Source organism: Chrysochloris asiatica, unplaced genomic scaffold (genome assembly GCF_000296735.1).
Source record: "Chrysochloris asiatica unplaced genomic scaffold, ChrAsi1.0 scaffold00128, whole genome shotgun sequence".
NCBI lineage: Eukaryota > Metazoa > Chordata > Mammalia > Afrosoricida > Chrysochloridae > Chrysochloris > Chrysochloris asiatica.
Window position 1 is genome coordinate 7,246,676 of NW_006408646.1, and position 71,026 is coordinate 7,317,701.

Here is a 71,026-nt window from a genome sequence, read left to right on the forward strand (position 1 = left end):
CTGTGGCTCGCCTACTGACCGCAACCCCTCCGCGTCTTTCAGGCCCCGCCCCTACTGCGCCCCCTAGGGTTCCGCCCTTTACACTGGACGCCAGTAGTGCTGGGATGTGGAACTTTTGTCTCTGCCCTTTGGGGTGGTCTTTGCCGTTTTTGGCCACACAAGTGTATCTTATGGTTGAGGCCATCTTGAGGTTATTGACGTTCAGTAGCCCCCGACCCCCTGGGACGTGGAGGATAAGGGTCCTCTGTGCAGCTCTGGTTACTTCCTTTCTCTCGCTGATCGGCAGGGGGTAGAACCGCTAGAGCAGGCTGTTGTTAAGTACTGTCAAGTGGATTCCGACCCACAGCGACCCTGTATAGGGTTTCCAAGCAGTGACTGGTGAGCTTGAATCGCGACCTTGCGATTCAAACGATTTTGCATTCCGGAGCGTTAGGCTGTTGTTAAGTGTCTTCAAATCGGTTCTGACTCATAGCGACCCTGTATAGGATTTCCGAGGAGCGGCTAGTGAACTTGAACCGCCAACTCTGCAGTTCAAACCGACCTTACAGTCCAGTGCATTAAACTGCAGCACCACACCAAAACTCCAGGGGGGAGGGGGTGGGGGTGGGGGTATGATACCAGGAAGTGCTACCCAGGGTAGATATTGATGCTTACATTCCCTCCCTTAGTGAACCCAGCCAATGGGCTGGCAGACTGACCACAACACCTGTTCCTCTCGAACAACTTTCAAAGTCTCAAAGTCGAAGGCTCCCCACCAGGGTCAATGTCTAAGGTAAACCCCTGTGCCCAAAGCTCACTGGATACCAGACTGCAGGCTTCCTAAAGCCAGCAGTCACTGTTGTGAAGTTCAGATGAGATGGTTCCGACTCACAGCCATCTTTATAGGGTTGCTGAGGAGCAACTGGTGGGTTTGAACCACGGATCTTGTGGTTGGCAGTCCAGCGTGTACCCTATAGCACCACACCAAGACTCTTAGCAGAACCCAAACTGGCTGAGGCCCAAAGACGCCCCCAGCAATGGCAGCATCACAGACCCAAGGCTGGTGAAGGTCAACCATGGCTCAATTCAAGTTTGAGACTGGGTTTTGCTCCAGCCTCCTCAGCTCTTAAAAAGACCCCAAGGCTGAGCAGGCATCAGCCTGCCTAGGCTGGCCTGAACTTCCTCAGGCTGCAAATCTCAGCAGTCTCTAGAATCTGTCTTGAAAAGACTTGAAAGCAAGCAGGGAAAAGCAGGCCCCAGCAGGCCTCCTGCTTCTCTGTGGCCTCACTGAGGGCAGATGGACACGAACTAATCCCTGCATTCTTCACTTGTTGGTTCCTGTGGACTCTACAGCTGCCACATCACATCCCTCCCTGTCCCTGGAGGGCTGGTGGAGGGGTACTGCTCAAAAACTGGGACACCCTCTTCTCCTCATCAGTGCAGATGGAGGTAGGAAACCACAGGTGTGAGGGGTAGGGGACAGAAAGTAGGGGCCCTGCCCTGACAGGCTTGTGTGGCCATTGACCACCCTAGTCCTCAATAACCCTGGCTGCAGCAGGACAAGATGTCCCAGGTCCCAAGATGCCTGCAGACTCTCAGGGAGGCTCTAACCCCTCCCTATCCACTCCCCCACCAGGCCCAGCCTGGTTGACTGCCAGGAACAACCGCTATTGTTTGACTGGAAAAGCTGCTTCCTCAGCAGAAGGGGGGCCCTCTTGCAGGGACACGCTGTCCTCGCCTTCACCAGGTTGTGACCGCTGTGCCTCAGTGATACTTAGGTCACCCTGGGATCTGGGTTAGGAGAGGCAGCTGAGGGGTCCTAGGTGCAAATCTGGCTCTGGTTCTCTACAGGAAAAGGTTCCTTTCCCACTCCGCTCATTTCCACATCTGTAATGAGGGTAATAGGAGCTCTGGTAGTGTAGTGGTTACAAATCGGGCTGCAAACCTCAAGGTAAGCAGTTCGAAACTACCAGCTGTCCCACGGGAGAAAGATGAGGCTTATTTGCTCCCGTAAAGATTTACAGCCTCAGAAACCCTGTACAGGGTCACTATGAGTCGGAACCGACTCCACGGCATGTAACAACAACAACGAGGGTAATAAGGAGCTCTGGTAGTGTAATGGCTATGAATCGGGCTGCTAACCTCACAGTCAGCAGTTCGAAACTACCAGCTATTCCACAGGAGAGAGATGAGGCGTTTTACTCCCATAAAGATTTACAGCCTCAGAAACCCTATGCAGGGTCGCTATGAGTCGGAACTGACTCCATGACACATAACAACAACGAGGGTAACAACAAGGGTGATAGGAGTCCTGGTGTGGTGCTGGGGGCTAATGTGTCAGACTGCAAAGTCATTTGAACTGCAAGTTCGGTGTTTCAAGCTCACCAGCTGCTCCTTGGAAACCCTATACAGGGTCACTTTGGGTCACAATCAACTCGACGGCACTTAACAACAACAACAATGAAGGTAATAATAGGCTGGGCTGAGGGATAACTGACCAGGCAGTCAGCCTGGCTTGTGGCATGTGCTCAGTCCATGGGAGGTACACTTTATCAAGGACACAGGCTTCTCCCCTTACCCACCTGCCTCTGATGGAGGCCTGAGCTGAGCACATAAGGACATTCATGGATGTACCACCCTTGGCACCAATACCTGACGCAGAGTGAGCACTGAAACCCATTCTGATGGGACATCCAAGCAAGGTCTTGGGGAGGAAGACCCTGAAGCCACCTTCGTATGGTGATGGAAAGGACCAGGGCCCAGGGAGAAGAGCCTGCTCTACCCTGGCACCTATCTACAGCAGATGGTAGACATGGAGCTAAGGCTCATAACAGGGGTGGCCTGGACTTGACAGCTCCTTTGACAAATGTGCTCAGAGAGGTGCTGGTGTGGGGTTGAGTGGCCAGGTGTCCCAAGACCCAGGATGGAAGGCTCAGTAGGGCATGGAGAAGTGGTGCTGAGCCCTGGGGTAGCACCCCCTTCAGGTCCTAAACACCAGCTCTCTACACAAGTCTTGTTTATTTCTGTACAAAACCAAGTTCCTATTTTACACAAAGAGCACCCCACCCTTCACCCCACCTTCTCCTCACAGGAGCACCCCAGGAGGAGGAGTGAGGGCCCACCCACTTGGCCTCACTCCTGCCTGCCCTAGCTGGCCGCCTGTGCTCCACTGTGGAGAAAATAAATAAGGAACCTCAGGCAGAATCTGTGCTGGGCAAGTCAGACCCTACCCTGGCCCAGCAGTCTGGCCATTAAAGGGTAGGCAGGCCTTGGAATGTCAGTCCGTGAGCCATGGACGTGTGTGGAGACCCCGCCCGGAGGCCTGAGCTGCCCAGGTTATAAGTAGGTGTCCTCGCTCTCCTGGGACGTCAGACTCTCCTGGGAGCAGTGGTGGGCTGAGTTCTGCGGAGCTGGGTCCTTCGGGGGCACATCTGGTGGGGGGCATGCATCTCCCGCAGCAGCCACCATTTCGGCTTGGCCTGTAACTGGGGGCTGGTTCTGTTGCCCACTTGCCTTCGCTTGCTTCTGCTTCTCCTTCTCCTTCTGGACCTGTTTGGGAAGCTTGGACTTGGCTTTAGAGCCAGGGAGGAGGGCATCTGGAGGCAGACGAATGGATGGTGACGGTTGCAGGGAAAGTCGGGAGCCTGGCTCTGCCTCTAAGATGGCCTTGGCGCCGTGCAGCCGGGGCGGGGAGCAGCACTGAAGCTCGCCCCGGGTCTCCTGCCAGCGCCGCAGCTGGATGAGGTGTTCACGCTCGATCTGGCGCTCTGTTACAGGCAACTCCACCACCTGTGGGGCAGCAAGGGGCAGGTGGGTCTTCCCTTCTGCCTCCCAGTATAGGCCCCTACCCTCTGTCGCATCCTCCAATGCTAGCCAGTAACGGATGACCCCAGGAAGGACTTATGAGGCTCTCATAAGTCCCAGAGCTGTGTGCTGGGGAAGGCACTGCTTTAAGGAGAAAACTAGGCATGATCCCCAGAAGCAGAATCTGCTGTCTGTCCACATGACCCCATCACTGCTCAGGACTGCTGGCCACCTACGCTCAGCTCCTGCTCCACTGCCTGCCTGCTGGGAGGTTTGGGGAAAGTCATTGTGACTGCCACATCTTATGTGGGAGATGGGATAATGGCAAGCCCTCAGCAGCCATTCTGGGAAGTATCTTCTACTTCTGCCCCACACCGTGGTACCACCCTCCCCGCAACCCAGTGAAGCCACCTCAGTTGTTACCCCATGACAACCCCGGAGAGACACACTGTCACAAAAGGAAAATACACTCTATGGTACGAATGTGGCCCAAGGGGAAGAGGTGCCACTGAGGGATCAGTTTCTTCTTCTTCATTCCCAAGAGGTTCCGAACAATGAGACAGCCACTCAGTGGGAAGAACCGTGCACACCATCCCAGCTGACCCAGCCTCCAAGGCAGAGGGTTAGCAGGCCTCCCCTCCCTTGGTAGGTGATGACAGGAAGGGCTGGGCCGCACCTCCTGGACCAGGAAGGCCTCCTGCATGATCTTGGGGCTGAGGCTCCGCAGCCGCTCGATGGTCTCATACTGGCCCTGGCAGGTTTTGAGCTTCTCTGGAGAGCCCAGCGCATGCTTCAGCAGCACCAGCCCCACCCGGAAGATGATCTTGACACCTGCAAGGGTGAGCACATCGGGGCCTTGAGAGGGTTTCTCTGGAAACAGGAGCCCCATGTGGTTGGGCTGGATGCAAGGGTGCTCAGTACCTTCGCAGAAGAACATGTCCCAGACGCGCAGCACTGAGCTCCAGGGCAAGGTGCGGGCGAAGGCACACATGAACCACTCAGTCATGTAGAGCAGCGGATCGATCTTCTGCCGACTGAGGTGCTTGTGGGCCACAGGTGACACCTTGTGCAGCAGCGAGAAGAGGATCTCCCCATCCAGCTGGATGGCCTCCTGGAGACACAGAGGCCATGACCACCAGAGGGACCACCCTGCTCCCACAACAGGCAGGCAGGCATCTCCTCAGGAGTTTGCTGACTGCCTGCATGGCAGATGCTGGGGATATCATGAAGAATGAGCACACTCACTGATCTTACACATGGAGCTTACAGTGAAATGGAGAAGACAGACTGGAGTCACATGAGCAAAGAGACTTGGGGGGCTAGGGATCCTGAACATGGCAGGAACAGGAACACAGGACAAGCATGTGTGGGACAGTCCCCTGCCAGGGTCAAGGACAGCTTCCTGAGAGCTGAAAGCTGAGGGGCAGGAGGAGTTGTCAGGGGAAGGAGGTGGAGGAGGGAGAAGAGATTCCAGGCAGAGGAAAGAGCTTATGCCAAGGCCTAGAGGCAGGAAGGAACCTGGTGCCCTGGAGGGACTGTGACCCTGCCCAGGCGGCCAGAAACTGAAGGCACACATGGTAACACTGGAGCTAGTGAGGACTGGGCAGAAGTGTCTGTGGAGAGGGGAGTTGAGGGTGCCTTGGATCAGTCAGCACTCACCAGTTTCTCACTGTAGTATCCAGGCAGGTACTTCTCACAGATCTGCACGAGGCACCAGAAGGCTTGCTGTGGATGAGAGAGGCACATGATGACTTGCTACTGGCCTCTCCCTGCTCACCTATCTGCTCACCCACCCAGCAAGGGGGACTGGTGCTACCTCCGCAGGCATGTGCATGAGCAGAACAGCAGCAATGGGTGCCTGGGCCTGGCAGTAGCCCTCTTCAGGCCGGTACAGCGTGTAGGCCTTCAGCACCCGGAACAGGTCCTGCTGGCTGTAGAGAGAAGGAGGAGGACCCGATGACAGATGTGAATGTGCTCACTGCCTGGGCCTGACTCAGTATTTATGCATCCCTGGAGAAAGGCGTAACCTGCTTATGATCACTGAGGGGACTGTCTTCCACTGTAACACACTGACCCTCATATGACCAGAGGAAGCAGGCAGGGTCCCATTGGACAGGAAGGTCAAAGGCTCAAAGAGGAAGCCAGGGGCAGGGCAGGTCATGTTGGGTACTGGAAATGTGGGCCTCTCAGGCGTACTGTGGCCCCTCAGTCAGGTCTGGCCCGATCTGCTTTGGTTGCCCTCCATACACCATTCAACTCCCCACCCACCCAACTCTAACTCTTTCTCCCTCACTCAAACTTGTTTCCAGAAAGGGCCAGACTGAGCAAGCTCAAGCTACTCTGGGGAGTAAATGATGCAAGTTGCCCTGGAGGCAGAAGGAGATGCTAGGAGGACCTAAGAGACACAAACTACACAAAGGAAACACTGATTGTGGAGTTGTGGGTACCCACCTTCTAGGACCCTAAGAACACCCCAAAATTCACTTAGCATGCTCTGCCCACTAGGGATAGGACTTATGGCCACCTCCCTGTCCATAAGGCCCAGCCTGCTCACCCATGGCCCCCCCGGGAAACAAACATCTCATGGAAAGGAAACTGGCGATGCAGGTCACGCTCAATCACATCCAGCCACTTGGGGTCCCCAGGGGACCTGTCCAGCTCCTGGAAGTAAGCAAAGGCAAGGGCACACATTAAGAGCTGGGGAGGGTTGGGGGCCACACTGTCCCAGGTTTGGGCGAGCCCCTACCCAGGGCAGGGCTCATCTAATCCCTGCACAGGCCCCAGCCTTCCTGGACAGGCAGATGCCAGGGCAAGGTCAAAGGGGCAAGGAAAGCAGGACTCTGGAAACCCTGGGTGAGCCTAACTTAGGAAGACCCATACAGACAAGAGCATCTACCATATCTGTGGCTGGAAATAACCTTTAGACACTTCATTCAGGACGCAACTGAATCCATACATCACATTCTTAAGATGGAAAGCTGCGTATCAAAGCATCAGCTCCCACCTGTCACCAGACCAGCGGCCCTCACGGAGTCCTTGCCTTCCCACTCCCAAGACAGGGCCTATCACATTATAGTCTTTTCACAGAAGGGCAAACTGAGGGTCAAAAAAGAGGTTCCAGGGCTAGAACAATGGTGGAGCTGAAACTGAAAAGCAAGCCAGTCCCCAGAGCATCCATTCTGACTCCTCTGTGCCCTGCCTCCCTGTGCAAGTGTGAGGATGGTGCTGGTAAGCAATGGTCACCTAGTCAAGAGGTGGGTATTCTGTACAGAGTCTGGAAGAATGGGAACCTCAGATCCATTGTTGGGTGCAGGGATTTCAAGAAAGTTTTCTTGTTTCTTTGAAATATCATGAACATATTAGCGTAAGTACAATTTGTAAAAACTACACGAGTGCAAAAGAAAACAATCTTTTCTGAAATGCTTTCTGTCTTGATTTACATGTTAATTACTGCCTGTCTTGTATATTGTGTATCAAAACCCCTGAACTGTACATTTAAGAACGGTTTTTACCTAGTGTACACTCAAACCTCAATTAACTAGAAAGAGGGAAGAGGAGGGGAGAGCAAGGACAGGAGCACCCAGAACAGGGGAGCAGATCTGTCAGCCTCAGCTCCAGGGCCAGAGCAGCATCAGAAAAGTCAGAAAAGGCTGCTCGCTGGAGGAAGGCCAGGTCCTCAGCAAACACACCAAGTGGGTGGGGCCCAGCCCTGGCCAGTGGGAACTTCTAACAAGTTCCTTTCCCTCTCCTGTCCTAGGTAAGTGAAGGACGCAAAAGGTTCTGCCCAGCCCAAGGAAGCAGGGAAAGTATAGGAGAAGAGGTAGCCACCAGGCTCTACAGAGCCCGCCAGATTCCGGGGGTTCCCAGTGGGCTGCCTGGGTCTACGGTGGTGAACAGACAGCCTGAGGTGAGTAGTGGGGTAGTACTGAAAACTCCCTCTTGAAATGGGAGGTATGCAACCACTAGGAGGAAAACTCTGGAGTGAAGAGGCCACTCAAGTGGAGCCTGGCATTAGTGTTTTAAAGGACAGTCCAATTACCCTGATTCAGAACTGCCCCAAGCAGTCACTCCACCAATCCTCCTGCCCCCTATGGCAAAGTCAACAGCAGAAACTCTAGGCTGCCTTGCCCCTCAAGCCCCCTTTTCAGAGGCTTGGCAGGACAGGAGTGCTCACCAAAGCATGAAGCGTAAAAACAAATAGCTGGAAGCTGGCCACTCTCTCCCTGTCTGCCTGTCACCAGTCCCAAGGATTTGGGAGAAACCCTGACCACTCTAGCTGGTAAGGCTGGGCGACCCCAAAGAAGCCCAATACATCCTGTTGTTCCCTAGGGGAGCAGGCTATAAGAGTGGGTGGCAGAGGTGGGCACCAAGAAGTCAAGGAGTGTCTTGCCCCTGGGAGGCAGGAATTGGAGGACATGGCTGCAGAGAATACCCCCACTGACAAAAGACCTCTGAGGATACTGCTTCGGCTCTGCCACCCCCACAAACAGCACAAGTGAAGCAGTCACAAAGCAGCCCTGTCTGGACAGGTGTGGGCAGAGCAGGAGATTTGAAGATGAAAGGACAGGAAGTGTGAGACTCCTGTGGGCCTGCTGGGTAAGCTCCCAAAAGTCCAGAGCTCAGGACTCAAGGCAGTCAGGGAAGTTATCTAAGTGTCCCCTCCTGATGACCAGGAGCTGGGAGGTGGCCCACTGAGCCCAAGAGAGAGATCAGAGTGGCTATCAGGGAAAGAGCTGGAGCTCGGATAGGCACAGCCTCCGGCAGTCACCAGAACACAAGATTGGGCCGGCCTGGCTTCCTGGCAGCTGGGTTTGACTGTGCTCTCATCCACTACTCATAGTGTGAGGTCCAGTGAGCACATCCAGGCCTGTCATAGGGAGGGCACCAGAGATGTAGAAGGAAGGGGAGGGAGAAGGGAAACTCACGTCAAACTTTCCAGGGTTCTGCTGGAGCTTCACCTTGCCCCCGGACAGGTACTGCCAAGCACGGCCCCGTAGTGAAGGCGGGATACCCTTCTGGCATCGCAGACGGATCTGAAAATAAACAGGAGGGCTGTGTCCAGGCAGCTCCCCCAGAGGCAGCATGCCAGCCCACCCCTAGCCAGTACATGGTGGGCTTTCAATGAGCACATTAGCAAGAACAGAAAAGGGAGCAAAACACTTTTCTTACTGCTGCTCTAATGCAGATCCTATATGTGTGTGTGTGTGTGCGCGCGCGGTGGGCATTGAGGAGTATGGGGTGGGTGGGGGAAATGGCTGCTTCCAGGTGATGGTTGAGTCCCTGTGGCCCTTATTTCCTTGTCCAGTGACAACTCAAGCATTCCTGAACTTTCTCAAGAATTTGGAATCCTCCATAACCATTTTCCTCCCAATAGCTGTGATCTTTCAGGACTAGATCACCAGACCTTTCTTTCAAGAAGCTTCTGTGTAGATTCCAGGTGCTGACTTTTCCATTAGTAATCAGACACTTAACTGTCTGTCACCCACGAACTCCCCGAAGTTGACACGTCTGTGGGATACCACCAGGAAGAGATCAGCTGAGACACCAGAGATGAGGGCAGTGGAGAGAGAGCAGCTGAGGACTCTAGACTCATGGAAAGAGAAAGGCTCTGTGCTGGCAGCCAGGTGCTGGTCACCAGGAGGCAGGCTTGCAGAATATGCCCTTTGGTTGTTTAAATGATTAATATTCCTGAGTGTTTTTGTGTACATCCCCCCTACCCCCCCCAAAAAAACACCAGCGGGAATAGAAGTAAATACTGTTGAATGATGATGCACTAAGGAGATTGTAATCATTGCAATGAAATGATAAGTGTAAAACTGATGTTCTCCCATGTAAACTATCACTCAATTCACAATAAAAACTTAAAAAAAAAGATTAGCTGAGCTGCAGTCTCTGGGAAAGCAGCAGATCACAGCTAACCAGGAATGTGCCCCTCAGAAGAAGCTTGGTTTGGGGTTGCAGCAAGGTTTAAACAGCCAACCTAAAACTCAAAACTCATGCTGTTGAGTTGAATTCTGACTCATAGCCACTCTATATGACAGACTAGACCTACTCCATTGGTGGTGTTGTTATGTGCTGTGGAGTTGGTTCCAACTCATAGCGACCCTGCATAGGGTTTCCAAGGCTGTAAATCTTTAAGGGAGCAGAAAGCCTTATTTTTCTCCCGCGGAACAGCTGGTAGTTTCGAACTGCTGACCTTGCAGCTCACAACCCGATTCATAACCACTATGCTACCAGAACTACTCCATAGAGTTTCCAAAATTGTAAATCTTTATAGAAATAGATTGCTGCATCTATCTTCCAAGGAGCAGCTGGTGGGTTTGAACACAGACCTTCTGGTTAACAGGTGAGTGCGTAACCACTGTGCCACAATGGCTCCTGCAGCCAGCCTAGAGAGAAGGAATCTCAGCAGGCCTGAGTGGCATCCTGATCCCAGCCCTAGGCAAAATGGCACCTGTCTTCCTATTCAAAGACTGAGAAGGGAGAGGTCTGTGAGGTAGCTCATGATCAATTCATGCTAGCTGCTCTTACAGAAAAAGGCAGCCACTGTCAAAACCCAGTGTTAAAAAACAACATGTCTTTTACAAATGGGAAAACTGAGGCATAAACTAGAAAAGTATTTGTTCACCAGCAGAGATCTCCCCTACTTCCTACCTCCACACTCAGGCTGGTGGGACAGCTCTGTATACTTTCCTCTCAACTGACCTCCTGGAGCTCAACAGGGAAGGGGCTGGGCTCCCCCTGGGCTTAGAATAAACCTCTGAAGGCAGCTGCCCTGACCATCCTCCTGGGTCTCAAGGTTAAGGAGGGTGAAGGCAAGAGCCAAGGCACCACTCCAGTGGGATGTGGAGGGGAAGGTTTCAGAAGAATTGGCCAATGATGCCCCCCTTGACACCATGCCCACCCCTAGCCTGGCATGGGATGAAGGGGGATGGGGGTAGTGAGAAGAGTACATGGCTGTGGGTTTGAATCCAGCTTTACCACATAAGAGCTGTATTGACCTTGAATCAATCACTTATCAGCTGTAAGACTGGAATGCCAGCACCTCCTTGGCTGAGTTGCTGAGAGGACTCTATTAGAAGGGGGAAAAAGTGCCTAGCCTGGTCCTGAAACACTGTATGTGCTCAATAGATCCTGGCTTTGTCACCACCCTCCATTTGGGGACCCTGACTGACACAGAAGCCACAGGGCCTCAGGTTCCGACTTAATTTTCCCTCACCTGGAGCCCTTCAAACAGTCCCCGTGGAAGGTCCCGAGGAAGGGGGCACAGAAGGCCAACTTTCCTGATGACCAGTGCAAGCAAAAGAAAACTTTCCAAAAGTCAGAGAGAGTCAAGGACCAGAAGAGGGACCGGCAGCCACGCAGAAGGTGGTAGGGGAAGAGCAGCTGTGGCGGTCACAGGAGCCAAGCTGGAGCTTCTGGGATTGCCTGGAAAGGGGAGAGGGAAGGTGACAGGCTCAGACCCTGGGGACAGTTTCCTGCTGCTGTGGGTCTTTGTCTGGGCAAGCTCTGGCAACAGAATTCAGTCACCAGCCCTCAGGTTCCCCCCAGGGCCAGGGCCTGCCTTTGCCTCATCACAGTCCCTGGAAAGTCCTGGGACACTTTGAGGTAAGGAAGGTCCCCTAAGAGGCCCTGTATTCACCACTTGGGCATCCAGAGCTTGGCCAGGCTCTTCTGTGGGCCTGAGAGCCTTTCCCTATGTGGCATCATCTCCTTAGCATATTGGTTCAGAAGGCATGGTAATCTCTACCCTGACTGCCAGGGGAGGGAGTGCTTGTGGGGTTCCATAAGGATAAAGTATGAGAAAGTGCCCAGCAAGCAGAAAGCCCTGGGATTCTCATTCTCTGATTGCTTAGTTGGGGAAAGAGGTCTCCAAGTGAGGCCACACCCTCGCCTGCTGAATTTGGGAGGGCCAGGTCACAACTTGAGCAGAGTCCCCAAGGGAACTTAGCATTTCAGCGACGGCCAGCCTCCCTACTGCTAAGTTCAGATCTGAACACAACTGGGTTCAGTGAGGGCACCCTCCAGCAGGGCCTGGTCCTTCTTCTGGGGCCAGGGGATAAGTCCTAGAGAAGGGCTGGGCATAGGCTCACTTCCTGAAACAGGTATTGCCCTTCCTGAACAAACAAAGGGAGGACCCAAGCCTCTCCGGCCAGGCAGGAAAAGCTCCTAGAGTAGTTGGGCCAGTACAGCCACAGCTAAGGTGGCAGCTGTGATGCCCTGTAGTTGCCCCCTCCCCTCCTAGAGCAGAGGGCTCAGGCCTCTGAGTGGGGTAAGGAGAAGCATTGCTGTGGTGGTTCCTGCTGGGCAGGGGCAGGCATCAGGCTCTAACCACAGGGCCTAGGAAGCCAAGGGGAAGAGGAAGTACTGCTAGCTGCTTTGCTGAAAAGACCTCCCCAAGGCCCCCCTTGGGAATCCCTGTGCAAGCCACCACAGCACACAGCTGGAGAGCTAGCTGAAGCTAGACAACAACCTGAGGGATGAGGAGGCCGGGAAACAGTCCCCACCATCAGGCAGGAATCAGGTGAGAAAAGCACAGAGGAAAAAGAGAACAACTTTCTAATAAGCAAAGAAGAAAGTAAGCCTCAGAGTCCACAGAGAACAGTAAGCAATGGGCCCAGGCCTGGGTGGGCCTCTCTTCCCATGGGCACAGTCTCTGAGGCACTTTAGTTACTAGCTCATGCGAGCCACGCAACAAGACTGTGGTTCCCATTTGACAAGGGAAACTGAGGCTGCTAGGGAGACATGACTTGTCCAAAGTTACATAGCTAGGCATAGGTAAGAAGTGAGGAAGAGAAGGGAGCTGCGCTGAGTCCACATCTGGCCTATGGTCTGTGCTTTCTGCTATGCTCTTAAGTCAGATGTGCCAGACCAAGGCTTCAAACCAAAGAAACTGGAAGACACCTGAATTTAACCAAAATGGAAAAAATTTATGTTGAAGCCCTGGAATGGGAGACTTGGAAGTGAGCTCTTCCAGGAGCCTGAGACAAGAGATTGGATTATTGATGAAACAGCAGAGAGTGACACACATTCAAAGCAGGGTGGCCCCACCATCTTTGATTCAAACACCACAGACTCCCAAGCTGCGCTGGAGGGCCGTTAAGTTTCTAACAGGACTGTGACTCATTATTTTTCCTATCTCCATCACTTCAGTTTACCCAAAATTTTTTAATTCTGGTGTGCTCCAGTGCTGCTTCCTCATCCATGGTTGACCCAGGCTGAACCGGTTCAAAGGCCTGCTAGACCAGTGTGTCAGATGACGACAGTGGGAAAGTGCTGAGCAACTTCAGCTGTGAGTCTCTGGACAGGCATCCTCGGGCCAGCTGGAGCCTTTGTGGGCCAAGGAATAGGTAGAACCTGCAGAGGGCGGCCTAGGGCATGAGTGGTAGGTAAACACACTCCTTTGGGGATAGAATTAGTGCCTACAGATAGCCTGATCTGAAAAACAACACTGGCTATTTTCATTTTTATATGTTTTTTTTTTTTTTTTAAACATGAGGCTACTTTTCTTTCTTTTTGCTTTGGCCATGCGGCAAGAGAAAGGTAGCAAATTTGTGGTGCTGTGAGTTAATGCGCTAAACTGTAAAGTCAGTTTGAATCTCAAAGTCAGCAGTTCAAGCTCACCATTTACTCTTAGGAAACCCTATACAGAGTCACTATGAGTTAGAACCAACTCAATGGCACTGAACAACAACAAATGAAGTAGTTAAAGAGCCCTGGTGGTGCTGTAGGATAAGCACTAGGGTAAGTGTAGGATAAAGTCAGCAGTTCAAATCCACCAGCTCCTCCAGAGGAGAAAGATGAGGCTGTTTGCTCCTGGTAAAGATTTACACCCTAGGAAACTCCATACAATCACTATGGGAACTCAACTCAGTGGTAGCGGGTTTTGGATTTGGTTACTGCAGTGGCTACGAGTTCAGACTCTGAGACTTCAGGTCTCCGAGTCATTGGACCTATGCCCCATCTGTAAAGAGGGGCTACTATTACTGCCAGCCTCATCAGTGTGTTGTAGGAAGAACTGTCCAAGTCAAGTTTCTGGCATACTGCAAACGTTCACCATGTTAGCTATTATTAGTATTACAAAGTCCTCTCTGATAAGTGGTAAGCAGGCTTATGGAATTATAGAGGAAAGCTGTCTAAAAGGGCTTTGGGCTAAAAGTGCCTTCGAAATTCAACTCCAGGACAAAGTTCTGCATGAACTGTCTTCTTCAAGGGTCTGAGTGAAGGTTGCGCCCTGCCCTTCCACCAGCTTGTTTTCTCTTTCAGAATGGGACACCTAAGGCAATCTGACTGCTGGAGAAGCCCGTGCTCCCCTAAACTGATGAGATTTCTTACTTTTCCTCTACCTCTCCAGGCTGCCAACTCCTTGCTCAAGGCCCAGGCCACCTCACCTTTTTGTGCTTCTTGGCCATCCATTTGTCCCAGTTGTTGAGCATATCCAGCCACTTGGATTCCCTCTGCCTCAGCACCTCCAGGGGGACTTCCTCCAGCCTGTGGAGCAGAGGGTAGGGCCTGTTAGAGGTGCCAAGAAAAGCAAAGGTCCTGGCTTAGACCCTGGCCAGCAGCCTAGTCGGGCCGCCATTCCTTTCCCTGTTCCCCCACCCACGCTGTTCTCTTGGGAACTGCTAACTCATCAAGTCCCTGAAGATTATGAGAGAGGGAATGCTGCCCCTGTTAGGAGGGTACAAGCCAGAAAGGCATGAGGTTCAAGTCCCCACTCCCCCAGTTTTCCAAGGGACCAGGATCAGTCACTAAGCCTCGCTGGGGCAGAAACCCATGTGTCTTCCATACACACCCCGTTCTGCATCTTGGTAAATAAGCCTCTTTAGAGGGCTGGTGTGCAAGGTGCAGGATTGGACACAAAAACTAGTCAAACAAGTATAGAAATAACATGCTCATCTCTTCTCTCCATCCAAACTAGTTACTCATAATTTCCAATGAAGCCCAGACCCTTTCCCACCTTTTAACCTTTACTCATGCCAGTCCCTTTGCTGGAATGTTCTTCAACTTGTCTCTACCTATCAAAACCCGACACATACTTCAAAACCCTGTCAAATGCTTCCTCTTGTATTTGTTCAACATCTATTTACTAAGTAAATGTTAGGTGCCCAGCACTGTTCTTAGGTAGGGTCCTATGAGGGTTGTGGGAAAGTACTTTGATGACAAGAAACAAAGTTCCAACCCTCACAAAAATGACATTCTACTGGGCATTGACAGTGGGGAAAACATCAAGACCCCACCCCAGGCAGGCCAACCAGCACCAAATCAGGTTGAGGCGGGCTGTGGCAGGACTCCTAGTCTAAGCCAGAGGGTGTGTCTAGTGAGTGGGCTTCCTCCCAGAAGTGAGCCTCTGGGAATTCATGAGTTCATATACCTGAATGGCAAAGAGGATGGGGAGGCGACTAGAATGTGTAGGCTGGACACAATACATGTTTTCTTGTTTAGAATATAGAGCAATGTTGGTTAAAAATAAACATGTGTCTCTTTACACTCCTGGTGTGGTGCTGTAGGATCAGCACTGGACTGAAAACCAGAAGGTCGGTAGTTCAAAGCCACCAGCTACTCTTCAGAAACTGCACAGTGTTGCTATGAGTCAGAACCGACTCAATGGCACTTAACAACAACTCTCACACTCCTAAAATTATTTTTAAATAGTAGATTACAGATTTTTTTCTTTCATTTATGTTTTGTATGTTTTTTTTTTTCAATTAAACAGAGCACTTGACAGTACTAATGAAATAAAATATTAATGACAGATGAGAAAACAGAAGCTCAGCGAGGTAAAGTAAGGGCCAGAGAGGAAATCTTGCCCAGAGTCAAACAGCAAGTGAGTGGAAAAACCCAAAATCAAAGCAGGTCATCGCCAAGAGCCCGCACACAGTTTTGCCAGACATCCTAGAAGAAGTCACTTGGGGAACTCAGAATAAGTGAAGGAGAAGCCCTGGGCAGGGACACTCCCGAAGCTCATAGGAGACACTCAGCAACAGGACACAGCAGGGTTGGGCCAGGGCCAGGCCTTGATTCTCTCTGCCGGAAGGAAATTCACTGCTGTGACTTTTACTGGTTGGAAGAACAGAGGGAGGGGCCCTGGCAGAGCTAGGGCCTCAGAGACACAAAAGGGAGGGCAGGTCCTCTTCCTTGAGTGGGTGGGTACTTTATCTGGGGAACAGCACAGGCCTAATAGCAGCATTGGGGCTGAAGAGCTAAGGAGTGGCTACAGCCTGGGGCAACCCGCCCTACTTGACACACTGACACAGACCATCCTCCTCTTGAACTGCTGCCCCTCTCACAATCTAGAGGTAGAACCAGGAGGTGGGGACACTTCATTCCCTTCCATCCCTGGTGGGAGAGAAGGAAAGCCGAAGCCTTTAGGTCAGGTAATTTACAAAGGTTGTTTCCAAGCAACCCACAAATAAGCAGGCAACAGAATGGAAACCAAAGGCCCACACATGGGCCATGCTGCCTCTCACCACCTACAAAGTGGCCACTGATGCAACAGATCAGGTTGGGATGAACCTCCTAGTTAACAAAACAAAAGAGGGTGCCCACACTGAGTCAACAGGAAATTACAGCCTCCGCTGCAGATGCAGATAACATCTGATCCAATGCACAGATGAGCAAACCCAGATGCAGATAACATCTGATCCAATGCACAGATGAGCAAACCCAGATGCAGATAACATCTGATCCAATGCACAGATGAGCAAACCGAGGCTTATGAAGGGAAATGCTTGGATGACCAGTTTCCAAAAATGAAATACAGGCCCATTTGACACCTCAATCCCATGTCTGTCTTTGTTGATAAAATCTGACTTCAGGAGCTTAGAAATACCCATTTTTCCAATTGCAGTTACATAGAGAAACTTACTAAAATTGAGTGTTCTTATAACTGATGCCAGATAGCAGCTTTGGCAGTTTCAAAGCCCCAGTGTCAAACCTCAAACCGGAATTTCAGTAAGGTACAAAACAAACTACCATAGTTCCTGGATTCTAAGACCTCACTCACTGATTTCAAACTACTCTACTCATTTGTCAAAACCTTCTCAGAAACAAATAAAAACCCACCACTCCTACTTTAAAATGTACCTGTAAAGTAAAAAATCCATTTTAACTTAAAAAACTGAAGTTGGAAACTTTTTTGAAGAAATAGAGCATTTGAATGACTTCTCTTCGAATGGCCAAATAGCTTAATCCACCTAGAAACGGTGAGAAGGAAGACACTGGAGGTCTGGCACACATGCAGTCTCACTGGGGCCGACTTGTCTTGATGCACAGGATGTGCTCCTGAAAAGTTACAGGCTATCCAGTTACTTCAAACTACAAGGTTCCATTTCCATCTAGTCAGTCAGGATCTCAGAAGGCATGGGATCCAACGTGGTGGTGTCTACAAGAGAAAGCAAGTTGCTTCCCCTCGGAGCCTCAGTTTCCTAATGTCTAGATAGCCTGCACTGTGAACTGACTCTCAAAAGCTGCTGCCCAGAGACAAGCTGGGAATGGTGTTGGGGCCAGGAAGGGTCCCTGCAAACAGTGTGATGGTGCTGAAACCTGAGCTGGCTTTGTCCTGACAGCAGAGGGAGAGCATGAGCCAGTAAAAGGGACCAAATAGCCCATGGGGGATGCGGCCAGTCTGAGGGCCTCACTCACCTTCTGGAAAGACCCTCTTTCCTTAAGGTGGCCTGAAGAAGCCTTGTAACCAAGAGTCTAATGAGCTCTAGAGTTGCTCACCTGCTTGGACACTCCAGGGTGGGGCCTAATTACCCTAGGTGAAGCCACCCTATTATTGACCAATTTCTGCTGTTAAAACTTCATTTTCTACGTGTTATAGACTAAATTGTATTATGGATTAAAAAAAAAAAGTGTGTTGTAATCCTAACCTCTATGCCTGTGTTTAGCCCTGGTAGTTTAGTGAATTATGAATGCTTACGGCAAGGAAGAAGTTCAAATCTACCAGTCGCTCCACAGGAGAAATATGAGGCTTTCTGCTCCCATAAAGATTTATAGCCTCAGACCTCTATACAGAGTTACTATGAGTTGGAACTGACTCGATGGTACACAACCGCCTCCACCACCATCACCATCACCACCACCACCACCACCACCACACCTGTGGTTATAATCCCCTTTGGGAATGGGTTGCCTTTGTTATGTTAATGAGGCAGGATTAGTACAGGACATTATCTTGATTTTATCTCCTGTGAAACATAAAAGATATTTAAAAAGCAAGGAGCAAACAGAGATGGGAGACAAGAGATGCCAAGACACAAGGAGATCTCCCAGGTGCAGAAGTTCACAGAATCAAGGAAGGACCTTCTCTAAAGCCAACAGAGAAAGGAAGTCTTCCCCTAGAGCTGGCACCTGAATTCAGACTTCTAGCCTCCAAAACTGTGAGAAAATATATTTATTTTTGTTAAAGTCACTCATTTGTGGTATTTCTGTGATGGTAGCACTAGATAACTAAGACAGGATTTGGTACCAAGAGTAGCATGCTGCTTGCTCTAACATATCTAAAATGTGGACGTAGTTTTGGAATTGACTAGTAGGTGAGTCTGGGAGAGTTTTAGAGTACCTAAGGAGCTCTGGTAGCGTAGTGGTTACGAATCGGGCTGCGAACCTTAAGGTCAGCAGTTCGAAACTACCAGCCGCTCCGTGGGAGAAAGAAGAGGCTTTCTACTCCCGTAAAGATTTACACCCTTGGAAACCCTGTACAGGGTCGCTATGGGTCGGAACCGACTCGACGGCACTTCACAACAACAACAATATAAAAAGTAGAGTCTTGGTGTAGGATAAGCACTGGACTGCTAGCCACTCCTTGGAAACCGTTTAATGCAGGGGTGGGGTACGTGTCCGGCCCTCAGGCCACATAAGGTGCATGAAATCATTTGGTCTGGCCCTACCAAGGCAACCACAGTTCCAGCTATCACATTGTTTTGTTGTTGTGAAGTGCCGTCGAGTCGGTTGCGACCCATAGGGTTTCCTGTATAGGGTTTCCGAGGAGCAGCTGGCAAACTTGAACTGCCAACCTTGCAGTTCAAAAAACTTTGCAGTCTGGTGCATAAACCCACAGCACCACACCAGGACTCCAGCTATCACATTCGGGGAGAGTTAATGAAATGTTTGACCAAATATTGCAGGATAATTTTTAAGTTGGCAATTTTGTATGGCCCATGAATGATGCAATAGATTTTGGCAGAAAAAGGTTCCCTACTCCCTGCCTCACAGCACTTCTTGTTGTTAAGTGCTGTCCAGTCAATTCCAATTCATAGTGATCCGGTACTGGGTTTTCAAGGATCAGCTGGTGAGCTTGAACTGCCGACCTTTCTGGTCAAACTAACTTTGCAGTCCAGCACATTAACCCACAAGAACCACATCAGGACTCCCTTACAGCACTTGGCAAATATTAAGAGCCTATATGAAAGGAGCTCTGGCAGCAACGTAGTGGTTACGAATTGGGCTGCTAACCTCAACATCAGCAGTTTGAAACTACCAGCTGCTCCATGGAAGAAAGATGAGGCTTTCTGCTCCCCTAAAGATTTACAGCCTCAGAAACCCAATATAGGGTCGCTATGAGTCAGAACCGACTCCACGGAACATAACCACCAACCACCACCATGTTAAAAGAGACTGTTGGTAGAATTCTGACTATCAAAGGCAATTCTGGTAAGGGCTCAGAAGGAAGTGAGGAGCGCTATAGAGAAAGTCTCTATCATCTTAGGAAATAAAAATGGCACTAGCAACAAAATGTTGCTAGAAATGTGGATATTAAATGTGCTTCTGGTAAGGCTTTAAAAAAAAAAAAGATGAACATGTGATTGGGCAATGGAGGAAGGGCGATGCTCTTTATGCAGTGGGAAGGAAATTGTCTGAATTATGTTCAAATGTTTGGTAGAAGGTAGAACTTGTAAGTGATGAAGTTGGATATCTATATCTGGCTGAGGAGGTTTCTAAACAAGATCTTAAAGAGATCATGTGGCTTTACCTTTCCATTTACAGTAAAATAAGAGAGGAAAGAGATGGACTTTAAAATGAACTGTGGAAAATGAAAACAGTATTTAACGATTTAGAAAATTCTATTGTACAAACTAAGGACGTGTCTTAGAATGTTCAGCAAGAATTGTGACTACATAATCTTTTGTTAAAGAGATTAAGCCTGTGACTGAAGGATCTGAAAACTACCACAGTATCAGCTTAGACTGAAGGGGACAGAGAAAGAATGAAAGAAAAGAACACTGTCTGCTTCTAGGAATTCTACAGGCAGGAAACAGGCCAAAAGAGCTCAGCTATTGTTTGTTCTCCAAGAAAGGAAAAGGACCATCCCTGGAGCAACTAAGAGATCAGCAGAACTGTTGGAAGGAACCATGGAAGAAAGGCTGCCTTGGGCTCAAAGGGTGGGGCCATCCTCTCCTAACTCTCAAAGGGTCGCATCTTTGCCATGTTGGTTCTGGAGTATTGGACTGCTGTGAAAGTGTGCCAGAGGTAAGGGGTTGCTGCCCATTCCTGAGGGGGCTGCCATGCCCAACGGCAGAAGAATGCAAATGGATTAGCAGAATGTGTCTGCCAAAAGCGAAAACTAAGAGAGCAGAATTGCTGTCTCAATGAGTCTGGGAAGTGGAGGTGAATTCCAGTGATGATGGGTCTCCAGATGGCATGACCAACACCCAGAGTGTGGAAGGCGGGGCCAGTCCCAGATGGTTTCAGGGAACAGAGGATTTTTTTCAAGGCTAGAGAGCTAATATGGGTTTGGGACTTGATTAGTGCCTGTTTTGTGTCCCATCCCCAAAGTGTGATGTAAATCCTAACCTTTATGTCCATGGTTATAATCTCATTTGGAATGGGTTTTCTTTGTTATGCTATTGAGGCAGGATTGTTATAAGGTGTATTTTGAGTCAATTCTTTTGAGATACAAAAGAGTTTTGTTTAATATCTTTTATTTCTCAAAAGAGATTGACTAACACAAAAGATAGCAAGTGGAACTGGGAGAAGAGAAATACCAAGGCACAAAAAGATTGCCCAGACAAACACCTTCCTTCAGAGAGTGGAAACCTTCCCCATAGGTGGCACCTTGAATCCAACTTCTTGCCTCCTATGCTGAAAGAAGCTCTGGTAGCGTAGTGGTTACGAATCGGGCTGCGAACCTTAAGGTCAGCGGTTTGAAACTACCAGCCGCTCCGCGGGAGAAAGATGAGGCTTTCTACTCCCGTAAAGATTTACACCCTCGGAAACCCTGTACAGGGTCGCTATGGGTCGGACCCGACTCGATGGCACTTAACAACAACAACAACAATGCTGAAAGAAAACAACTTTGTTTCTTAAAGCCACTCATTTTGTGGTATTTCTGTTATAGCAGCTCTATATAATACATAATGTCAATTTTTTCCTGGTATTTTCTACTTACAGTCTCAATATTCCCCTAAGGACAGCCAGACACCTCTGACACACACATGCTTATTCCTTGTCATCCACCCATCCCTATCTGGAATGACTTTTCTTCTCACCTCTCCAAGTTACAGTAACCCTTCAGAGTCCAATATAACAACAAAAGCCATAATTTCAACAATAATAACAGCAACAGAAGCAATAGTTGTTACTATGTAAATTATCTATGTACATACTTTACCTATGCAAATGTTGCTATTGTGTGCCAACACTGCAATTCCAGCTGTTAGAAATATTATGATCATAATGTCAAGTCTCTTAAGGCTAAGAGACTTGCTCAAGGCCACACAGTGCTAGAACTCAAACTCAGGCTAACCCATGTTCTTGACCCTTACACCACACTCCTCTGCTCTGCAGGTCAACCCTTAGCCTCTATGATGAGGCCATTAATTGTCCTTCAACCTGAAGACCTTCACCCTGACTTAGAACACCATTTCTTAAAAGTTTTTAAACTGAAATTCATAGTAAAAGTATACACATTTTATATTGAGATTACACACACACACACACAGGTTATTGTTAGCTGCCGTTGAGTTGAATTGATCCTCAAATTGAGGTGACCACATGTACAACTGGATGAAATATTTGCCAGTCCTGCGCCATCCTCACAATTTGTTACTAACTAGACCTGTTGTGATCCTAAACTGTTGTGATCTACAGGGTTTACACTGGCTGATTTTTGGAAGTGGATCACCACGTCTTTCTTCATAATCTAAGATGGAAGCTCCCCTGAAACCAGCTCAGTATCATAGCAACATGAAAGCCTCACTGACAGACAGCAGTGGTGGCTGTGTATGCATTAAGTGTACTTGCCAGGAATCGAACCTGTGTCTCACACATGGAAGGCGAAAACTATACCATTGAGCCATCTACAAATAAAATGTACTCTTACATGCATTTATGCACTCTGATATTTGCTGTTCCACTTCTGTAATATTCTACTGTATTTCATTTTTTAAAAATGCTGGCCATAGCTCCCTAAAACTGATTTCAGTGCCAACTCATTAATGAGTCAGATACATTAAGTTTGAAATGAGTACTTCATTACAACTTGCTCATTTCGCTCAGCACCATATATAGCTCCCTTAAATGGACCAGGCTTTGAACTTCAGTAATTGCACCACACCCCTCACAAGTGCTCAAAAGGTGCCTGCCTGGTTTTCAACATAATAGCATTAAATAGCATTACTTTCATCTGCATTGCATTCAGAGCTACAGGGCACTTCTACATGCACCAAGTTTATCTGTCACCCTAACAAACCCACCATTGCTCCTCAGAAACCCTTTACAGGGTCACTATGGGTCGGAATCGATTGGATGGCACTTACAACAACAAGGATCTCTAGAAATTACCCTGAAAGAACATGGCAGAATTCTGAAAGACCAACGACTAATTCACTGAAAATACCTTTTGTCAACAACATACACAGAGACTACACACGTGGATCTCACCAGATGGAATAAAACACAGGAAACAAAATGACTACATCTGTAGAAAGAGGCATAGGAGAACAGAGGCAAAGGAGCGAATTGTGGAACAAACCATCAATATGCCAGTTCAGGCTGACGCTGAAGAAGATTAAAACAAGTCCTTGAAAGCCAAAATACAATCCTAAATATATTGTTATTACTGTTATTAAATGCCGATGAGTCAGTACAAACTCAATAGTGACACTGTATAGAGTTTCAAGACTGTAAATCTTTGAGGGAGCAGAAAGCCTCATCTTTCTCCTGAGCTGGTGGTAGGTTCGAACAACCAACCTTGTGCTTCCAGTCCAGTTTTTATCCTACAGAGCCACCACAATCCTGAACCTTGAGTATAACCCACCTGGAACACTTATGACCAAAACTCAGACCAGTTTGGTTTGTGGGATGACATCAAGAACATCATACATGAAGAAAGTTCATTAAAACTACAGGAAAGACCAACATGTATATCACAAGAGACTGAAACTTGTTCTAGGATGGAGAGAAACTAAAGCAAATGGAAAAACTGATACAGTATAAGAGCTGAACAGAAAATTTCAAAGGATAGCTCAAGAAGACAAAATAAAGCATTATAATGAAATGTGCGGAAACCTGAGGTTAGATTACCAAAAGGGAAGAACATGCCCAGCATTTCTCTGGCTGAAAGAACTTAAGAAAAAATTCAAGCCTCAATTTGCAACATGAAGGGTTCTGTGGGCAAAATGGACTCCTGGTGTGGCACTGTAGGATAAGCACTAGAGCATAAGGTCAGTGTGAACAGCAAGGTTGGCAGTTCAACTCACCAGCCACTCCTTGGAAACCCTATAGAGTGTTGCTATGAGTCTAACTGACTGGACGACACTTAACAACAACAGCAGGCAAAATATTGAACAATGCAGGAAGCATTAAAATATGGCGGGAATATATAGTCACTGTACCAAAAAGAACTGGTTCAACCATTTCAGAAGGCAGCATATGATTAGGAACCAATGGTACTGAAGGGAGACGTCCAAGCTGCACTGAAGGTATTATCAATACCTAAGTTTCCAGGAATTAACAGAAAAACAATTGAAATTTTTCAACAAAGTAATGCAGCACTGGAAACACGTCACTCATCTATGCCAAGGAATGTGGAAGACAGCTACCTAGCAAACCAACTAGAAGAGATAAATATTTATGCCCATTCCAAAGAAAGGTGACCCTACGGAATGCAGAAATTATCTAAAAATTTTATTAATATTACACACAAGTAAAATTTTGCTGAAGATAATTCAAAAACAATTGCAGCAACATATCAGCAGGGAGCTGCCAGAAACGCATGCAGGATTCAGAAGAGAATGTGGAACGAGGGATATCAAAGCTTATAACTGATGAATCTTGACTGAAAGCAGAGAATACCAAAAAGATGTTTACTTGTATTTTATTAACTATGCAAAGGCATTGGACTGTGTGGATCCAAAGGAACTATGGATAACATTGCAAACAATGGAAATTCCAGGACACTTCATTGTGCTCATGCGGAACCTGTACACAGACCAAGAGGCAGTTGTTCAAACAAAACAAGGATTTTATTTAAGCTGAATGGTTTAAAATCTGGAAAGGTGTGCGTCAGGGTTGTGTTATTTCACCATACTCATTCAATCTGTATGCTGAGCAAATAATTCTAGAAGCTGTACTGTATGAAGAAGAACATGGCATCACGTTGGAGGAAGGTTCCAATGACACAACCTTGTTTGCTGAAAGGGAAAAGGACTTGAGGCACTTGCTGATGAAAATCAAAGCCTTCAGAATGGATTTCAACTCAATGTACAGAAAACAAAAATCTTCACAACTGGACCAAAAAACACCATGATAAATGGAGAAAAGACTGAAATTGTCAAGGATTTCATTTTACTTGGCTCCACAATCAATGCTCATGAAAGAAAGAATCAAACCAAATGATCTATTGCACTGGGCAAATTTTCTGCAAAGATCTCTTTAAAGTGTTAAAGAGCAAAGATGCCACTTTGAGGACTAAGGTGCACCTGACCCAAGACATGGTTTTTCCATTGCCTCATATGTGTGTGAAAGCTGGAAAACAAATAAGGAAGACCACAGAAAAATTGATGTATTGAATTATGGTGTGACAAAGAATATTGAAAGTAGCATGGACTGCCAGAGGAACAAATCTATCTTGGAAGAAGTATTACCAGAATGCCCCTTTCGAAGTGAGGATGGCGAAACTGCATCTCACATACTTTGGACATGTTATCAGGAGGGACCAGTCCCTAGAAAAGCACATCACGCTTGGTATGGTAGAGAGTCAGAGAAAAAGAGTAAGACCTCCAACAAGATGGATTAGCACAGTAGCTATAACAACAGGTTCCAAAACAACTTGAGGACTGGGCTGTGTTTCATTCTGCTGTGCATAGGATCACTATGAGTGACACAACTGGATGGCACCTAATAACAACAACAAGGACTGTTTGAGCTCCAGTGGGACAGTGTAAGCTCTTCTAGGAAGAAGAAAGACAGGCTGTCTGCTTCTGAAAAAATAATTTAGAGTCCTGGAAACCCTGTGGGGCAATTCTACTCTGTACTATAGGGTTGCTATGAGTCAATCTATTCTATGGCAATAGTTTTGGTTGTTTTGTTTTTTTGTTTAGTAGTCCAGTGAGGTGGAGTTCTCACAGATTACTATTTTCATTTGACCCATGAGAACTTGACTAACCCAGAGAACTTAGGCTGTGTATGGCCTAGGCAAAGTCACCAAGCTCCTAAGCAGGTGGTAGAACCAGAACTGCCCCTCTGCCACAGTGACTCACATGATGCCTCTGACTCCTTAGGAAAGGTTGTAGAGAAAATGGGGCCCTTCATCAGATGCCGCTGTGTCTATCTCTGGCTCCAAGCTCCAGTGCTATGACTGGCCCTCTGAACAACATACCCATACCAGCAAATGCTCAGTGAAACCAATATGCTGGATGGACATAGCTTGTAAACACATTTAGTGACAGTGAACCTGGGCAATCTATCATTTACTGGCCTCCCTGGCCTCTGAACAAGAGAGGCACAGAGGAAAGAGTGGTGGGCAGTCATGGAGCATCTAATGCCAGAATCTTGTCAGGCTTCCTGGCTGAGTCAGACTTAGCCAGGCCAGGACCCAACCCAGGCCATGACCCAAGGGAGCAGTGACACCCCACTGACTGCATGCTCATGCAGCAGACAGTCCCTTGTCTGCTCCTCAAACCTAGAGCTCCAAGTGTCCAATGAGCACAAAAAGACAAGACAGATTCCAAGGTTACTGGGACCAAAAGCTTGGGTGCTCTCTCCCCTTCTTCTTCCAGATACCTGCTTTCTGCCCAAGCACATTTCAGTCCTACCAGCTTGACAGACTAAGCCAACTGTGCTCTTGTGCCTATGACCCCTTTATCTTATTGGTCCCAAGGAAACAATCTAGCCCCTTCCCCAAGCCTCACTCACCTAATCTGCCTATAATAAAAAAAGAGGTCACAGATGACAGTATTGATCACAGATGACAGGAATGAACACAGTGGGGCTCTGAAGTCATTTGATCTAGGTTTCTACCCATCTAGTAGCTGGGCAAAATACTTGACCCCCATAAGCCTCAACTTTTCATCTTTAATAAACCAGTTGCCATCCAGTTAATTCTAACTCATGGAGACCCCATATAGAACTGTATTCCATTAGATTATTACTAGCTATTATCTTTCAGAAATAGATAGCTGGACCTTTCATCAGAGCTACCTTTGGGGGAATTCAAACCATCAACCTTTCAATTAGTAGAGAAATGCTCACCTGTTTACACTATTCCTAGGACAAGCAACTCATCCAAGGGGGCTTCAAAAACCTCATTCAGAAATGGAATGAAAAATAATGGGAATTTTCTGTGAACTTTTTGATGTCTGCTCATATTTTCTAGGCCTTAGTCTAGTGGGTAGCCAAAACATGGTAGTTACTAGGTGACTGGTGGAATACATCATAGAATCAAATTGACTACCATCTGTGAGAAGACACAACGGAGAGGCTCCCTATCATCATCAGTCAAAACAAGGCCAGGAACCAACTGTGGAACTTCCATCAATTGCTCAGATGGAAGTTCAGGTAAAAGCTCACAAGTCTATAACAGCCAAAACACAACCTTGAGGATATCTCATCTGAATTTAGACACTCTCTCAAGAACACATTTGACACATTAAACACTATGAACAAAGACCAGATGTTAGATAACATCAAGAATATCATATTTGAAGAGAGCAAAAGGTCATTAAAATGGTAGGAAAGAAAAGACCAAAGTGAAAGTCAGAAGAGATTCCATAACTTGCTCTTGAATGTACAAAAGCAAAAGGTATGAGCCAAACAGAAAATTTCAAAAGAAAACCTGAGATGACACAGTGGTGGTGGTGCTGGTGGTAGTGTGACGTGGAGTTGGTTTCAACTCATAGCAACCCTGTATAGGGTTCCCAAGGCTGTAAATCTTTACTGGAGCAGAAAGCCTCATCTTCCTCCCATGGAATGAATGGCTAGAAGTTTCAAACTGCTGACCTTGAAGTTAGCAGCCGGACTTGTAACCTCTAAGCTACCAGAGCTCCTTGAGAGACAACAGTATCATAGTGGAATGTGCAAAGACTTGGATTTACTAAGCCAAAAAGGAATAACATAGTCAGCATTTCTCAAACTGAAAGAACTGAAGAAAACATTCAAGCCTTGACTTGAAATATTAAAGGATTCTATGGGCAAAATATTGACTGATATAAGAAGCATCAAAAGAAAATGAGAGAAATGTACAGTCACCGTACCAAAAAGAACTGGTTGATGTTAAACCATTTCAGGAGGTAGCATATGATCAAGAACTGATGGCACTCAAAGAAGACCAAGGAACACAGAAGACAGAATAGCTACTGAAAAATTTCCACAAACTGATGTAGTGCTGGAAGCACTCACTAGTCTATGCCAAGAAATTTGGAAGACAACTAGCTTCCTGGCCAACCAACTGGAAGACATCCATATTTGTGTTCATTCCTAAGAAAGGTGACCCTACAGAATGCAGAAATTACCTAAGAATATTATTAGTTAACACAGAAAAGTAAATTTTTACTGAAGGTAATTAAAAAATGATTGCAGCAGTACATCAACATGGAACTGCCAGAAATCAAAGCAGGATTCAGAAGAGGATATGGAAGGAGGGATATCTTTGCTGATATCAGAAAGGTCTTGGCTGAAAGCAGAAAATACCAGAAATATGTTTACTTGTGTTTCATTGACTATGCAAAGGCATTCGACTGGGTGGATCATAATGAACTGTGGATAACATTGTGAAGAATGGGAATTCCAAAACACTTCATTCACATGCTCATGCGGAACTTGTGCACAGAACAAGAAGCAATTGTTTGAACAGAGTAAGGAACTACTTCAAGGTTTAAAAACAGGAAAGGTGTGCATCAGGGTTGTATCTTTTCACCATACTTTTTCAATCTGTATGCAGAGCAAATAATTCAAGATGCTGGATTATATGAAGAAGAATGTGGCATCAGGATTGGAGGAGTGTTCATTAACAGCCTTTGTGATATGCAGATGACACAACCTTACTTGCTAAAAGCACAGAGAACTTGACATACTTGCTGATGAAGATGAAAGAATACAGCCTTCACTATGGATTACAATTTAGCTAAAGGAAAACAAAAATCCTCGCAACTGGACCAGTAAGCAACATCATGATATATGGAGAAAAGACTGAAGTTGTCAAGGATTTTATTTTACTTAGATCTATAATCAATGCTCATGGAAGCAGTAGTCAAGAAAACAAATGGTGTATTTATTTCATCAGGCAAATCTGCTGCAAAAGACATCTTTAAAGTATTCAAGAACAAAGATGTCACTTTGAGGAACAAGGTGTGCCAAACTCAAACCCTGGAGTTTTCAATCACCTCATATGCATGTAGAAAATGCACAATGAATAATCGATGCATTTGAATTACTGTATTGGCCAAGAATATTCCAAGTCCAATGGACTACCAGAACAACAAACAAATCTGTTCTGGAAAAAGTACAGTCAGAGTGCTCCTTGGAAGTGAAGAGGGTAAGAGTTCTTTTCACATATTTTGGACATGCCAGGAGGGACCAGCCTGAAAAAAGACATCAGGCTCGGTAAAGTAGAGGGCTACCAAAGAGGAAGAACCCCAGTGAGATGGATTGACACAGTGGTTGAAACAATGGGCTCAAACATACCAATTGTGAGAGATGGCACAAGAATGGGCAGTGTTTCATTCTGTTACGATAAGGTCAATAGGAATTGGAGCAGACTTCACAGCCCCTATAACAACAAGGTGACTGGTATTTGCAGGCTACCTAGCACTTTCACATCCCTTTTCTCATCTAACTAATGAACATAAACACTCCTTTGTAGAGCAGATTAACCCCATTTTACCCAGGAAACAGTTGAGGCCCCAAAAGACTGAGAGTAATTTACTCAAGGCATACAAACTATAAATCCTGGTGTCAGATCCCAGTTCTACAATTTTACAAGACAGGTTGAAAGAAGGGGCAATGCTACCTCCTCAGGAGCAGTGTAAAGATCACAGAAGAAGGCAAAGAGAGACAACATGTTTCAAGACCTGACCATGGACGAGCCAAGCACTACTACAGGCATTATTACAGTTCATCCACAGTTACTCAAGGAAGTAGGTTTTATTATCTACATTTAGTAGACAAAAAAACTAATGCTCAGCAAGGTCGAGTAATCTGCCCAAGGTTACACAGCCTGGAAATGAGGCTGTCACTTGCGTACTAGCTAATGAATATAAAGAACTCACACATAACAGAGCCTCAACACCTGTCATGTTTCCCTTCCCTCTTCTTTACTACCCAGTAGAGAACCACCAAAGAGCTCTGGTAGCATAGTGATTACAAATCTCATGGTTAGCAGTTCAAAACTACCAGCTGTCCTGTGGGTGAAAGATGAGGCTTTCTGCTCCTGTAAAGATTTACAGCCTCAGAAACCCTATGCAGTGTTGCTATGAGTTGGAACAGACTCCATTGCACATCACCACCACCACCACCAGAGAACTACCACAGAGGAGAAAGGGCTTTCTGCTCCCACAAAGATTTACAGCCTCGGAAACTCTCCAGAGGGTCCCTATGAGTCCAAATAGACTTGAGGGCAGTTAACAACAACAAAGAGAACTGCCATCCTCTGTGCTGAGAAGGGCAAGAGAGGAAAAGTTAAAGTGTTCTCTCACATCTGGGTCTTCAGAATGTAGAGGAGGCGGCCAGGGGCACAAAACCAGGAAGTTTTGAGAGAGAGCACAGTCAATGCTAGGTCCAGGGATGACAAGAGGAGGCACTCCCCTCTCCCACCCAGTGCTGAAAAAAGAAGTGACAATCAACAGAAGGCTGAGCTGCTTTACACTCTGGTTAACAACTTCAGGAGTTCATTACCCTAAAGTGGTAACAACTGAAAGTATAAATAGTTTTTTTGCCATGAGAAGGTAGATTGGTGGTATGCAAATGGCTGATTGTCAGAGGAGTCTGTGAGTTCACCTGCTCAGACAGCCAGGAAGGGCTGTAACCAGCGGCAAGTCAGTGTGAAGTGGAAAGCTGGTGTACACAACCTGGCATCCTCCCTGTGGCCCTCCCGTTGGAAGGTACTGGCAGTATCCAGGCTCTCTGTCTGTGAGAAAGAGACAGTCTGGCTTGCTTCACTCTCTCCTACTCCCAAGTTCTGGACCTGCCTTCCTTTCCCAGAAGGAATTCCCTGGCACTGCTCCTTCCAGCCCTGGGTCAGTGCATAATGGTAAACAGGTTCTCTTCACCCTCCACTGGCCTTGGTGCCCTGGGCCACTGCCTAGCTCTCCACTCTGCATAGCTCCACCCCACTTAGTATGAGAGAGAAGAAATGGTTGCTTTCAGCACCAGCATTGCTGGCTTCCCAAAACAAGGAATTCCCTATCTATCTGAGGCACAACTGCTGGTCTCCCCAATCCAGAGCAAACAAGAATGAAAAAAATCAAAGACACAAGGAAAAAATTAGTGCAAAGGACTAAGGGACCACGTGAAGCTTGGTCTTAATGACCCTGGCTGGTATGAGAAGAACTAGATGGTTACTGGCTACCACTGTTTTGAATAGGGGGTCACAATAGGAGGTCCTGGATAGAGTGGGGAAAAAATGTGGAACAAAACTCAAAAATCATAAAACAAAACAAAAGGACCAGGCTTACTGATCTGATAAGAAACTGGTGGATCCCCCGAGACTATGGCCCTTGGACACCCTATCAAGAGAAGAACTGAACTTACAGCTTCTCAACTTCTAGCCAAATGACCGATAGGCTTATAAAGTTAACAGTAACACCAGGAGGTACACACTCCTTAGAATAATCAACCATATGAGATCAAAAGGGCAGCATTTGCCCAGGGATAAAGCTCAGAAGGAGGAAGGGACACGAAAGACAGATGGATGAAAATGGCACACAGAAAAGAAGTGGGAAGAGTGCTGTTACGTTGTAGGGACTGCAGTCAATGTCACAAACTGTGGAAAATCAATTTGCTCTGTAAACTTTCACTGAAATCACAATAAAATAAATAAAATTACAGCAAGGAATTTCCCCACTTTACTTTGGCACTGTGGGTTAATGCACCAGAATGCAATGCCATTGAACTGCAAGGTCGGCAGTTCAAACTCACCAGCCGCTCCTCAGAAACCCTATTCAGGGTTGCTATGGGTCGGAACCAACTCGATGGCACTTAACAACAACAACAACAACAACAACAACACTTAGCTACAGAAGAAACTGACCAAGGCAGAAACTCCCAGGACAGGTCTCTATGATAAGTGCAGAAAGGTGTGGAAATTTTTCTCAACCAACGACAGCCCTTCCCCAGCCCCTCACCCCTTCTAAGCAGAGAAACGTTTGAAATTTCTTGCTGGGGACTGGATCCTGGGGTCACAATCTCATTATAGGCTCTCAGAGGGCCACCCTGACTCTTAATGTATATATGGCTCCTCTCACACATCCTTGCCAAGGAAGTAGTTTTGTTAGTAGGTATTGCCAAATCAGTCTTGCCTCACTGCTTATGTAAGGCCCCTCTCCTCTGCCCAACTCCTGCTGCCCTCTTTATCCAACAGAAACCTCAAGTCCTAGCTCTCAGGTATCTTGTTCCCTGCATAACCCTTTCTTATCCTACTTCTAGGTAACCCTCTGAGCTACCCTCCCTCAACCTTTCGACTCTGATTCATGGCCTCACACAGACTTTCCTCTCCTCTCTGCAAAGCCTTTCCTAACTACTCCAGAGATGGAATACAATCAGCTCCTCCCTCAGGCCTGGAATCTATAAAGATGCATAAAATATAGTCCCTGCCCTTGAGGAGGTCAATCTGGCAGAGGAGACTTATGGTAAGTAAATACCTAGCAGACACAGACAAGTGCTTTTACAGAGTATGTAGAAGGTGTTGGGAGTCTGCAAGAAGCTTCCAGGGTAGGGGAGGAATGTTTAGGGAATGCTTTAAAGCTGACTTTGGAGCTGGTCCTTGACAGGAAATGGCCAGGCTGAGAAAGCGAAAAGGGAACAAGAGGCAGAAAGCCAAGTGCAAGCAAACCTCATTAGTAGGAAAGGGCACTGCTAGTTTGGGGAATGTGAGCAGTCTAGTGGGGGCGGGTATGGCTCCTCAATCAGACTGTCCACTCTGCCGAGACTGCATACACTTGGAAGGTACGTGTCTCATGGGCAGGGGCTCTGCTGTGTGTCTAAGGTCTAGGACACTGCCCGGCACCTAGCTGGAACTCAATAACTATGTGCTGACAGATTCACAAGCTTTGTGACCCTGGGCCCTCTGAGTTTCAGTCTTCTCAGCAGTGAGCTGGGAATGCTGTCCTCTACCTTGAGATCACACAGAGATAGCACAGTAAGAGCTTGATAGAGGGCACTCCCTATCTGGCCTGATACCAACTCTGTATCTTCCTCGAAGTATAGCACAGAACTGAGCAGAGATGTGCGTGCTGAAGGCCTTTTACAACATTACAATTGTAATATTCAATTAACTTAACTGAATGTCTGTTGTAACACTTACCAGGCACTTAGTGTATGCCAGACATTATGTTCAGCACTTCACTTAGGTTATTTCATTTAATCAGGTCCTCTAATTATTATCCTTCTTTTGAAGATGAGGAAGCAAACCAGTAACTGCCCAAGGTTCCGGGCATGCAGGGGGCACCACTGGAGGGAAATCCAGGCAGTCTTAATTCCCAAGGACCAGCTCTTGTTCTGCTGTCACTCTGCTGTCTGCTAGGCCAGGGGAACATAAACTTTGCTCCCAGAGAGCTTGTTGCTTAGTGGAGTTGGAGCCATAAACTGTGTGATACAGGACAAGCCACTTTCCTCTCTGGGATTTGGTTTTTGCCTCTGTAGAATGGGAGTTATGACAATAACTATACTTCTCAGAGTTATGAGGAGGTGTAGGGGAAAGACAGACTTCCTGGGGACCTGACATTACCTGGGAGGGCTATTCAGAAACAGGGCAGGAAGTTCAGAATGGAAATCTACATGGGACACAGAAGGAGGGTGGCAGTAATCATGAAGCAAACTCAGATCTCTTCTGAAATGATGGCAACTACCCAGGAGGCCAAAGACCCCAGGCAGCACTACAGTTGCATGCTTGAGGTGGAGCTTTCAGGAGAGCTACCTCTGCTCTCCCTTCTGTTGAACCATCACAGACCAATAAGAGGAAAGGGCCCTTAGATTAGGACCCTCATTATCAGGGTCACATGTTCCAAATGACTCAGTGAGCAACTGATGTGGGGGAATGCTCAACTTTCCCAGCAGGCTGTGAACGACGACCAGGTCTATATGCCCTGAGCCTAACACAGAGCCACACACATAGGAAGTTCTGCATGAAAAACAAGGAGTATTAGCCCCATGGTCATATACCACAATGGTCAGTGGTGGTACTGCCTCATTCATCTTCCTTTTCCACACACTAATCCAAATCTTATTTCCAGCCAGAACTTCTCATCTCCAAAACACTGCTGGGTGCCCTTAAGTGCTGAGCGATGGGCCTTCTCAGAGGTCCTGGACCAGGACAGAACAAGGACTACATTAGGTTAAGGGGCCATCAGCTGCTGCCTTCCTTTGATCAGATTATGTCCTGCCAATAGGTCCAAACCTACTTTCCCTTGCTGCCACTGTCCGAAGGTAGGTTTTCTTCTCTTCTAGGAGAGGAACCTGGCTCTTTGTAGCCTTCTCTGTCATCCAACATGTTTACCAGGCAAAGAACACAAAGGTCGGTATAATTCACTCTATTTCCTTCCCAACCAGGCCGGCTAACCTGCTCTCCTGCCAGAGGGAGACAAAAAGTCCCTTGATGTTTCCTGTATCAGCTATGCCAGACACCTTGGGGAGCCCAAGTTGGTAACAGAGCCAGCAGAAGTCCACTATCCACTTCAGAGGGAGGTCATAGCTGATCTTCCTATGAGAGCTGAGTCTTGTGAGAGGCTAGGGCCACCAGGTTGTCCTAAGGCTTCCAGAGTCTTTCCACTTCCCCATCAGTCTACACAGCCAATCAGGCACTGATTTGCCAGTCTCTTCATCCTCACAGCTCCAGACCTCACAATAGCCCTACTGACTGTCCTGAACTCTTCTAACAGGTCTTCCTCTCCATGCCATCTTCCACACCAACATCAGGTTGACCTTTATGAAATACAGGCTAACATCAAGGCCAGTCACAGTCTGCCCAACCTGCTTCCCTAGCCTCCCCTTGCTTCATAACTTTCCCTTGCCTCCCACTCTTCTAGCCATCTCTGCTCTTGGCACATTACCTTTCTCAAACACCTGGCTTTTGGGAGAACTTTGCGCATTCCCTCCTGTTATGGATTGAATTGTATCTTGAATCAATCTCTTTTGAGATAGAAGAAATTAAACAAAAGCAAGCAGAGATGAAAGGGATCTCAGTACCAGGAAAGAAGAATCAAAAGCAGAGCACTTCCTTTAGACCCGCGGAGAACCTCCTAGACCCACAGGAAAGTTGATGCCAAGACACAAAAAGATAGATCTCTAAGGTTGGGGCCCACAGATGTGGAAAAGAGACAAGGACCTTCCCCCAGAGCCTGTAGAGAGAGAAAGTCTTCTACTAGAGTTGCTGCCTTGAATTCAGACTTCTAGCTTCCTAAACTATAAGAGAATATATTTCGTTGGTAAAGCCATCTATTTGCGTTATTAGTTATAATAGCTAGATAACGACTAAGCTATCTCCCCACCCATGGAATGTCCTTATGTGCCATTCTGAAGCCTGGATCAAATGCCTCCTTATCTTTCCTGTAGGCAACACTGTCTGCTGCTTCCTCTAGACTCCCAGAGCACCCACATACCTCACTCAATACTGCAATGACTTGGTTATGGATCTATTTTCCAGCCAGTCCATGAACCCTTTGAGGGTAACAACACACAGTTCTGTGACCCTTTTACCAGTCACAGGATCTGGCAAAGTAGGTGCGCAGTAAATGTTTGGTATATAATCAATCTCCCTGCTAAGATGGATAAACTGGCTTGATTTTCTCTCCCAGGCTGCTGAAGAAGAATGCAGAGCTAAGGCTAAGGCGCATAGCCCTCAGCGCTGCCGAATAGGGTATGAAATGAAGTAGGTGCGGTGAGGGAAGAAGGAATGGGGAAAGGAATGAGAAAGATAAGATGAGATAAAGAAAGCCAAAGCTGACTGCTGCCCCCAAATCCTGGATAGGTAGCTTCTAAGGAGATTGATTTGAATGTCAGTGCGGCAGTCAAGAGAGTTTCCTCCCTGCCAGGCAAGGTACCTGAGGCCCAGGATAGCAGCAGCTTCACAGGGATAGACAAATCAGCTGAGGGAGGCCTCCTCCCCAGGTATCCTGCCTGAAAGATTTAAAAAAAAAAAAAAAAAAAGGAGGCAGGGAAGGATGAGCTATGGATGGTAATGGATGAATGACTGGGTCTGCTCTGGTGAGCAATACATTCTGGACCGGGAGGCTCAACTGGCTTGAAGATGAGGAAGACAGTATATCATGCCATGTAGTTGGAGAAGCACTGGGCAGAAGACCTGGGATCCCTTCTTGATCTGGCTCCATTGTTAACTGTGACTCTTCTCTAAGCCTTGGTTTCCTCACATGAACAAGGAGCACAATCCCTACCTTACCCACAGTGATATACTTCCAAAAAGGGCAGATTACATAGCAAAGTCAAATAGCCACGGTGCAGCAATTTGGAGCCAAGACCAATGCAATGTGGACTCTAGTCTTTGAGGGGGCTAAGACTAGACCCACTCTGGCCATACTCTCAGGGTCTCTCCAGGGATTTCCTCAATGGGCCTTCCTTGATTTGAATGGCCATGGAATTGCACTGTACTGGGACCCACACTGGAATGGGGAGGTAGCCAGGTTCCTGCTGACCCCTCCCTTGGGATGAAGGCCTCAGGGACTGATGAGCACTTGTCATCTTGCCTGCTGCCACCTTAACAGGGTTCAGCATCAGGAAACAGGTTCTAGTCCCAGTTCTACCATTTACCACCTGGCAAACCCTAGGTCTGGATTTCAATGTGTTCATCTACAGAATGGGGATAGCCACTTCTTTCTCAGGGAAAAGTAAGGATTCACTGGGTTGTTCAATTTCCTGCCCACAGGGACTGAGCTACACAATCAATCAATCATCATCACTGCTAGAGAGACGAAGTAGAGAATAAAAAGATTAGCTACTTCAGTCTTTAAGAAGAAGAACATTCACTGAACACCTGTTGAGTGCCAGGTTCTTTTCAAACATCAGCTCACTTTACCTCCCAGCAACCCTGAAAGTTTATATTATAACCATTGTTGTTGAGTGTTGATGAGTCGATTTCAGCTCATAGCAACTGTTTCTAAGGAGCTGCTAATGGGTTTGAACCACTGACCTTGTAGTTTACAGTCTAGTGCGTATCCTATAGTGCCACACCAGGAGTCCTTATAACCATTATACAGGTGAAAACTGAGGCTCAGAGAAATAAAGTAACACGTCTAAGGCCACAGAGACAGTCAGATTCCAGAGCTCATTTGAGGAGGGAGTCCCAAGCACCTTCTCTCTGCTACCTCAGTGTAAACAGATTGGGTAGTTGGACTCAAGCCAGGCCTGACTGGAACCTCTGGAGGTCCTGTTTCAGATGCTGAAAGGACAAAACATCAAGCAGGCCCTACTGCCTTATCTCTTTCCCACAGCTTAGGATTTCCTAGCAGGCGGACACAGAGGCACCTTCCCAGGGCAGTAGCTGGTACACCTCGCCAAGTTAGGTCTTGTCTGAGGCCCTAGAACACCCACATGGCTACCAAACCGGATTTTCCTTTGAGGCTAGGAGAGGGGAGGAGGAGAGAAAATGGGAGGGTCTGTGGTCTAGAGTCACAGACCAGAGCCCCACATGTGTAGTTGCCTCCTTCCAGATGGGCCACCCAGAGACCACCGCACTGCTAGCCCCACACTCTCCTGGGATCTGTAATAGCTCAAAAAAAAGAGATGCTCTGAGCTTACAAATGACAGTAGTGGTGAGGCAGGCTCTAGCCTGCCAGGAGGGTGCTGGCCCCACCCCAACAAAAACTGGCACAGACCAAATTAGAGAGATACCAATTAAGCCAGTTCTACGATTCCCAAAGTAGCATAGTGGTTACGAATCGGGCTGCGAATCTTAAGGTCAGCGGTTCGAAACTACCAGTCGCTCCGCGGGAGAATGATGAGGCTTTCTACTCCCGTAAGGATTTACACCCTCGGAAACCCTGTACAGGGTCGTTATGGGTCGGAACCGACTTGACGGCACTTCACAACAACAACAACAACGATTCCCAAAGTCTTAGGGCTGCCATAGCTGGCTAGGAGCGGTGGAGGCCCCAGGGAACGGGGAAATGAACCAGCAGAAGGCAACACTGCTGTTGCAGATATTTTCCCCTGGGCCCAGCTCAGATCCCTCACTCCTCTAACAGGAAGCAGATGCCTATGGTATCCCAGAGAGTATGGTCATCTCAGGCCCAACAAAGGGCCTCTGCAGAGTAGGCACAAAAGGCAAAGTGAAAAAGTGGGAAGAGACAGGGCTGAGAATCAGGGAATCTGGGTTCAGTTCCTAGTTTTACTTCTCAGAGACTAAAGAGTTGAAGCTAATCATGTCTTTCAGGCCCTCAATATACTTAATGTACAATGTATATCGACAGCCATTTCTAAGGTCACTTCAGCTTCCTGGTCTGTAATGTCTATCAATAAACGTCATTCAGTAAGTAAACTTTAATTGAGCATTTACTACACTGCAGGTTTTACACTAGATGCTGAGGAGGAAAAGGTGACTGTACTCTGTCCCAGACAAAAATTTGATCAGTGGTGGCTCCATACGATAAGCACTGGACTGCGAGCCACAAGATGCATGGTTTGAGAAAGATGAGGCTTTCTGTTCCTGCAAAGATTTTAAAAGCCTCAGAGACCCTATACAGGCTTGCTATGAGTCAGAACAGACTCGAAGGCACTAACAATAACAAAAATGAGCTGGTAACAACAACACACTTTTTCCTTTTCTGGTTAGACTCAGTTTCCTCACCTGTACCATAAGTAAGGGCTAGGCTAGCCAATCTCTGACATTTCCTTCTAGCTCTAACAAGCTCTGATTTTATGATCTAGTCACACCAGGCACCTGACAAGTCACCTAAGCAGGGTTGCCTCTGACCTGCTTTCTTCCCCACCCCACAGCAACTGCCAAAACTGACCGTCTTGAGACAACCTTTGGCCCAGAGTGGCTGAAATGGACTTTTAATCTGAGCCAGAGTCCCCACAACCTCCACTGTAGCCAACAGCGCTAATGTTTCACTTCTCTGAGACAGCACATGGACTCCTAGCCCTCAACCACGAGACTGGGTCGAGGGCAGTCACCCTGAAACTACCTAACTTCCCCCTTATGGTTTTGGCAGGGGACTTAATTTTGGTCTTTTGGGAATCACAACAGAAGCCAAGCAGTGAACATCCAAGTTTAAGACACCAGGTTGACCAAGAGGGTCAAGAAAATGAGGCAGGGAGAGAGGACTGGACCTAGATCCCCATTCAGTGGCAGCATTACAAACACCAGTGATGTCTTTAGAGCCACATCCCAGGTTTGCGGTTGGAGGTTGGGGAAGACAGATGTCTGGCTGCCTGGGTGAGGACGACAGCCAAAGGGAGGTGCTCCCATTGGGGCCTCTCTGTCCACAAATACCAGAGGTACTCCCTCACTTTTCTCCTCAATTCTCAGAACCTTAGAAGGAAAAGAAAGGCAATGAATACTTTCTGGGCCACTACTGTACTGGGTGCCTTCTCATATCTGGTCTCATTTAATCCCCACAAGACTCTTGGAAGAAGGTCTTATTTTGTTCCTTTACACTCAGTAAGCAGGCTCAGAGATTCAGGATCTTGCCCAATGTCACACAGCCAGTAAGTAAGTCCTTTTCCCACTCTCTCTCGCACTGCTTTGCACCCCAAGATCTGATTAACTGTCCCAAGAGGCATGTAGTAGGCATTCTAGTGGGTTAGAATTTACCAATAAGCCTGAGCGCTTCCTTCTAAGGACCCACAAATGGAACCAGGAACTCCTTTTCCAGTTCTCCAGACCCACCTTTTTCCAGATCTCTGATCCCTGGTGACTGTTCTCCTATTCCCAAACACAACCTAGGTTCCTTTTGGGTGCACACAAACGAATCCCTGGGGGAACTGTGGCAAGGAATGGAGTCAGGGTGAGGGATGGGAATGAGGTGTGCTCTTGAGGCCTGGCTTGGACTACTTTTACCAGCAGTGAATAGTGGGGAGGGGCTAGAGAAGACAGACAGTTGGGGGAGGGCACTCTCCATAGAGGTGGGCCCTCCATTTCTCCAAGGGAGAGGAGGCCTGATGAATAAGAGGTTTTGTTGTTGTTGTTAAGTGCCATTGAGTTCATTCGGACCCCCGGCGACCCTGTACAGGGCTTCCGAGGCTGTAAATCTTTACGGGAGCAGAAAGCCTCATCTTTCTCCCGCGGAACAGCTGACAGTTTCAAACTGCTGACCTTGATTCCCTGATTCCCTGATTCGTAACCACTAAGCTACCAGAGCTCCTTAAGAGGCTATAGAGGCCTTTATGGAGCTGCTGGTGGGGCACTGAGCTCTTCCAGCTCTCAAGACATTGCCACAAGTCAGGACAGAGGCTGGGGGGACCCTGGGACAGCCTACTAGTCAGAGGAGGGGGAGGAAGGCTGGGTCGGTGGGACCCCACAGGTCATGGGGAGGGGGGCTGTCTCTGCACCAGGGAGACTTGTCAGTTCTGGGCAGGGAACCAGTATCATGGGACAGGGGAGCTGGGAAAGGAGTCAGATCTGGACACTGCCTTCCTTTCCTCAGGGGACCGCCAGCCCATGCACCTCGCCTGCCAGCTGGGCGTCTCTGGAGGAGAGGGATAGGGGTGTGCGATCTGAGCCGGGACCCTCCTGTCTGCCTGCTTACTCCCCCAGTCGTTTTTTGGGGCGAGCTGCCTGCGGTGAGTAAGTGGGGAGAAGGGGGGAGTGTCCGCCGCCTGCAGTCAGTGATGGGGGTGCGTAGGGAGCTGTCTGGGAGGGCTCAGACCCATGGTGGCCCACCCGGAGGTCTGTTGAGTCTGTCCTGAGATGGGGTGGGGGTCCGTTAGAGCGGTAAGTGGAGACCGTCTGTCTGGTGGGGGTTGTCCATTGGCTCTGAGATCAGGATGGAGGCAGGCAACTGTCTGTCTGTCCCCAGTTGTCCGTCCCGGGGGGGTCGGGTGTAGGCTGGAGGGGGAGCTGGGGGAGGGAAGGGGCGGGTCCGGGGGGGGGGGCCGGGATTAGGGGCTCGTGGTCCCTGCCTGGTAAGGAGGTAGCACCTCGGGGGCTCCCAAAGGCGGATCCGTCCAAGTAGGCTCCCCACCCCCGCGGTTCGCGCCAGGCCCGATATCTCCCCTCGGCCCAGCTCCGGCGCTACTCACGCGCCCTCGGCGCCCTGCGAGCCCACGATGAAGCCGAACTTGTTGATGCGGCGCTCTGCGAAGCCGTTGGCCTCCGAGTCGGAGCCCAGAGAACTGAGTTCGTCAGCGGTCGCGGCGTCGGGGCCCGGGGCCAGGCTCTCCCGGGTCCCCGACAGGCTTTCCCCAGCCGCAGGCGCGTGCGGCCCGTTCTCTCCGCGGCTCTTCGCCATCCCGGCCGCGCCCGCCGCCTCAGCTTCGCGGCCGCCTCAGCCACCTCAGCCACCCGGTAGCTGCCGACGCCACGCCCATTCGCCGGGCCCATTGGCCGCTGCACTACCGGGGGCGGGACTCAAGGCGCACTCTGGAGCTTCTCTACCCTGCATCCAATGGGCGCTGCGGACCATGGGCCCCGCCTATCTTCCCCAGGCTGGCGCCAACAGGTCCGACGTGAAGGGGTGGGGCAGCTGTCACTCGAAACCCGCCTCTCCCCAAGCTGCCAATCAGAGAGCTCACCTGGACCAGCTTCTCCGGTCTTTCCGGGTTTGGACCGGCTATCCTGTCACCTCCCGCCGCGCGCGAGCAGGTGACCCAGGGCATCTGCATCTTCTTTTGGACCTCCGTTCTTTGCGAGACCACAGGGACGTGGGAGAGTATTCTTTCACCCATTCCTTTATGAACTTAAGACTCAGGTGAATTCAGGACCTCACCAAAAGAAACACAGCGACTTAAAAGCCCCGCCAGAGCTAGAAGTTTTATCACTACGGAGGCTTAATATTAACTCCTGGAAGACCGTATAATGAAGAATGACCAACGTTAATGGGGACATGCACTGCCTACGTTCTCTTTTTCCTCAACAACTTTGTGGAGATTAATTCACCTCAATTTAAATATTGTTGTTGTTGTTAAGTGCCGTTGAGTCGATTCCCCTATGGTTTCCGAGGAGAAGCTGGTGAGCTTGAACCGCCAACCTTGCAGTTCAAACAGCTTTGCAGTCTGGCGCATTAATTAACAGCGCCACACCAGAACTCCTTTAGGACCTCCTTAAGGAGATTAAAAATTCACTCTTTTAAATTTAAACGTACAATTCAATGGTGTGAATTTACAAACTTGTGCAGCCATCACTGTAATCAAATTAAAATTTTTATGATCCCTGAAAAAAATGTCATAGCCATTAGCAATTACTCTGTCATCCACCATCAGCATTCCCAGACAACCACTTAATTTATCTTTTGTAGACATTTATACAATAGATGGTCTTTTTTGTTTTTCTTTCTTAAATGTTTTACTGTGAATTATGTGATAGTTTACATGGGAGAACATTAGTTTTACATTCGTTCTATCATATATCGTCTCGTTGCCATGGTTACAATACCCTCCATGCAATCCTTCCCCCTTCCCCCCTAACCCCCACCCCAGGTCTTCAGCACACAGTTGCTCTCCCTCTCTGGATCTAAAGTCTCCAGCTGCTCCATCGCTCCACGTCATCATCTCTGGCTCCATTTCAGGCATCACTGCTTCTCTGGGTAGGGTCCGCTCTCCGCTCTTCTCCCTTGATGGTCCTAGGGACCTCTGCTCCTAGACTGAAAAGTTTATCACTCCCTCCTTGCTATAACATGTCTACCATTACATTTCCAACCCTCACAATCAGTCCTGATAACAATTATTCACTATTGTATCACAAGAGACCCGTCTGCATTTCATTGCATCAGCCCAGCCTAGTCAGATTGAATACTACTCACTGGAGATTCTACCTTCCTCCAGGCCCTCTGGATCTAGGTTCCCTCTTGAAAGCTTGTAAGCCAGTCACTTCTTGCCTTTGTAGCCTCCCGCCCCCCATTTTGGGTAGCCAATGTCCAAGTTGCCCATCCCTGTCTACTCTGTGTGTAGAAGGGGTGGGAATGATTCTTGCTGTAAGGACTTGTTCCCTCTTTTGAGCTACTGCTTCCATAGGTATAGGTCAAGTTCATCAAATTGTATGAGAATGCTTTTTTTTTTCTCCTCTTCTTTTTACTTTCTGGTTGAGCTCTGATCATCCAGTCACTGAAGCCAGGATAAGTGGGTATTATCTACAAGTGTGGGTGTTCTTATGCCTATGCATTCTCGTATCAGCTGGACGCTTCACTCTCCACTCTAGTCCTCTGTGGCTATGTCACGGACTCTGGGCCCAAGAGTCCCCAGGTCTTGCCACACTGCTGGCCAACCAGGTCTTCACCCGGGTTCACAGAAGTCTATTGACCGTTGTAGGGCTTAGTTCACTGCTTCATTGATGTTTTTCCCTCACTTCCCCTTTTCGGTGTCGAGCGTGGTCACCAATCACAGGGTGTATTCCCATTGAGTCTTAGTCTTGGAAGGGGGTTTGCACTGAGGGGACCTGACCACTTGCCTTGATGTTTCCTGGACAATAGATGGTCTTTTGCATCTTATTTTACATGATAATGATGTCAAGCTTCATCTGTATTGTAGCCATGTGTGTGTGGTTATGTGTCATGGAGTAGGTTTGGACTCAGAGACCCTGTATAGGGTTTCCTAGGCTGTAAATCTTTACGGGAGCAGAAAGCCTCATCTTTCTCTCGCAGAACTGCTGGTAGTTTCGGACTGCTGACCATGAGATTAGCAGTCTGACTCGTAACCAGTATGCTACAAGAGCTACTTCATTACTTTTTGTGGCAGAATAATATTCCATTGTGTGGAAAAGCCATCTTTAGGTTTATCCTTTCATCAATAATTGTTATTTGGGTGGTTTCCATTTTTAAACTATTATGAATAATGCTGCCATGAACATTTGAGTACAAGATTTTGTGTGGATATATTTTCATTTCTCTCGGGTAAATACCTCAGTAGAATTGCTGGTCCATATAATCACTTTTTAGGAGAGGGCCAACCACTTTCCAAATTGTACCATCTCATCATCTCTTGGCAATGGCTAGATAACACTGCTACTGTTAAACGCTAGAGTTGGTTCCAATTCACAGTGACCCTGTATAGGGTTTCTGAGAAGCGGCTGGTGGATTTGAACCTCCGACCTTGGCAGTTGAAACTGAGCTTATGGTCCAGTGATTATCCTACAGTGTCACACCACTGCTGCTGTTGTTGTTAAGTGCCATTGAGTTGGTTCCAACTCATAGCGACCCTATATAGGGTTTCCAAGGAGCGGCTGGTGAGCTTGAACTGCCGACCTTGTGGTTCAAACTGACTTTGTAGTCCTGATCATTAACCTGCAGCACCACACTAGGATCATTGATATTAGTCCCATTTACATTTAAGGGAACCAAGATTCTGGGAAGTGGAGTCAGTTGTGTCAAGTCCCAGAACTAGCTTGTGGCAGTCAGGATTTGAACATAGTTCTTATCAATAGCGCATATTGGGAGCCATGAGCCAGTTATAGCTACATGGACTTAATCCAAATAGTAGACTTCCGGCCCAGGTAGTATTGTTGTTGTTAAGTGCTGTCTGGTCGGTTCCGACTCATAGCAACCCTGTATAGGGTTTCTAAGGAGCAGCTGGTGAACTTGTATCACCGACCTTGCAGTTCAAATGAGTTTGCAGTCTGAAACATTAACTCACAGCACCATACCAGGTGGTGTAGTGGTTACAAATCGGGCTGCTAAGCTCAAGGTCAGCAGTTCAAAACTACCAGCTCCATGGAAGATGGATGAGGCTGCCTGTTCTAGTAAAGATTTACATCCTAGGAAACCCAATAGGGGGTCGCTATGAGTCAGAACCGACTCCATGGCACACCACCACCATCATAATCAGTATAATAACTCCTCACTTCAGTCTAGTGGTGTATAGCTTACATAACATCATCTGATGTTCACCTGCTGGGGAGACAAGCCCTGAAAGAGGAAGGAATTGAAAGAGCCAGGTCTGAGCTACATGACCAGGCCTGGGACAGGCTACCAAGGGGCCCCAGGGCAAGTTCCTGACAGGGGCTTAAGCCTTGAATGATTTCACCAGTCGTTTCCTTAATGCCACGTGGCCTGACATTCTTAAAGACTTCACTGTGCAGGCTTCACATTCCGTGGGTTTCTGGGTTTTCACAAATAGGGCAATAACAAGAATGGAATCGGGGCGGCGGCTCTGTAACCCAGCAAGGGGATGTGGGCACAGGCTATTTTGGTTTTAAAGCCTGTCTGAGAGGACATTCCTCCTCTCCAGCAGATCCAGACAACTTGTTGGGACTCTTAGTCCCAGCTCCCAGGAGGAATTCCTGGTCTTCCTTCTCTAGCTGGGGCAGAGTGGGCCTCACATGGGGCAGGGGTGAGGGCAAAGCCAGACTGGCCTGGAACAGATATGGAGTCCTTAGGATAACAGCAAAGTATCCATCTCAATGACTCCATAATTCTAGTCCCAGTGTCATAGTTCAAACATATTCTTACTCAGATCTGTAAAGATGTTCCCCCCAGCAGTATTTGGAGTAGGGGTGAAGGATGATCAAGTTAGAGCCACCCAGTGTCTGGTATTTCTCAAATTACAGCCTTGAAGTCCCTGATTCTGATGACATCAGACCACCCAAGATTTAAGTTCTTATTCAGTCATGTGACCTTGAGCAAATCACTCCTCACTGTAAAATGAAAATACTTCCTTGGAGTTGTTCAGAGCCTTCAAAGTAATAAGTTCAAAGTGCCTGGCACATGGAGGTACCCAGTCAATGGTAGCCAAAGTGGCAGCTTTTGCAGTTTACAAAGCACTCTTTATTGGTCTTTCTTGTAAGTGTATAGATATTATCCTGCCACAGACAGTATTGTATTTCAAAGTTAAAAAAAAAAAAAAAAAAGACCAAAGTAAATGTCCAAAGAGACTCGGAAACTTGCTCTTGAACGCAGAATAGCTAAACCAAATGGAAGGAATGATGACATAAAAGTACTGAACACACAATTTCAAAGGACGGCTAGAGAAGAAAAAGTCAAGTATGATAAATGTGCAAAAACCTGGAATTAGAAAACCAAAAGAAAAGAGCATGCTCAGCATTTCTGAAGCTGAAAGAATTGAAAAAATTCAAGCCTTGACTGGCAATATTGAAGGATTCTGTACACAAAATATAGAATGATAAAGGAAACATCAAAACAGAGAAGGCATACAGAATCACTGTACCAAAAAGAATTGGTCGACTTTCAACCATTTCAGGATCAAGATGTCCAAGTATTGAAGAAGTCCAAGCTGCATTTAAGGCAGAGAAATACAAAACTCCAGGAATTGACAAAATACCAACTGAAGTGTTTCACCAAACTGATGTAGCTCTGGAAGTGACTCATGTAGGCCAATAAATTTGGAAGACAATCACCTAGCCAACATCCATCTGTACTCCTTCCAAAGATATTATCTAACATCATTAATATGAAACCCTGGTGTGGCACTATAGGATAAGCACTGAATTGGTAGCCACAAGGTTGGCAGTTCAAACCCACCAGTAACTCTTGGAAACTGTATACCGGGTCACCATGAGTTGGAACCAACTCAACAGCACACATCATTAATATCATATACAAGTTAAATTTTTGCTGAAGATAATTCAAAAACAGCTGCAACAGCACATTGACAGGGAGCTACCAGAAGTTCAAGATGGATTTAGAAGAGGACATGAAATAAGGATTATCATTGCTGATGTCTGATGGATCCTGACTAAAAGCAGAGAATATAAGATGTTTACTTGTGTTGTATCAATTATGCAAAGGCATTTGACTGAATAACAAACTATGGCTAACATTACACAGAATGGGAACTCCAGTACACTTCATTCATGTGCTCATGTGGAACCCAGGCATAGACCAAGAGGTAGTCATTCAAACAGTACAAGGGGATATACTGCGTGCTTTAAAATCAGCAACAGTGTGCGTCAAGATTCTATTCTTTCACTATACTTATTCAATCTGTGTGCTGAGCAAATGATCCAAGAGGGTGGACTATAATGAAAAAGAATGTGGCATCAGGATTGGAAATAGGCTCATTAACAACCTGCTATATGCAGATGACACAACCTTGCTTGCTGAAAGAGGACTTAAAGCACTTGTTGACAATCAAAGAATACAGCCTTCATATAGATTACAATTCAATGTAAAGAAAACAAAAAATCCTCACAACTGGACCCATAAGCAACATCATGATAAATAGAGAAAGCATTTAAGTTGTCAAAGATTTAATTTTACCTGGATCCACCATCAAAAATTATGGAAGTACCGGTCAAGAAATCAATGTATTGCACTGGGCAAATCTACTGCAAAAAGACCTCTTAAAAGTGTTATAGAATGAAGTTATCACTTTGAGGCTTAAGATGTGTCTGGCCCAGTCACCTCATAGGCATGTGACAGCTGGAAAGTGAATGAAGTAGACAGAAGAACGGACACATTTGAATTATGATTTTGGTGAATAATAAAAATACTACGGACTGCCAGAATAACAAACAAATCAGCCTTGGAAGTACAGTCAGAATACTCCTTAGAAGCAACAACAGCAAGACTTCATCTCAGGTACTTTGGACAGGTTTTCCAGAGGGACTAGTTCCTAGAAAAGGACATCATGCTTGGTAGAGTCAGCAAAAAAGAGGAAGACCCCCAACAAGTGATGGACTGACAGAGTACCTGCAACAATGGGCTCAAACGTAACAATTGTGAGGATGGCACAGGACTGGGCATTGTTTCATTATATTGTCAGAGTCCATTCAACCGTATCTAACAACACAAGAAAGCACTGCCGCGTCTCTCATTACAGCCTGTGACTGCAGCAAGGGAGCTGCTGTTAACCAATGACACTGGTTTGGGAGACTTCACTTCATGGCCCTGCCCCTCAATAACTAGGACTTCTTGTGCAAAATCGCTTCTCAGAACCTGAGTTTCCTCTGTTGAAGAAGTCATAACAGAAGTGCAAGCTGTCTCTGAAGCTCCCAGCACAGGATGGATAGTCAATAAATGGATTTCTCTTCTTCCTTCCTTAACATACTATTCAATACATCTTTGATTAACACATAATGTGCCATCATTATTGTAGTGAATGAGACAAAGCCTTGGCCTGAGAGAGCTTACATTCATTCCAATGGAGGGAGAACAGGAACAAGTATAGAAAACTCTACAAGTTTTCTGAGGTTGTAAATCTTGACAGAAGCAAAAAGCCTCATCTTTCTCCCGTGGAACAACTGGTAGAATCAAACTGCTGCTACCCAGGCAGTTAGCAGCCCAGGTCATAATCCACTATGCTACCAGGGCTCCTTGGGATATAAAGTAGAGGAGGGGAGCATCCAGCCCACAAGACCTGCAGAATCATTTGGTCGAAGCAACCACACTTTCTGCCATCACACTTTTATTAAGTACTGGTTCCAACTCATATCAACCCTGTGTAGGGTTTCAGAGGAGTAGCTGGTAAGTTTGAACTGCTGGCCGTGTGGTTTGCAATCCAGAGCTGATCCTATAGCACCGCACTAGGAATCCAGGATAAAGTACAAAAAGTACTATATACCCTATGGACTCCTGGTGTGGTGCTATAGGATAAGCATTGGACTGTGATCCACAAGGTCAGAAGTTCAAACCCACCAGCTACTCCTTGGAAACCCTGTACAGGGTTGCTGAGTCGGAGTCAAGTCCACAGCACTGAACAGCATACATCCTATGGGTTCCATGTGTGGTGCTGCAACACTGAACTGCTAACCTCAAGGTTCAAACCCACCAGGCACTCCTCAGAACCAACTCAGTGGGACTTAACATGTATCCTAGAGAAAGTTCTGGGGGTGAAGGGTAGGAATGGTAGCCTGAGAAGACCTGATGGATATGAGGGAGACCCATTGTGGTAATCCGGGAATTTGTGAGGGAGACAGAGCAGCTAGTGTAAAGCCCTTAGAGAAGTGGTTTCAGAGGATGGTATGGTTAGAATAGAATGAAGGAGTAGTGAATGGAGACAAACGCCAGAACACAAAATAAGAATCGTTTGGCAATGCTGTTAAGTATCCTGATGGACCAGTTGTGGATACTCTCCTGAGGATTAGCAATGCTACACCAGGGCTATCCTAGTCTCATCTTCCTAGGGTTATTCCAGAAATCTAGGTTCAAGGTGCTCGCAGGCCTCTGTGTAAGCCCCTTCACTGGATCCTGCCATGTGCAGCTACACGTGTTCAGGAAACCTGTGTGTTGCCCATGAGCAGACTCTCAGATACCAGTCTTCACTTGTAATGAGAGCAGAGATGAGGCTCAGAAGGTAAACTGCTGGTGCCCAACGGTCCTTGACGAGCAGAAAACAAAAGGTATTTTATCCCAACATGGAGAGTTGTTGTTATGTGCCGTGGAGTCGGTTCCGACTCATAGAGACCCTGTACAGGGTTTCCAAGGCTGTACATCTTTACGGGAGCAGAAAGCCTCATCTTTCTCCCGTGGAACGGCTGGCAGTTTCGAACTGATGACCTTGCGGTTCGCAGCCTGATTCGTAATCACTACGCTACCAGAGCTCCTACCATGGAGAGTATCTATCAAAAATCTTTAGGTCCAAGTAGCAGCCAACAGAACTCAAACTGGCTTAAACCAAAAGTAAATTAATGGTGCCCACAGATTTTTGTTTAAATACAAAGGTAGGAAAGCTTCACGAAGATTTTGAATTTCTCACCTCCAGGATTATGACCAGTTTTTCCCCCTTCCTTTTCTGTCTTCCTTCACATCTGCATAGGATGTCATTGGTTTAAACTGGGTCCATGCTCAACCCTGATTAAATTACAACTCTGGGATAGAGAATATTTACTGACTTAAGGGAAGAGTGTTACCTTTTTGGATTGTAGAGCTCAGGGTACCTCACTTTAACTGCTGTCTTCAAAATCCAATCATGTAAATCCCCAAAAGAATCAGGTAGAATAATTCTGTGATCTGGCATTTTACTTTTAATAAAATGTAAACTTCAAGAAATCTTATATATAAGTTGTGTGTGATCTTAAATATGAGCTATATTATATATGTCTGCCTTTTTGATTTCTGAATTACAGGGAGAAATGATTACCTAATAGAAATTGCTATTAAAGTTCACAGCTTATTTCCATTCAAATACATATTCCAAATACCAATTAACCATTGTATATATTTAACATATAATTTTTAAAAGTGAAGTGGGTCTGAACATTAGTGGTCCCCAATGGGCTGTATTACTTGTTCCTTTCAAGAAACTGGTGGAACTGAATCTAGGACTCCTGGAGCCTTCATTCTGCAACTCTGGATGGATCATAAGCTCAGCCTGGTTTTCCCAGAGATGCCTCAACAGGAAGGTTTCTCCCCATTTCAGTGGATCTGGTTGAGTGGTGGACAGTGTGATCACCAGGCATAGTGTGTTATTCTGACTTCTCAGAGCCCCTCACTGGTTGTAACCTTATATAGTCCATGTCATCTAGAAAATGGTGCCAATAATCCTTAAGGGAACACAGTAAGAAGTGGAAAACCTCAGCAGTGCAAGCAGCTTTGGAAAGGACAAGAAACTGCCCACACACTGTAGGCCTTAAACAGAAAGTGTGGCGTACTGGGCCGCCTGCTGGGCCTGTGGCCACTAACGGTCACAAGGCTGTCTGGTCAATGGGCTTTCTGCAACAAAGCAAGCCAGGACAGATGTTCATTCAGGAACTCTGGGAAACTGGGTATGTTCCCCAGAGAGCAGCTCAAAGGAGCCATTCACTCACATTCCGCCTAGAGGCATTCCATTCCTGGCTACTAGTCACAACTTCTTCATGGAGACCCTGCCCAGGCTCTGCCCTTGGCCCACCTGAGTCAATCTGAGGAAGACAGGGGAGCTTGGAGTGGGGAACTCATCTAGGTTTCCTAAACACTCTTCCTTCTTAGAACCAGATGGTGCTCGGGTGATTTTTGGTTGTAGTCCAAGAGAAGGAACCAGCAATGGGTTCACTTGAGATACCCAAGCCACTTTAGGAAGTGAAATTTCAGCTTTGGACCCTCTGGGAAACTTCCAGCAACATGGAGGAGACAACAGACAAACAGGGGGAGAAATGATGCCCCATCAACCAAGTTAAAAATGTGAGGGGTCTAGCAATTTGTAGTGAAGCCGTATAATTGGCACAGTAGAGTGGCCACCTGATTTCTGGGTTATAGTTGGAAGGCTTGAGTGTGGCAGGGTGGAAGGGAGAGGGCGGTGAATAAGATACCGGTTCTGTGACGTTGAGTGACAGAGTGACCAGGCCTCACCTGAGTCCTGGCGATGACCTCTCAGGGAACTGAGAGCCCAACGGAGAGAATGCAAACAAAAGGCTAAAGATGTGAGATCTGCTTTTGGTTTAACAGCAGGAAATGATAGACAACAGGCTCACTCGCACCTTCCTCCCTCTTAACACCTTCCCTCATTGCACCCATATGCCTATGACAGCACAATTCTAAAAATACCAGCTGCTGCTTGGCCCTTACTAGGGGACAGGAATGGTGGCAAGTGCTTTTGCATATTCTCTTTGCATCTTCTTAATGGGAGACTTTGGGCACGGGCCTCACCCTCCATGTGCCTCAGTTTGCTCAAGAGGAAAACAGGAATAGTCATAAGAGGATTGTTGTTGTTGTTAAGTACCGTCAAGTTACTTCTGACTCACAGAGACCCTGTATAGGGTTTCCGAGGAGCAGCTGGTGAGCTTGAACCACCGACCTTGCAGTTCAAACAGCTTACATGAACTAAAATGGATAAAATGTTTAAAACGGTGAGGGTTACATGGATGAATCTGGAGGACATTATGCTGAGCAAAATTAGTCAACTACAAAAGGACAAATATTGTATGAGACTCAATTGCTGAAAAGTTAAGAAAAGGCTTTCTTGGTAAAAGAGATAATTCTATGATGTTAACCAGGTGTGGAAGAGAAAAGTATTCCCTGGGGCGAGGGTAGACACATGTTAACCTGGGTGATGGGAAAGCCAATAAACTCATCAAGAGAGAGCCTGACACAGGCAAGATGAAGTTGTGGAAGACACAGGGAGAACTGACTTCTCTTAAAGCGAAGAGAGGTCAATACTGATAAGTGATAGGACTTGGAAGGGACTGCAATCACAGTAACTACACGAAATGGGGGATTTGTTAAATATGAGACTGATGATCTGTCCTGTAAACCTTCACTCAATTCACAAAAATTAAAAAAAAAAAAAATTGAGGGTCAAATGTATTACATTTGGTAGAGTCCTAAGAAGAGTACACAGCCCTACAACTTGTATTACATACACTGTGAAGAAACTCCACTGCACATTCTTGTGCTCACACCAATTAAGTCACTTGCCCCTGGTAGAAAGCCCTCAAGTGATGGGTGAGTCTCTTAACACATGTCCCCAATGCCGAATGAATAAGGAATGGCACCTCACTGGTCTGTTATGTGGTGCTTGGCATATTGAGGGTGCCCTGTGGTGGTGGGTGAAACACAAGTACAATGGCTATGCCTCTGGAGAATCAGACTGTTTCAAAAAAAAAAAAAAAAAGTAATGCTTTGAAAAACTGTTTCAAACAGTAAGACTAATACAGAAAAGATTAGATAGTGGGAAGAATTCCTCAAAGTAGAAGAGGTGCTACAAGACCCACAGGCTGCATAGGGGGCAGGTGGCCAACAGACAAATCTCATTACACTGATTTCACAAGAAGGGTCCAAGAGGTTTATTGACAGCCTATGACAAGATACAAAAGAATTAATGTTGGATAACTATATTCCTTCAGCCCAGTTCCTCCCGGCACTATACAACTAACCTGTGGGCCATCACGACGGTCGTTTCTAACAAGCATCCTGAAGAAATGATCCCTTCTGATCAAGACTCAGACACAAAGGGATTTCAGGGACCACAGGGAAGGAACTCAGTGTAGAAAGTCCTGTTACACTTACCATTCAGGGTAATCTGAAACAAATGTGCTGACAGGGCCCCAGGGCCTTCGGGGTTGGGGATTAGGGGGTGAGAACAGGACAGGGACCGGGTGGAGGATAGGAGAGAGAAATGGCAGTGGAAGGGATCTGACGGCAGGTTTCTCTCTTCTACTTCTTCCTTCCACCTCTCTCCTTGAGGGCCAGGTGGATAATGGCACCATTAGCCATGTTATAATATGCCAGCGAGTTGGAATCCTTGATGAAGATGCCCTGGAAGACAGATGGCATGCCACATTACCTAAGCAACCTAGTCTTGAGCACACTGCAACTGTCTCAGAAGTCCCGAAGTCCTGTTCATGCTCTGGTCTTTGAGGACACAGGGGCTGGAAGGAGATCAGAGTCCCCCGGCTCTCTCTAAAATGCATTCTCTTTCCTTTTGACCTATTCATACACTTCATCTTTGTTCCTACTTGGGTCAAAGCTCAACTCCCTAAGAAGCCTACTCTGCCTAAACCAGTGGAATCTTGATCCCCAAACCACAAGATCTATAGAAATCACCCTCACTTTACAGAGCAGGAAGCTGAGAGGCAGAATGGGGATGCGTCACAGTTCACACAGCACCCCAGTGGGACCTCAGGCATCAGGGTTAGTTGGACCATCAGCCCTGATGCCACTCACCAGCCAGACTGCCTGAGTGAACACTATTTGGGGGGTTCCTAACAGTGAGCCAGAACCCCCTCCCGAACACTTGAGACAGGTTTTTCTCAAGACCCCATGTAAGATTATCTAAGGCCCCACAAAAAAGCCTCATTCTGTCAGGCCCCAGCACTCTCAGCCCAGTACCATCACTTCGAACATGGACTCAGAGGGCCTGCTCCCCAAGGGGTATGGACACCCTGACTCACCTCATACTGTAGCTTCTGTTTCCCTGCAGGCATGCCCGTGGCTTCGTGAATCTTCACCTTGATGACGGAGACCTGTGGGACAGAAAGAGAATGCTTACCCCTTGTGAAGGCCAGCTAGAGGAAGCAGCTCCTTTAGTTCCCAGGAACCTGATGCTGGTTGGCAAGAGCAACCCATACCTGGTCTGTGAGCGGGAGGGTGAACACCAGCACCTGCCCGTTGAGTTTCCATTCTGTCTTATCCTGCATGTTGGGCACCTGGACTTTGATGGACACGGGACCCTGCAAAACAGGTGGACTTTATACCTGGAGAGCCTGAGCCTATGATAGGAACAATGAAATTATGCTCTACCATCCCTGGGCCAGGAGAGTGACTAAAACACTTGGCTGCTAACCTAAAGTTTGGTGGTTCAAAGCCATCAGTGCTCCAAAGGAGAAAAACAGAACAGTATGCTTCTGTAAAAACTTGGTGGTGATGGTGATATGCCATGGAGTCGTTTCCGACTCATAGCGACCCTGCACAGGGTTTCCAAGATTGTAAATCTTTACAGGAGCAAAAAGCATCATCTTTCTCCCACAGAACAGCTGGTAATTTAAAAATGCTGCCCTTGAAGTTAGCAGCCTGATTCATAACCACCTAAACTACCAGAGCTCCTTTCTGTAAAGACTTGGAAATCCTAAGGGACAGTTCTATTCTGCCCTACAGGGTCACTATGAGTCAGAATTCACTCAATGGCATTGTGTTTGGAGCCAGTCATTTGTGCACCTGGGCTGGCTTCTGTTCCCTGACTACTGAAGCCATTGATGACACTGCACGAGACACTCCCTGTTTCAAGATCCTGGGTTCTTCTCCCCCTGCCTCCATATGAATATGGAGCTGACTGAAGAAGCTATGTGCAGAAAAGTTCTGCAAACTCCGCACCACTACGTGTAGAAAGTGTGTGCACCGAGACGTCAGATGACCTGAGTTCCAAACCCAGCTTCTCTGCTAGCTAGGTCTCTCCATGTCTCAATCCCGACATCTGAAACATGGGTGATCACAACAACTGCACAGGGGTACAACTGTGACTCCTGGACAGAAAAGGGCAACAAATGCTGGCCTGTCCTAGAATTAAGTGCTTAAGAAATGGGAGGAACTATGAGAAAGAAACAAAACACAAAACCAAAAATGATTTGGTTAAACCCATAGAAAGGGTGGAGTGTTGGGATGGCTTCTGCCTGGATCCCAGTAGTGTCAAAATACCAGTACCCAAGTGGATCCAACCATCACAGGCAGACCTCCTAGGGTTGGAACTGGGAAGGAAGGTCACCTTGTTTATCTGCTGGTCCCTGGAAAAAGAATTCTACTTATGGAATTGTATGTTCACTCTCCAGTCACTCAGAAATTTCACAACTACACCCAGGATTTCCTCGAGGATTCCAGAACCCCTTCCACATGGGAGTCCTGTCATCTGTGGAGCAGGATCTCCCTGCTGAGTTCCATAATACTTCACACCAGAGGGTGTCACCACCATTGACGCTATCTGCCTCTCCAAGCAGCGAGTCCATGTTAGTCTTTGCTCAAAAGCCCTCAGAAACCACAAAAGGCTGCTCTACGTTCAGGGCGAAGCCACAATTGTGGGAGTAAGCAGGGAATGAGGCAGGCACATGGATAATGGGCATCATGGGAACAGTAACTGAGCCCAGGGGCACCAGACCCCTGGCCCTCCCAGCTTGCAGCAGTACTCAGGCACTACACACCTTGTTTCTGCGTAGAAATTCCTCTTCAGGCATGAGGCTGTCTTCCGTCTTCAGTTTCTTAGAGGTAGGCTCATCTTCCATGGGGGGCGGAGGGTGTACAGGGGGCATTGGGGCAGGAGCTGGGACAGGTGCCACAGGTGGAGCAGGAACAAAAGCTGCAAAAAGAGGAAGAGGAAGCGCCATGAGCTGGGAGAAGGAGAGGTAAGAACGGACATTCCTGATCAGCAGCAGCTTCCCCAGCAGAGGGATCTAGAGGAAGGGCTCAGCTAATGGATAGCACAGGTGCCATATGGCACAAGCTACTGCAGGGTGGCCTCTGATCCACCCCAGGTCCCAACTTGGGGATCTTCACATGGGGAAGCCAGAGCCCTCCCTGGCTGGGCCCCAGCTGATGCAGCTGACACTACCACCAGCCAGGCCTCTGCAACTGTTCCTGGTCTGCAGCCCCTGACCCAATGGCCTGGAAAATAACAGAAGACTCACTAACCTGTTGGCACAATCATGGGGGGTGGGCGGGGTGCCATAATGGGGGGTGCCGAGGGAGGCATGGGCACCACATTGATCCTGGGTGCGTGGATGATGGGTGGCATGGGGGCGATCACTGAGCCCGGGGGCAAGCGGACCACAGATGCCATGGGAGGTCGGGGCATGACTGGCACTGCAGACACCACCGTGGTGCGGACAGGAGGCGGCATCTGTCGGGAAGGGGAATCCACAGGTCACAGGAAGCCAGGGCTGGACTTGCAGCAGAGGCCTCTTGTGGCTGAGAGACCATCGCCTCCTCCCCCTCAGGCGCCTGACAGTGCTGAGGCCAGGGTGACACTTGCCACTTGGGACTCAGTGAGTCAGAGTCAATCAGCAGCTTGTGGCAGAATCACGAAAGAAGCTGACCTCAAATTAGTCTCCTGGATACGGGCCAGCAGTCATAGAGACCAGTTAAGCCCTGCAGCCCTTTCAGTCTCAAATGCACTTTGCACATTTGCAACATGCTCTCTCCCTGCTCCAACTCTCCCACTAGGATGGAAATGAGGCAACAGGATCCTAACTTCTGTTAAATACTTCATTCTTTCTCAACTAGACCCACTTAGCACTCACACCCGCCCCACGGGGCAGCTGCCCTTCTCAGCCAACATTTGTCCATGCCCGAGAATCGATCTCTGAAATTTACGGGGACAAGGTGGCTTTGGGCTTACCGCAGGGGGTCGGGGCACTGAGGTGATAGGAGGGGCTGAGCTAGGAATGTTGGTGGCTGAGGACGGTGGGGGTGGCTGCTGAGGGATTTCATTGGGTTTGCTGGGGCCAATCTTCTCTTTGGTGTCATCTTCTGGCACCAGGCCCTTGGCCTTGTGGATGGCTTCAATCTGCTCCTGGAGAGTGATATTGGCCTGGGCAGCTTGCTGGGTCCGGGCCATACTGCCTGAGTGGCCATCCCAAGTCACCTGCAAGGGAAAGCAAACCACAGCTTGTCAGGGCTCCTGGAAAAGAGCTAAGCATGGGAGAATGAGGGCAAGAAAAGCACTAGGCTCCACTTTGGTGGCAGGCACCTTTTCTTCAGGCTTCTGGATCTCCTCCTCACCAATCTTCTTGCCGATGGCCGTTTCCTCCACACCAAAGATATCGGTACGCCGTTCAGCCAACTGTTTCAAGCTGCTCTCAATATCAAGGCCTGTCCAGTCACAAGAGGGAAATTAAACTCAGTGCCCTTCTGATAAGGCAGAGCCTTTCCTGAAGTATGTGGAGGGGGAGGCTGATTCCACAGGACAGAGCATTCTTGTCCCCTGAGTCTGGGAGAGACTAACAGTACGTGTCCAATCCAACTTATAAAAGGACAGTGGGCCAAAGAGGGCAAGGTCACACGAGTGGCCAGCAGCAGTCAGGACAAAAACCCTGCCTGCTGTGCTGCTCTAGTTCCCCCTGCTCCCCTCCCCCACTACATTTCAATTGGAGTTGACTTATCAAGGAGCTCAGGGCACCGTGGCCATTGGTTTCCTCATTCTCATGGCCTAGGAATAAGCACCCTTCCGGGCTAGCTGGATCTTTTTCTGGGATGTCAGTGGGCACACAGCACCGGTATCAAGAACCAGCCTCTGGAGGACTCCTATGGAGAGGGCTCCTTTGTAACACCTAAGGCCAAACCTACCCTCAATTTTCTGCTGACCTCACTTAGTGCTTTCTATGTTTGTTTAAAGCAAGTTGACCGTGGTTTTGAGATTCCCACGAGCCAGGGTGAGTCACGGCTGAGTCAGAAGAGGAGTACAGATCTGGATGGGGAAGTCCCAGGAGCCAAGCCCCACCTCACCTGGTGCATACACCTCATCATCGCTCTGCTTCTCTCTGATGGATCGATCACGCTGCTCTAGCCAGCGGGGGTCGAGCAGCCCAATGCGCATGTGCTCCTGCATTTTGCTGGCAGGGATCTTCTCCCCGGTGATGGGAGACACGAGATACTCATCCGGAGCAGGGGCTGGAGGCAGTGGCTTGGAAGCTAAAAGGAAACAGAAACATTTGAGAGAATACTAGGCAACAGTCTGGGTTGAAAGGTGGCGTTCCATCCCACTCAAGAGGACTAACTCCAGCTGCTCCCTGCTTTGAAACCCCTAACAGAAAGGTTATCTATGCTTTCCCAACAAGCTGCCTCAAGCCTTTCCCAACAAGCTGCCTCAAGCCTTTCCCAAAGCTGAAGGTCTGAGGAGCAACAGAGGCATGATGAACTTGCCAGGCAGAACAGAGGCTGGAAAACGAGTCCTACCTTTGGGGTCATAGTCCTTTCGGACAATAACTTGGTCTGGTGTGGGGGGCAGAGGCGGAGGCATAGGTGTCTCTGGAGGAGGTGGTACTTTCTGCCCTTCTTCATCATCATCTGAACCCTGGGGGAAAAAATGATGGTAGGGCTCAGAATGGGGATAAAAAGCTACCTCCCTGCAGTTGAGCACTGGCAGCTCTGGGATGGTGAGAAGCCTTGGCCCCAACCAGCAAGCGTCTGTGTGCCGCCTGGAGAAGCCGAGGCCAGCCGGCAGCAGGCCAAGCTATTTCCTCACAGCATGAATGGGAGCTCTGGGGCCATGGTGCCAACACTCCTCCCAGGCATTTCCAGCAGCGGGTACCAGGCGGTCCCAAGAGGCCAAGAGCACTCAGCATGCTGGGAGGGGTGTAAGGGAGAGCAGGCGTTCAATGGGAGCCACTCACACAGAGCAGTGCTGGGAGGGAGAGAAAAAGTCAATTCCCACAGACACAGGGACCCTTTCTTCTCAGGCTGCGCACAGATTCTTTCCAAGAGGAGGAGGGCAGCTTGGCCCTGGAGAGGCTGTGCTAATAAGGCCTGCGTGGAGGGCCTGGCTAGAAGGGTGCGGGTGGCCCAAAGGAAGCATAGGCTACATTTAGAAAAGCTCTGGGAACAGTTGGACCATCTGTGCCTAAGCTAAGTGCTCAAAAGCATAGGGTGATGCAAAGAAGGTGCCCTGACTGAGGTGGGTATAGAGACGGCGGCAGGAGAGGGGGCCAGACCACTGGGCTAAGAGGGAGGCCACAAGACAGCAGCGCTGGCACAGCATCAGACCCTTGCCTGTTAATGGCTTTCTATGGCCTGAAATGGAGCGGCTCTGTGCCATCTTGGCTTGGGTGGGTGCACAGGCGGTGCATCGCTGTCCAGGGCCATGTCTCCTTTCAAGGCTCAAGGGAGCTGGAATTCAACCTCTGTGGCCAACACTCAGCTCTCCTCAGGCCCCAGGGGAAAAGGTTATCCCACAGGCCCACCCCAGCAGGTACCTCATCCATGTCCTGTACTTGGGTGTCCTGGTCAAGCTGGGAAGGAGGCTCCTCTGTCTTCTCCTGTTTCTCATCCTCCTCATCAGACTCGACTTCCATCTCGACCTCCTCACTCTCCCCAAACTTCTCATAGCGCTCCTGGATGAGGATTCGGGCCCCCAACTCCTCAGGGGTAGTGGGGGGAGGGAAGTTCCCTGGCAGAGGGGACACCAGAGTCAAAGGAATCCCTCCATAGTCACATCTGACCAAAAGTTCCTCACTTCCCTCTTGACTGCCAGCTGAGGGCTGGCATAGTCTCATTTATCTCCACATCCCCAGAGACCTGGCACAGGATTTGTTGAACCGGATTTGATTTTTGGTGAAGTGTTAGAACTGAGTCTCTGGAAAGTACCAATGATACATGTGGCTAAAGTCTGCTGAGAGATGCTGCTGCTCCCTGGGAACAGCGAGCTGTGTGAGAACTCCTAAGATGGCTCCGAACACCAGCTCCCCATCTGGAGTCCTTCTCCTCAGACCTACCTTGCTCATTGGGCTGGAAGTCCACTGTTTCCACCACCACAAAATCATGCCAGTCGATCTGAGCATAGGCCACCCGCTCCTTCTCCTTCTCCTCTTCCTCCTTCTTCCTCTCCCGCTCCTGGAATTTGGCCCACTCTACTCGGTAGCACACCTGCAGGAGGGAAAGCAAGAGTACAATGCTGAGCTCATCTCCAGAGCCTTCATCCAGGCCAGCACCTCCCTCAGCACAGGAGGCTGCTCTGTTCAGCCCATACAGGAGAACTTTCTGAGGCAAAATAAAATATGTGAACCTGCCTTTGGCCAGATATCCAGAGTGTAGACAGGAAGAAAATGTGGAATGCTACAGACACCCTGCCTGGGCCCTAAGGGCAGCCATAATTACATTCATCACATGTTTTGCTTGAGTAGGCAAGGGGCTCTGAGCTCAGAGAAGAGGAAAACTGTCCAGGCAGTCTGTGTGACAACCAAGTGCCCACGAGAAAAACAGCAGCCTGAGGGTCTCAGAAACAAAAGGCTTCAAGTAGACAACAGCAACCAAAAAGCACTATTAATGAACAATCTGCATTCTCTCTGACAATCTGGGGGCTTCAAAAGCAATCTATCACCCTAGAATCTGCTCAGGCACTGGCTCTCCAGCTGAGAGCAAAGCCAAAAGCAGCGTTAAGTCTACTTTACCTAAGGCATCTCTTCCCACCCTGGCTGGACCTGGAACCTAACATAATGCTATTGCAGAGACTGCTTCCAAAACCCAAGCAGAACCCAAATAGTGGAGCTTTCACCATCAGTAATTGGCTGTGAGTAATCCTAGTCCATTTACCTGATCCAGGACTTCTCGGGGATTTTCAGCTTCTTTCTTGAGTTTTGTAAGTAAGCCCTTTGGTGGAATCAAGATCTGAAACACAGAACAGTTAGAGCAACTGTCAGTCTAGCATCACCTCCTGATACAATATGAGACTAAGGGCAAAGAGCATGCCTTCCTGAGCCTGTGGTGAGACACAGGCAATGGGAGAAACAAGAAAGGATGCGAAACCAACAGCACAGAGTCAGGCTGTGATTGCTGCATTCACAATGACTGATATGCTCTCCTTTTTAACATGCTACTCAGACCTCCCTAAACCCCCAATTGAATACTACAGCTCCCTAGGTGTCCACTGTTTTCCTTTTTCTCTGTAACATTTACCACCATCTGATATACACTGATGTAATCCTTGTTTGCTTCTATCCAACCTGACTAGAATCTCCAAAGATATGGGTTTTTCTGTCTTCGGCTCACTTGTAAGATCTCCACCACCTGGAATGGAACTCTGTGTATGTTTACTGAGAGAATGACCACTGACTTTGTTCTAAACAGATAGCTACACAAAATGCCCCAATACTAACTACTGCCATTGGTGGGTGGAAGTGCCTCAACCCCCTCTACCATCTCCACCCCTCCTTGTACCTCCACCCTCAAGAGTATCTGCTCCTAGAGGTTTCCCTGGCAAGAGGCAGACAGCAGCATCCCGAGTTAGAGTAAATGTCAACACTTGAATTCTCAGGGACAAACAGGAAAGGAATAAAAAGGGACTGGGGACATGTCATCTTGGAAGCAGTCCACTGCTAGAAATTAACTCAGGGGGCAAACACAAAGTTGCTGCTGTGGACTTGCTAAAAGTTCTCTGTTTTGCCCTTGGTCCTTCAAAGACTTGCTTCAGTTAGTCTACTAGCACCTGGGATTACTTGTTTTCTAAAGACACTCATTTCTAAAACTTTATACTTTAGGGTGGGTTAAGACAAAGGAAGCCCATAGGAGTCCTTCAAGCAGATCTTTAAGTGTTTCCAGGTATCAAAAACAAATGTGTAGAACATCACACTGAAAAGGGAATGAAAACGACCTCCACTAATGTGTCACCAGAAAACCTGCCAATGGCAAACTGGTCCACTCTACTCGGTAGCACACCTACAGAAGGGAAAGCAACAGCACAATGCTGAGATCATCTGAGAAATTTGGCATTTTAAGTACCAGACTGACTTATTCATAGACAGCATGATCATGAAGCTCTTAGGATCTGTAGTTAAAATACCAGGGCATGAATCCTAGCTCTGAAACTTCCTAGCTGAGTGATCCTGACCAAATCAGAATCAACTTGAGGGCAACAGGGACTGGGATGATTCAGTTTCCTCTTCTGTCATGAGCATGATAGGTATCATAGGAATGAGAAGATGTTGCATGGGAAGTACTCAGTAAAGGCTTGCTATATTTCCCTTTAAGAAGATCACATTCAGCATTTCTCAAGCTAAAAGAACCAAAGAAAAAATTAAAGCCTCAACTTGCAATATTGAAGAAATCTATGGACAAAATATTAAATGATGCTGGAAGCATCAAAAGAAGATGGAAAAAATAAACACAGTCACTCTACCAAAAAGAACTGGTCAACGTACAATCATTTCAGGAGGTACCAGATGATCAAGAACTGATGGTCTTGAAGGAAGACACCCAAGCTAAACTGAAAGCCTAAGTGAAAAGCTCCAGGAATTGATGAAATACTAACTGAATTGTTTCAATGAACTGATGCAGTGCTGGAAGCACTCACTAGACTATGCCAAGAAATTTGGAAGACAGCTGGCTGGAAGAGATCTGCATTTGTGCCTATTCCAAAAACAGGAGAGTCAACAAATCATGGGAATTATCTAACAATATCACATGCAAGTAAAATTTTGTTGAACATAATTGCAGCAGTACATTGAAAGGGAACTACCAGAAATTCAAGCTGGTGTGGAAAGAGGGATATTGTTGACTTCAGATGGATCCTGACTGAAAGCAGAGAATATCAGAAAGATGTTTACCTGTGCTTTTATTCCTGATACAAAAGCATTTGGCTATGTGGGTAACAAACTATGAATAACACTACAAAGAATGGAATTCCAGAACATTTAACTGTGTTCATGAGGAACTTGTATATAGACCAAGATGCGGTCATTCAAACAGAACAAGGGGATACTGAATGGTTTAAAATCAGAAAAGGTGTGTGTAAGGGTTGTATCCTTTCGGCATACTTACTTAATCTGAACACTGAGAAAATAGTCTAAGAAGTTGGACTGTAAGAATACTGCATCAAGATTGAAGGAAGGATTGATCAGCAGTGTGTCAAGACCTGGGGATTCTTGGGCCCAGAGTCAGTGGCATAGCCAGAGGACTAGAATGGAGAGTAAAGCACCCAGCTGATAAGAAGAGAGGGCATATGCGTAAGAACACCCACACTTGCAGGTAATACCCACTTGACCAGGCTTCAATGACTGGATGATCAGAGCTCAACTAGAAGAAGAAAGTAGAGGGAAAAAAAGAGTAATCTGATACAATTTGATGAACTTGACCCACAACTACGGATGCAGTAGCTCAAAAGAGTGAACAAATCTTTACAGCGAGGACCATTCCCACCTCCTCCACACACAGAGTAGACAGGGATGGGAAACTTGGACATTGGCTACCCAAAATGGGGGAGGGGTTACAAAGGCAAGAAGTGACTGGCTTAAGGGCTTTCAAGAGGGAGCCTAGATCCAGAAGGCATAGAGGAAGGTAGATATCGCCACGTAATAGTATCCAATCTGTCTGGGCAGGGCTGATGAAAGGAGATGGGGACAGTTCTCTTGTGGTACAATAGTGAATTGTTATCAGGACTGACTGTGAGGACTGGAAATGTAAAAGTAGACATTTTGTAGCAAAAGGAGGGGGGTGATTGACTTTGCAGTCTAGGAGCGGAGGTCCCTGGGACCATCAAGGGAGAAGTGCGGAGAAGCAGTGACACCAGAGATGGAGGTAGAGACAATGACGTGGAGAGAGGGGAGTGGCTGGAGACTTTAGACCCAGAGAGGGAAAGGGGCTGTGTGCTGACAACCAGGGGACAGGCTTGCAGGGTACACCCTTTGGCCGGCTGATGATGACGGAGAGGACTGTAAGCAAGGCAATGAAATGATATACAATAAGATGAATGTAAAGCTAATGTTCTCCCATGTAAACTATCACATAATTCACAATAAAACATTAAAAAAAAAAAGATTGAAGGCAGGCTCTTTAACCTGCGTTAGGCAGATGACACAACCTTGCTTGCTGAAAAGAGGACTTGAGGTACTTGCTGATTACAATCAAAGACTACAGTCAGTTTTCAGTATGAACTACAATTCAAAGAAAAAAAAAAAAAAAACACAAAAAACCCCCTCACTACTAGGTCAATAAACATCATGATAAATAAATGGAGAAAACCTTTAAGTCAAGAGTTCAAAACTACCAGCTGTTCCATGTGAGAAAGACGAAGCTTTCTGCTCCCATAAAGATTTACAGCCTCAGAAACCCCATACCGGGTTGCTATGGGTCGGAAACGACTCGACAGCACTTAACAACAATTAGGCCAATAAACATCATGATAAATGGAGAAAAGATTGAAGCTTTGAAAAATTTCATTTAAAAAAACCATTTCATTTTATTGGCTTCACAATCATTGCTCATGGAGGCAGTCAAAAAATCAAATTATGTACGGGATTGGCCAAATCTGAAGCAAAAGATCTCTTAAAGTGTTCAAGAGCAAAGATGTCGCTTTGAGGATTAAGGCGTGCTTGACCCAAGCCATGGTATTTTCAATCACCTCATGCAGGTCAAAAAAAGGAAGACAGGAGAAGAATCGATGCAATTGAAATATGGTGTTGGCAAAGACTATTGAAGACTTCCTTCAGAAAAATGAACAAATCTATCTTGGAAGAAGTACTGCTAGATGCTCCTTAAAAGTGATGATGGTGAAACTTTATCTCTTGTACTTAGGAAATGTTTTCAGGAGAGCAGTCCTTGGTGAAGGACATCATGCTTGGTATTGTAGGAGGTCAGCAAAAAAGAGGAAGACCCCTGACGAGATGGGCTGACACCATGGTTGCAACAATGAGTTCAAACACAATTATGAGCATGATGCAGGACTGGGCAGTGTTTAGTTCTGTTGTGCAGATAGGGTTGCTGTGGGTTAGAGCCAACTTGATGGCACCAAACAATAACAACATATTTACCTCTATTACATTAAAATGTTTTCCAACACTTAATTTAAGTGATACTTGTGACTTACTAGTACTTTCTATCAGTTGGGAACAACAAAGGTTTTAGAGTCAAATGTGGGTTTAAATCTCTGTAGCTCCTTTCTTAAGTGACTTTATCTGAGTCTGTTCCTTCTTCTGAATATGGGGAGTGGGGGAAAAACTCTCACAGGTTCTTGTGAGGATTGTTAAGCGCTTGCTTCTTCTCGAGCTCCATGCTGAGCACCTGAAAATTTCAGTGTACTTCCAAGCACTTAGCATCACTTGGTCCTGTCACATAGCAGGCACTCATCAAATGGCAGTTAATAAAAAACCTCATTTCTCTTTAGTTACAAGTAGTCTTCATTGCTTTTTTTTAAAAAGGGCAACTGAATAGAAATCAAGAATTACATTAAACTGGAATTTCTAACATCTGCCTAGAGGCACTGAAGAGAGAGCAGTCAGGCTCTCAACAATGAGTAGACAGAGCAATTACAGTCAGAAGCCTTCTCCCCGGAGCCTCGCCCCCCTTGCCCAACCTGCCTAGGCACCTTGGTGTACTGCTCCACCAACTTCGTAAAGTAGTTGAACAGGCTGTGCTGTGGGCGAAGAAAGTCAAACTGGTAGTTGCGCTGTTCTTTCTGCATCAACTGCGTCAGAAACTGGCGCCCATTCCGGGCCACAAACTGAGCTGTCAGCTTCACCACATCTAGGTCAAAGGCTGAGATGGAGGGGGGATCCGCGATGAATTCAAACTCAGGTGGGGGCTCTTTGGGCACAATAGTCTCTTGGATCACCTGGGCTTGCACCTGAAAAAGCAGAGAAAGGTTGAGGAAAGATGCAGAGGGAAGAGGCAGAGGCGTTGGCTGGCTCCAGAAAAGCAGTCCCGTCTAACAGGCTGGTGCTAGCCTCTATGTTGCCACTGATTACATCCACACTGCTGTCACGTGGTGTGAGAAAATTTCAACTCACAAGAGTGATGATTTCTCGACCACCTGTGGTCTAAGATGCCTGAATGGCCTTCAGTGAGACCCGTGCCCCTCGTTATCTGCTCCTGTCCTAAAATTGAGGGCAAAATCAGGCAGTAAAAGAATCGACAGTAATATGGTTTATCAAGGATGTTGTAAGCCCTTTTGTGTGTGCGAAGACCCCACTGTACAAAGGACTTTCACATTCATCAGACCTTCACATGAACCACACGAGGCAGACTGAATAGTTACTGGGAATCCTTTTTAAGAGCTGAGGAAACTGAGGTAGTTCAAAGAGGCCCTAGCAGCAATAAATAGCAATGCAAGGTCTCAACCTGACTTCAACCTCCCACCTTCCTTCTCACTGCAAAACAAGGTACTCTCTCCTTTTCCACCAATTCAGAAGTGGCGCCAAGTGGAGAGCACAGTCTAGTTCAGCACATCCTGCTGGCCCTTCCCGTCCTTCCATCAATCCTAACAGTCCCTAGTGCTCAGGGTGAATGGGATGGAGGGGGCCTGGAAGGGGGAAATAGAAGGAAGAGTCTGTGTCCAAACAGGCCCACAGTCCACACTGCACCCTTCAGCACAGGCAGGCAGGTCCTTCACATATCACAACACTGGCCTCATATAGAAAGCAGGGTTAAGAGCAAGGACTCTGGGGTGCTAGCTCTATAGACTTGGGGAAACCCCACTTGCCCCAATCCTCAGATTCCTCATGTGCAAAACAGTCACTCTGCCTGTCTCCTCTTTAGACATTCTGAGGAGTCAATGAGACAAACTCCTTGAGACCCGAGTTCAGGGCCTGATAAGCTCAGTAGATGTCAACTAGCATCAGTACCTAGCTCTCAGAGCCTCAGTCACTGCCTCAGTAAGATGGGTTACCAGCTTCCTTCTCCCCAGGGTGGTTGTGATGTGTTACAGCAGAGTTACCAGAACCTCCATTCCCTGTCCTCGCCCTCCCCTGGGCCCTGTGAGGGAAACTGCTAGGTTCCGAACCTTCTGGGGCAGTTGCTGCTGGGTGGCTTGCTGCTGCTGCTGCATGACCTTGGGGATGGCAGCCGAGGGCTCCTGAGCCTTCCCCTCCTTGAACTCGCTGACCTTGTGGCGGTAGTATGCATGATAAGGGTCATTGGGGTTCAGAAAGTTGAACTTGGGGTTGTTGATCTCATTCTGTCGTATCCTGGCTTCAAATTCAGGGCCATTTCTGGAAGAAGGAAGAAAGAATGACACTACCACCTTGAGACTACTTAGACCCTGAACAATCCAGTTCCTTCCAGACTTCTTGGTCCTATCCAGTGCTCACACGAGACTGCCCCTCCACATAGCAGAGGGCCTCTTCTAGCCTCCTGGCACCAGTGGCCAATGCCATCCACCTCATCTAGCCTGGATGATGGCTTCTTGACCACAGGGTCCCCTAGACCTCAGTCCTTCCGAGAGCTCCTCCTCTATAGTTTTGCTGCTACCAAAATCACCTGGACAATAGATTTTTCTCTAATAATTTCTTTAACTGCACCGGCAACTACTGTGCTATACATCTGGTAGCGTAGTGGTTACGAATCGGGCTGTGAACCTTAAGATCAGCGGTTCGAAACTACCAGGTGCTCCGCGGGAGAAAGATGAGGCTTTCTACTCCCGTAAAGATTTACACCCTCGGAAACCCTATACAGGGTCGCTATGGGTCGGAACCGACTCGATGGCACATAACAACAACAACAAGAAAGTATATTAAACACATTCAAATAAAAATCACTTTCATTTCACAAACCACTGTTGTTGTTAAGCGCCGTGCGTCGATTCTGACCCATAGTGACTGTGTATAGGATTTCCGAGGAGCAGCTGGTGAGCTTGAACCGCCGACCTTGCAGTTCCAACAGCTTTGCAGTCTGGTGCATTAACCCACAGCGCCACACCACTAACCACTGGTAGTCATAAAATCAATGATAATGAAATGTCAACAACTTCCAGCTAGAAGTCAGCTGAGACCGAGGCCAGTTTTCTTTTCAAAAAAGGGGACTAACAAGTGCTGGAGAAGTATTAAGGACATATGAGGGGGCTTCAAACACTTCATAGAAAAAAGGAAGTTAAAAGATTTTTTTTAAAGTTCCATTTCTGTGACTTTTTGAAGTCCCCTTGGATTAGTACCAAAAGAGATGTTAACCTTTGGGCAAGGGGAAATACTGGAAAAGACATGAAAATTTGGATTCTTTGACTTAATGCTTTGTCTAATTGCTGTCTAAAATCATCTAATTTCCTATGCTGAAGCCCACACGGCAAACACCGTTCTCCAAGAACCTTGCCCTGTGCTGTCACCAGGACTACCGGAGAAGGCACACTCAGATGACCGGGACAGGTCCAAGGTGCACTTCGAGGTCCACCCCAGTTACACATGCCTTCAGAGCCTTGGGAGAAGGAAAAAAATGCCCCTTGCATGGGATATGTTATTTTTGTTAAGTGCCATCAAGTCAGTTCTGACCCATCCCAACCCTGTATTGGGTTTCTTAGGAGCAGCCGGTGAGCTTGAACTGCTGACCTTAACAGCTCAAACCTACTTTGCAGTCTAACACATTAATTAACCCAAAGTGCCACAATGGAAACACCAATTTTAAAGAGCCCCACTGGCGTTATGTCAGAAAGTGCACTGGTCTTACAGACACATACTATGAACACACTCAAGTGCCAGGTTCTCTACTGACTCATGTGACTCAAGGCAAATTATTGAACGTCTCCTTATCTGTTTCCCCATGTGTAAAAATTAGGTTAGCACCACCTGCCTGCTCAACCTTGAAGTATCATTAAGAGCAAATTAGTGAGGGTGATGCCTAAAATCTCCCTTTTGAAGTATACCCAAACCCACTGCCATCAAGTCAAGTCCTGTAGGACAATGTCGAATCCGAGGATGTAATCTTTATGGAAGCAGGCTGCCATATCTTTCTCCTGCAGAGTGGGTGGTGGGTCTGAACGGCCAACCTTGCAGTTAGCAGTTAGTTGAGTGCTCCTCTGAATTCTACAGCGGCCTGCAAAAGCCAGACAATGCTGTTCAGAAGCATTTGGGATGATTCAGATACTAAAAGATGTCTGAGGGGCTCTCATCACTCCTCTAGCTTGCCTCAAACACACAACTGTACAGCCCCAGGGTTTCAGCCAACCATGCTGCCCCACCTTTTCTGGGATTTTACTCCCCAACCCTGGTAGTCAAGGGGGGGCAGAAAATGCTGTGTTCACATTAGCCACCAGAGCAATCTGTGCCCCTCGGATGGTCAACACCTCGTCTGGTTCCTCAGCAGGTTCTGATCTCATTCTGTGGTCAGAGCACGAGGTCTCAGTTGGACAGTGTAGCAGTCTCACTGGAACCTCAGACTTTGGGAAAAAGTGCTCATCCCCTGGCTTAAATAGTGCAAGCCACATAGAAGGAGCACAGTTAAACACTACTCAGTTGGGCCACTAAACCCAGGAACCTCCCAGACCAGGCAGAAGGCAACTAGGCAAAGCTCTGGTGGTCTCCAAGGTCACAGCCTGAGCACTAAGGCAACAGTCTGAAGGCTAAAACAATGAAGAGGCAGGCATTTCATTCCAATCACTTTTGTTAAAGTTGTTAATATCAATTTCAGAACTATACAATCTAGCATGAGTAGATTTCAGCAGAAAAAGCTGAAATTCTGACTTCACCCAGTTGGTGGGACTTTTTAAAGCGTAATTTCCACTTCAGATTGATAGGAATGTATGGGGAAGGAAAGACCTAATCTAGAAAGAGAGGGGGGAAAAAGTAACCTTTCATAAAACTACCTTGGTTGTTGGTGATTTCTACTGTGTGCCCTCATCCATGTGTAAGAAACCGGGAGAAGTGAGGCTAAGGGTCCTTGCATGCTTGCTTTACCCCAGAGTAATGAAATAGTCTATTTTTTCATTGCAACCTACTTAAAAAGTTGGCAGACTGCAGAAATGCCTACAAAAGTGATATAAACAAAAATTATAGCTACAGATTTATCTGTGGGGTATGTACAAAGGGGGATCAAAAAGTAGGTAGAAAAATGGAATTAAATAATAGTGGAATTGTTGCACAAACATTTTGAAGCCCCCTTCTATTTATTTACTTGTAAGGAAATATGAGTAGAGAAATTCTTGTTTCTGTGGCAGCAGAGACAGGCACAAAACGATTGGAAAGTTACTTGGCATAATGTTTTAGAAACATTCAAAAAAATGCTTTGAGTCAAGAATGTGCTGCCCAGAATTGTCTGCTACGGAAATGATCTAAAATGGAAAGAATATGCTCAGAGAATTCAGCCTCAGTCTTGTTTGCTGAACTGAAATGCTGGGAAACAACCTCAACAGAAACTAATGGAAGAAGGTCAAACCAAGCAACGAGGTACGTCCTCTCAGCAGAGAACACAGCATCAGGAAGACCACAGAGCAATACAAAAGACCAAAGACCAACACAGAGTGAAAAGCAGGATATGAAAGTATCTCTGCTACTACTACCACAGTCTTAAAAAAGAAAAAAAGATGACACGAGCCAAAAGGAAACAGGAAAAAAGTGAAAACCAAACAGCTGAACTATTGTGCTGCGCTAGTGAGATTATGGCTAATTTTTACCCAACATCCTTTTCTAATTTATTGTTTTTAAAATATCACAAAAAAAGAGGAAGCCTGAGAGTTGGCATGAGGCATTAAAAATTCATCTAAATCACAAAGCAGGCTTGCCTAATCAGATGTGGCCCAATGTTTAACCATTCACAGATCAACTTTCAACAAATTAATCAGGTTAATTATAATCCTTAGAATGAGATAAGATGAGCCTGGAGGGAACATAATACAGCAAAAGGCATCAACCAGAAGAACAACTTTCTGTATTCAACTGTATTAGGCAGTTGGGAAGGGACCTGTTATTCACTGGAGTACTGTGAGGGGGCTGTACCCTTGGGGGAGTGACTTTCAAGGTGTAACCCCTTTGTCCTGATTGAGGGCAGCAGTTCAGCTTAGCACTAGCCTAAGGCTAACATTTAGCACATTTTCATGTGAAAATTTCTGATTTTTAAATACTGGCAACTAACTGAGTTTTGCTTTGCTTGCACTGGACAGGCTGTATTTGCTCTGAGTGGAATATTTAATGCTTTTTGGCTAGTGAAATTTGGAAGGTTTACAGTTGGAACTGGTGGGAGTCCTTAGCAGTTTCCCAGAGTACCTAACTGAAAGTACTATCAACATGAGCCTTGTGGAACGGCTGTCTTATAAGAGGGAAGCATCACTGGGTTCTGCTGGTCCCATGATCCCTGGAGTCACACTTATGATAGGAGATAGTCTTTCACTTATCTGTGCATTGGCCCTTGCTTATTTGGATCAGGGAGCAGAAAGAATCATTCATAAAGAACAAGGAAAAACAGGTGAAGTTATTAAATGACCTGGTGTGAAGGACTGCTTACCCTTGTGGCTTCCATTTATCATCTGTGTCTGCTGCTATGTGGCAGTGTTCCCTTGTTTTGAACTTGGGAAAGTTTGTCCCAGGCAGTAAGTGCATTTAACAGGCACTTCATTAATTCTTGTCTTCTGGCAGTCTCCTATTCATTGTTTGCCTGTACATTGAGGTCAATGATGGTGCATGCAGTTCATCTCACAATTCAGGGTTCACAATTGTTTCCATTAATGCTGGTGTTAATACTGGATACTCAAGGATATTTGTTTTTAGAAGTTTACCTCATTGCCTGGG

The 71,026-nt window shown here is 47.3% G+C and overlaps 2 protein-coding genes across 4 annotated transcripts in view; both read right to left on the minus strand.

The window, feature by feature from the left end:
* Positions 1-3,315: 3,315 nt before the first annotated feature.
* TBC1D10A (TBC1 domain family, member 10A) lies at positions 3,316-40,841 on the minus strand. 2 transcript variants are annotated; one of them, XM_006869234.1, is made up of 9 exons: positions 40,633-40,841; positions 14,175-14,274; positions 8,709-8,816; positions 6,338-6,444; positions 5,600-5,714; positions 5,443-5,508; positions 4,705-4,894; positions 4,460-4,614; positions 3,316-3,768 (listed from the first exon to the last, which is right to left on the minus strand). In XM_006869234.1, the coding sequence occupies exons 1-9, from the start codon at positions 40,839-40,841 to the stop codon at positions 3,316-3,318; spliced, it is 1,503 nt and encodes a 500-aa protein (XP_006869296.1). The 2 variants fall into 2 exon arrangements, with proteins under 2 accessions (XP_006869296.1, XP_006869295.1); XM_006869233.1 differs by having other exon boundaries at positions 14,175-14,295.
* An 11,727-nt stretch (positions 40,842-52,568) lies between these two features.
* The window catches only part of SF3A1 (splicing factor 3a, subunit 1, 120kDa), a 24,549-nt gene continuing 6,091 nt past the window's right edge, over positions 52,569-71,026 (minus strand). The window contains exons 3-16 of one of the 2 annotated variants that reach the window (XM_006869235.1): positions 66,322-66,529; positions 64,909-65,166; positions 60,144-60,218; positions 59,327-59,477; positions 58,808-59,001; positions 57,792-57,909; positions 57,342-57,527; positions 56,587-56,708; positions 56,236-56,481; positions 55,530-55,737; positions 55,043-55,197; positions 53,483-53,584; positions 53,306-53,377; positions 52,569-52,670 (exon numbers count right to left, since the gene is read on the minus strand). In XM_006869235.1, coding sequence (XP_006869297.1) covers positions 52,569-52,670; positions 53,306-53,377; positions 53,483-53,584; positions 55,043-55,197; positions 55,530-55,737; positions 56,236-56,481; positions 56,587-56,708; positions 57,342-57,527; positions 57,792-57,909; positions 58,808-59,001; positions 59,327-59,477; positions 60,144-60,218; positions 64,909-65,166; positions 66,322-66,529 — 2,197 coding nt within the window. The remainder of the gene's footprint in view (positions 52,671-53,305; positions 53,378-53,482; positions 53,585-55,042; positions 55,198-55,529; positions 55,738-56,235; positions 56,482-56,586; positions 56,709-57,341; positions 57,528-57,791; positions 57,910-58,807; positions 59,002-59,326; positions 59,478-60,143; positions 60,219-64,908; positions 65,167-66,321; positions 66,530-71,026) is intronic. The other variant, XM_006869236.1, reaches the window with a different exon arrangement.

What these genes read in the sequence shown, in the direction of transcription:
- TBC1D10A (XM_006869233.1), bottom strand. Translation starts at nt 40,841, where the DNA reads ATGGCGAAGAGCCGCGGAGAGAACGGGCCGCACGCGCCTGCGGCTGGG. An exon ending in TGGCCAAGAAGCACAAAAAG is followed by an intron (nt 8,817 to 14,174) that starts GTGAGGTGGCCT and finishes GTTTATTTTCAG; the next exon opens with ATCCGTCTGCGATGCCAGAA. An exon ending in GTTTCCCGGGGGGGCCATGG is followed by an intron (nt 5,715 to 6,337) that starts GTGAGCAGGCTG and finishes TTCTCTCTACAG; the next exon opens with CCAGCAGGACCTGTTCCGGG.